The following is a 71,877-nucleotide window of genomic DNA, read 5'->3' as shown; positions in this document are numbered from 1 at the left end:
AAGATAAGAACATTGTTCTTTTTTATCTATTCGGGAAAATATGTCAAATATATAATTCCACACTTTTTTAAAAAACAAGTTTTTTTAACAAATTATTTTCAAGCCAGCATCACTTTTGAAAAATTAAGTGGTGAGGAAAATTTTGTAACTTTAAATGGAACGTTCAAAATGTTTTCAAAAAGTATAGATATTCCATTTTAAATTTAATGGAATGAAAATGTATTTATAAAAAAAAGGAGAAGAGTGACTTTAGAATGGATTGTAAGGGTTTTTTTGGGAAAGAAAATCGTAATGGATTTGTCTCCATTTGTAAATGGTGCAGCAGAAAAAATGAAGACTTCTTAAGGTAAGGGAACCCGACGAATATTAATTTAAAAAATGTTTTTAAAAAATGCCAATTGAATTAAATGTGTAAAAAAAAAATTAGGACAAAGCAGGAAAGTAAGATTGTGATTAATGATTAGAAATGTAATATGTTAGCAACATTTTCCAGGTAGTCTAATACCACACTCAACGAAAATTGTTGAAGTACAGCCAATAGTCTCTCGGACATCTCCTTTGTTTGTCTTGAAGGCCGTGGATTTAGGCTACCTGTTAATGCCTGTGCAAGTCTCATTTCTTGAAAACTTTGCTCCTTCTTCAAAGTTTTCAAAAAAGAGTAGAAATTTGGATGATGTTTGCCAATTGTATGACTGAAGGAGTTGTGCCATCCCTCTATGGCATTGTTTGTTTTGGCACCTCCTTCCAAGCAGGTTGAGTAGCAGTTCCACCACTCCATATGGAAACGTGGCTTCCTCCTGCGACCTGATCTGCTTAGACGCCCAATCCATGTGTCCTCGAAGTAATTTAACAAGGGTGCCAATTTTTCTTCATTTTCAACAAAATATTCTGATTCAGAAATTGCAGTGTAGTACTCATCTACACTTTCAGGAGGTACAAAAGAAAGTGCTGTTAATTTCTTTAATTCAACCTGTAATTTGCTATCTGAGCAGTAATCTGAAACCAGGGATGTTTTTTGAAGTTTACGCCAATATGCCTGGGAAAAATGAAAAAAACATCCCTGAATTTGGGTATCCACGTACAATTTGTTGATCACATTGATCATACTCAATTCAAAATCTTTAATGATTTTCCTAGGACTTTTTCCGGATGTTTTCTCTTTAATCACTGACGAAAATTCAGTGTAGGTTGCAGATTGCTTATCTGGTAGCAAACTATACACTAAGGGAACTACATTTTTGTTAATCTGTGCATGAATGCTGTAAATTTGGGTGAAAGGATGGGGCGTACATTTAAACGTCCCATCCATCATCCAAATTTCAGTATTCTCTAATTTAAAAAGGTTACGGGGAGTGCTAAATATTAGAATTCGTTTAAGAGGGTTTTGGTTGTCATAGAGTAAGAAAGGTTCATTAGAGAAAGAAAGAGTTAAATCATGAGGAATAATAATGTCAGCAAAAGTTTGAGGAGTAACTGTTTGTGTGTTACTTGCCTGCTTTTTACGTTGAATAATTCTACGTAAATTTGGTATAGTAGGCATATTACAAGCAACATGTCCAGGGACATGTTGTGCAACCTCTCTAAAAATTTGACCAGGAGTTTCATTGGAGGTGGATGCAGTATCTTTCATTTTGTTTATTTTTTCGCGTATTTCTATCTCCATTGCAGAGGCAGAGTGGTTATGTTCAGTTGTTTTGATTACGTTGTCACCAACAGTAACCGCTCTGCCGCTGCAACGGGAAGAATAATATTGCACACACCTCCAATGTCTCCTTGGTTCACTTATCCTTTCATTACAATATATATACCCACAATGTTTAAGAAGTCTGTTTCCTTTCCTTGATTTGGTATAAGATGCTGTGGCCTGGCTTGACATTATCTGTTGAAAAAAAGAAAAGAGATAATAAAAATTACTATGTTTTTCTATGTTTTTGTAAAAAAAAATTAAACTGTTTATTTATTTTTTGTTCACTCAATTTGTGAAGTTACAATAGTAAGTGGCACCCTTACAATATGCAGCACTCTCCCTACTCATGCAATTTCCTGGAGTTAGAATAGTAAGTGGCACATCTTCACTATCAAGCACTTTCCCTACTAACACTTTTCTGGAGTTAGAAAAGTAAGGGGCACCTCTTCACTACCCAGAATTTATCTTACTCATGCAGTTTCTTGGAGTTCGAATAGTAAGTGGCACCTCTTCACTATCCAGCACTTTCTCTACTCATGCACTTTCCTGGATTTAGAATAGTAAGTAGCACCTCTTCACTATCCAGCACTTTCCCTACTCATGCACTTTCCTGGAGTTAGAATAGTAAGTGGCACCTCTTCACTACCCAGCACTTATCTTACTCATGTACTTTCTTGGAGTTAGAATAGTAAGTGGCACCTCTTCACTATCCAGCACTTTCCCTACTCATGCACTTTCCTGGATTTAGAATAGTAAGTGGCACCTCTTCACTATCCAGCAATTTCTTACTCATGCACTTTTCTGGAGATAGAATAGTAAGTGCCACCTCTTCACTATCCAGCACTTTCCCTACTCATGCACTTTCCTGGAATTAGAATAATAAGTGGCACCTCTTCACTATCAAGCACTTTCCCTACTAATACACTTTTCTGGAGTTAGAAAAGTAAGTAGCACCTCTTCACTACCCAGAATTTATCTTACTCATGCAGTTTCTTGGAGTTCGAATAGTAAGTGGCACCTCTTCTCTATCCAGCACTTTCTCTACTCATGCACTTTCCTGGATTTAGAATAGTAAGTAGCACCTCTTCACTATCCAGCACTTTCCCTACTCATGCACTTTCCTGGAGTTAGAATAGTAAGTGGCACCTCTTCACTACCCAACACTTATCTTACTCATGTACTTTCTTGGAGTTAGAATAGTAAGTTGCACCTCTTCACTATCCAGCACTTTCCCTACTCATGCACTTTCCTGGATTTAGAATAGTAAGTGGCACCTCTTCACTATCCAGCAATTTCTTACTCATGCACTTTTCTGGAGTTAGAATAGTAAGTGGCACCTCTTCACTATCCAGCACTTTCCCTACTCATGCACTTTCCTGGAATTAGAATAATAAGTGGCACCTCTTCACTATCCAGCACTTTCCCTACTCATGCACTTTCCTGGAGTTAGAATAGTAAGTGGCACCTCTTCACTATCCAGCACTTTCCTACTCATGCACTTTCCTGGAGTTAGAATAGTAAGTGGCACCTCTTCACTATCCAGCACTTTCCCTACTCATGCACTTTCTTGGAGTTAGAATAGTAGGTGGCACCTCTTCACTATCCAGCACTTTCCCTACTCATGCACTTTCCTGGAGTTAGAATAGTAAGTGGCACCTCTTCACTATCCAGCACTTTCCTACTCATGCGCTTTCCTGGAGTTAGAATAGTAAGTGGCACCTCTTCACTATCCAGCACTTTCCCTACTCATGCACTTTCTTGGAGTTAGAATAGTAAGTGGCACCTCTTCACTATCCAGCCCTTTCCCTACTCATGCACTTTCCTGGAGTTAGAATAGTAAGTGGCTTCTCTACACTATCCAGCACTTTCCCTACTCATGCACTTTCCTGGAGTTAGAATAGTAAGTGGCACCTCTTCACTATCCAGCATTTTCCATACTCATGCACTTTCTTGGAGTTAGAATAGTAAGTGGCACCTCTTCACTATCCAGCACTTTCCCTACTCATGCACTTTCCTGGAGTTAGAATAGTAAGTGGCTCCTCTTCACTATCCAGCACTTCCCTACTCATGCACTTTCCTGGAGTTAGAATAGTAAGTGGCACCTCTTCACTATCCAGCACTTATCTTACTCATGCACTTTCTTTGAGTTAGAATAGTAAATGGCACCTCTTCACTATCCAGCACTTTCCCTACTCATGCACTTTCCTGGTGTTAGAATAGTAAGTGGCACCTCTTCACTATCCAGCACTTTCCCTACTCATGTACTTTCCTGGAGTTAGAATAGTAAGTGGCACCTCTTCAATATCCAGCACTTTTCCTACTCATGCACTTTCCTGGAGTTAGAATAGTAAGTTGCACCTTTTCACTATCCAGCACTTATCTTACTCATTTACTTTCTTTGAGTTAGAATAGTAAGTGGCACCTCTTCAACATCCAGCACTTTCCCTACTCATGCACTTTCCTGGTGTTAGAATAGTAAGTTGCACCTTTTCACTATCCAGCACTTTCCCTACTCATGCACTTTCCTGGAGTTAGAATAGTAAGTGGCACCTCTTCAATATCTAGTACTTTCCCTACTCATGCACTTTCCTGAAGTTAGAATAGTAAGTTGCACCTTTTCACTATCCAGCACTTTCCCTACTCATGCACTTTCCTGGACTTAGAATAGTAACTGGCACCTCTTCTCTATCCAGCACTTTCCGTACTCATGCATTTTCATGGACTTAGAATAGTAAGTTTCACCTTTTCACTATCCAGCACTTTCCCTACTCATGCACTTTCCTGGAGTTAGAATAGTAAGTGGCACCTCTTCACTATCCAGCACTTATCTTACTCATGCACTTTCTTTGAGTTAGAATAGTAAGTGGCACCTCTTCACTATCCAGCACTTTCCTACTCATGCACTTTCTTGGAGTTAGAATAGTAAGTGGCACCTCTTCACTATCCAGCACTTTCCCTACTCATGCACTTTCTTGGAGTTAGAATAGTAAGTGGCACCTCTTCACTATCCAGCACTTTCCCTACTCATGCACTTTCCTGGAGTTAGAATAGTAAGTGGCACCTCTTCACTATCCAGCACTTTCCCTACTCATGCACTTTCCTGGAGTTAGAATAGTAAGTGGCACCTCTTCACTATCCAGCACTTTCCCTACTCATGCACTTTCTTGGAGTTAGAATAGTAAGTGGCATCTCTTCACTATCTAGCACGTTCCCTACTCATGCACTTTCCTGGAGTTAGAATAGTAAGTGGCTCCTCTTCACTATCCAGCACTTTCCCTACTCATGCACTTTCCTGGAGTTAGAATAGTAAGTTGCACCTTTTCACTATTCAGCACTTTCCCTACTCATGCACTTTACTGGAGTTAGAATAGTAAGTGGCACTTCTTCAGTATCCAGCACTTATCTTACTCATGCACTTTCCTGGAGATAGAATAGTAAGTGGTACCTCTTCACTATCCAGCACTTTCCCTACTCATGCACTTTCCTGGAGTTAGAATAGTAAGTGGCACCTCTTCACTATCCAGCACTTTTCTTACTCATGCACTTTCCTGTACTTAGAATAGTAAGTGTCACCCCTACACTATCCAGCACTTTCCCTTCTCATGCAATTTTCTGGAGTTAGAATAGTAAGTGTCACCCGTACACTATCCAGCACTTTCCCTACCCATGCACTGTAAAGGAGTTTAAATATTAAGTGTTAATCTTACACTATCCCGCACTTTCTGTACATATGCACTTTCCTGGAGTTGGAATAGTAAGTTACACCTCTACATTATCCAGCACTTACCGTACACATACACTTTCCTGGAGTTAGAATAGTAAGTGACACCCTACACTATCCAGCAATTACCCTACACATGTACTTTGCGAGAGTTACAATAGTAAATGGCACTTGTACACTATTCAGCACTTACTGTACTCATGCACTTTTTAAGAATTAGAATAGTAAGTGGTATCTCTATACTATTCAGCTTTTTTCTTAAAGTATTATTTGCAATTTATTTTGCAGATGAGATGTGTTTATATTTAAAAATTACCTTTGGGTTTTGTAGTTTGCTTTGTTGTTTTCTTCCTACTCTTGTAACTTGTTTTTGTATGGGCTGTTTTTCGGTTCCTTTTTCGATTTTTGTTTTTCTCGTTTGGCTCTAAAAAAACGATTGGAGAATGTGTTATATGTTTTCAAAATGTTTTATTTGTTTTTCTTTTTTGAAGTTTAAAAAATTGACTCATCTTTTTTGAATTTTTAAACTTAGTGGCATCCTTACACTATTCATTACTTTCCGTACACATGAACTTTTCTGGAGTTAGATTAGTAAGTGGCACCTCTACATTATTCAGCACTTACCGTACTCATGCACTTTTCTGGAGTTAGAATAGTAAGTGGCACTTCTACACTATCCAGCACTTACTATACTCATGTACTTTCCTGGAGTTAGAATTGTAAGTGGAACTCCTACTCTATTCAGCACATACCCTACTCATGCACTTTACTAGAGTTAGAATAGTAAGTAGCACCCCTACTTTATCCAGCACTTACCCTACTCATATACTTTCTTGGAGTAAGAATAGTAAATGGCACTCCTATACTATCCAGCACTTACCCTACTCATGCACTTTACTACAGTTAGAATAGTAAGTGGCAGTTTTTCACTATCAAGCACTTACCCTACTCATGCACTTTTCTGGAGTAAGAATAGTAAATGGCATCCCCACACTATCCAGCACTTAACTTACTCATGTACTTTAAATGAGTTTTAAAATTAAGTGGTACCCCTACACTTTCCAGCACTTACCATACTCATGCATTTTCCTGGAGTTACAATAGTAAGTAGCACTTCTTTATTATCCAACACTTACCCTACTCATGCATTTTTCTGGAGTTAGAATAGTAAGTGGCACTCCTACACTATCCAGCACTTACTCTATTCATGCACTTTTCTGGAGTAATAATAGTAAATGGCATATCTACACTATCCAGCACTTAACCTACTCATGCACTTTCATTGAGTTTAAATAGTAAGTGGCACCCCTACACTATCCAGCATTTACTTTACTCATGCACTTTTCTGATTTAAGAATTGTTAGTGGCATTTTTACAGTATCCAACACTTACCTTGCTGATAGTCTTAGTTTTCTGATATGTTTTTCTTTGACGTGCTTTGTCGACTGGTATTCTCAGTTTTATTTCAACTTAGCAGTGCTTCAGAAGATAAATTTCAGTATCTAAAATATATTTTAAACATTTCATGAGTGATTTTTCTTTAAAAGCAAAGGACATGTAAAGTAATGAAACGTTTCACTTGCAAACTGTGCAAGGTTGCGCTAATGTTTTGCGTCTAGATACAAGCAATCTGGTCACTGTCTAACCACTCTGTTTTGCTTCATTTAGTTATGTATTTATTGGTTGTTTTTTCAGGGTGTGGGGGGGGGGGAGAGGTTTACTAAACTGGCATGTTTTTTCGTTTATGCTTATCCACTTACTCTACTAATGCACATTACTGGAATACGATTTGTTACTGGCACTTTTAAACTATCCAGCACTTACCTTACTGATGTCCTTGCTTTTTGATAGGTTTTTCTTTGACGTGCTTTGTCGACTGGTATTCTCAGTTTTTTTTCTACTTGGCAGTTCTTCAGAAGATAAATTTGAGTTTCTAAAATATATTTTAAACATTTAATGAGTAGTTTTCCTTTTAAAGCAAAAGACATGTAAAGTAATGAAATGTTTCACTGCTCAACTGTGCAAGGTTGTGCTAATGTTTTGCGTCTAGATAAAAGCAATCTGGTCACTGTCTAACCACTCTGTTTTGCTTCATTTAGTTATGTATTTATTGGTTGTTTTTTCAGGGTGTGGGGGGGGGAGAGGTTTACTAAACTGGCATGTTTTTTCGCTTAGTTTATCCACTTATTCTACTAATGCACATTACTTTAATACGATTTGTTACTGGCACTTTTACACTATCCAGCACTTACCTTACTGATAGTCCTTGCTTTTTTATATGTTTTTCTATGACGTGCTTTGTCGATTTGTATTCTCAGTTTTTTGTTGTACTTGGCAATGCTTCAGAAGATAAATTTGAGTATCTAAAATATATTTTGAACATTTAAATGAAATCAATGAGTTGTTTTGCTTCAGAAGCAAAGGACATGAAAACAAAATGAAACGTTTTACTGGTAAACTCTGTAAGGTATCGCAAATGTTTTCTATGTAGATAAAACCAATCTGGCCACTGTGTGACCACTCTGTCTTGATTTCTTTAGTTATATATTCATTGGTTGTTTTTTTCATGGGGTGGGGGAGAGGGTAGGCTTACTAAAGTGGCATGTTTTTTCGCTTATGCTTATTCACTTACTCTACTAATGCACATTTCTTGAATAATAATTGTTACAGGCACTTTAACACTATCCAGCACTTACCTTACTGATAGTCCAAGTTTTTTGGATATGTTTTTCTTTGACGTGCTTTGTCGACTGGTATTCTCACTTTTATTTTTCTACTTGGCAGTGCTTCAGAAGATATTTTTGACTATCTAAAAAATATATTAAACATTTAAAAGAAATCTGTTTTCGATTGATTGTGATCTAGTAATAACTCACAAGTTTTACATTAAATAAAAATCTACATTTTTTCACACTTTCTGTAATGTTGTATTTTCAATTACTATTTAGAATTTAAAAATCTGTTTGTTATGGCATTATTTCTTGTTTTATTTATATTTTCATTAAATTTCGTAACAATTACCTTCTTTAAATCTTGACGATTGTATTTAGAAATGAATGTCGATTTTTAAAACCAACTTCGTTTTTCTGTGAGAAAAAAATAATTATAAGGAATGGATTATTTATTCGGATGGAATGTAAGGTCTTTACTTCTGTTTTTTTTTAACATTAGTAAAAAAACTACCTTTTTTTCTATCGTGCTGAGTAATCTCGTTGTTTAAAATATAAACTTTATTTTGAAAAGTTGGTTTTTTCGTCTCACTTGGTTGGAGAACTGTTTATAAATGAAATAAATATTTTGGGTCGTTTTATTAAAAATATAGTATATCTCATAATAGAATATTTTCTTATAAAAAAATTACATCGTTTTTATACTATTAACGTTTATTTATTTTCCAGAATCGTAACAGTTGTTTATCATTATTTTCAAATATTTCCTTACTTAATGGTTAATATTCCATTATTTAATCTATTTTAAAAATATATTTGTTTAACATATTGCTGCTGATGTGCTATAATTAAACATTTTATAACGTCGTTTTATTAACTTACTTCAATGTGATAGAGAAATGCTTCAAAGTTCGCTTTGGTTGATATTAAGTTTAAGAGGTCAGAGGGTCAGGTTTTCACGTCTGGTCACTCTGCTAGTTGATAATCAACTGACTTCAAAATGGTGGCTTGCATGTATTTATACCTTTTCGTAATTTCCATCATTATTTGTCTAAATTACACCGTTACGTTTTTAATGTTATTTTCAGTCATTTGATGTGGAAACGTATAATTTAAAATGTTTTCTTTTGAAGTAAAGTTTTGACTGTTTCGTTCCGTTTTGGCATCCATTTTGAAAGTTTTGTTGATATTTTATGTCATGGACATGGTAGATGGACTTCATTTCATTTTACTGTGTTTAAAATGGCGGTTCTCTGTAAGTAAAATCTTTCTGTTTCTCTTTAAAGTTTATTTTTCATTTAATTATTAATCATTTTTACGTTTTTTTAAGTACATCGTTATCTCGGTGAAATATGTCAGTTTTCATAAATATGAGTATTTTTCTATGTTACTCGAGTACTTATTATATCACTTATATCAGTGAAATCTACAGATGTTTTTCATGTGCAAACCTATTATGCCAAGTTCTGAGCTTCAACTACATTTCATACTGTAGGTATATGGTCATTTAGGAATGTATGTGCCTGGGATTTACAAGCCTGTGCGCCTTTTTTGCGCCGCTGTTGCATCACTTCTGTGACGCAGCCGCGACGTAAAGCTAGCGCCATTCTGAGGGGGATTTACAACATGACGCATCTAGGGAGATGCATCACGTTGTAAAGCCCTGCCCCACATGAAACCTGCGTCAGGTTTCATGTGGTTGTTCCAGCGCAGGGTGGGTGTTCCGGTGCCGGAACGCCTCGGAAAAGTGCCTTAGTGAAATCTACAAGATTTCACTCAGTCACTTTTTCGACTCCGCTGTGTCAAAACTTTGCACCTGCTTGAAGCAGGCATAAGGTGTGATGCACCATGTGGAAGATAGGCCGGGTTGGCCATGTGCTGGAGTTGCGTCGCGCCCACGACACAACTCCAGCACTGCGCCAACCTTACGCCGGCAGATGCAACACACATCTGCCTATCCTTGCGCCATGACGCGCCGCATTGTAAATGCAGCACATTTGTGGTGGCGCAACGATGGCATCGCGTGTCGCAGGTTTCTTGGTGCATCCCTGCTGATTTGCAGGGATGCGCCTGGAAACGTAAATCTGCCCCTGGTATATAGTGTGAGGCTAGACACAAAGTAACAGAGCGCTGTACAATCAAGAGTGGAGACGGACCGGGGGACGGGGGGGGGCTAGTACAGAGAGGTGCTGACATTGCAGGGGTCCGAGTGGGGTGGGAGAGGTCTGGAAGGATGGAGGCGCGGGGGAAGTTGCAGGAGTGTTTCCGGTGCTGTTCTGACATCAGTTCGGTTGGGACATTATGCAGCAACAACTTCTTGATAAATCACAGTTGTGATTTTACAGATTAATAACAATTCAAGAGTGTTGTTTCAAAGAAGCAGCACTAGGAATGTATATCATGATCCAAGTTAAAAAACATAACACAATCTGTATGTACAGGGATAGTATTTTAAAATGATAAACAAACCCCCAGATTCATCAAGAACACATTTTGCGATTCCTTAATAGCGAAAAATACCGATTCGCTATTAAGGAATAGCAAAATGCTATTCATCAAGAAATCACTTAAAAAATAGCGATTTCTAATAATTCCTTAATTGTGACTTGCAAATTGCGAGTCGCAATTAAGGAATATCTCCCCATTCATTCCTACGGGCCTAGAGGCCTATGGGAATGAATTGGAAGACCATCTCAATTTTCTAATCGCAATTAGCGATTCGCAAATTGAGATTGTGATTTCAAGGGTGCAGGGGTATCCAAAGGACACCCTGTTGCACCCCTGAAAATGATGTGTGCACATATGTTGCGCACACACATGCCCTTAGGGCATGTCTGTGCGCAATATGAAACTTTAAAAAATGCACTTTAGTGCATTTTCAAAGTTTTTGCTATTTACCACGTAGTTAGACTTCGCGGTAAATAGCGGCCCCAGATTGCGAATTCGCAATTTTAAAATGGTTAATGAATTGCATGTAAGGAATCTCGAATTGAGATTCCTTAAATGCAATTAATCGCAATTTAGCGATTTCTAGAATTGCGATTTTTGCATTTGGGATGATGAATCCCAAATGCAAAAATTGCGCTCGAAAAGGGCCAGATTCTCAGAAACTGGCCCTTTGCGAGCCGATTTCGGCTTCATGAATCTACCTGAAAGTCAATAAGATGTGTTGTAGATGCTACCATTGAGAGAGGTAGATAAAATTTGCCTCAAATGATCCTTTTTTTTGCTTCTGTCTGTTCCTTCATGCCTGGTTTGTTAACCTGACTCGGTTCTCTTCCTGCGGTGTCTTTTATCATATTTTTTCACGGCCTACTAAGTTCACAGTGTCCCCCTACAAGACGCGAAAGGAATTCAATTCCTGTAGGAGAATGTGTGTTGCATAAAATCATGTCTATTGCGTTCAGGTGCTAATGGAACTGTTTCAGAGGATGAAAGGGTCTTCGTTAGCATTCCAAAGGAAGGTTAAGGCTGAGCATAATACGCGGTGTGACTCCGCGGCGACCCTTGCGGCTTGAAGAATTAAGAGGACTTCTTTATCTTGGAGGCATTATTTCTTACCACGTTTGAAACATCTAGGAGCAAAATTGCTTCTTCTCAAGTGACCTCACATATCTGACCTTGTTAATTGATATATTTCAAGTGAAAAGAAGTCGTTTTTTTTTTACCTTGTTCCTTAAAGGAACTGGATGACGCCAAGGATTGACGGGGGTGGAGGTGGGGGCGTTGGGCAGCCTTGCCCAAGGACATATAAATGCAGAGGTAGCCTCAGAGAGTGGACGCTGATTCCTGAGAGACGCCACATTCTGAACGAAGAGCGCAGCGCAGAAGCAACCATGGCGTACAGCAGCGTCGTCTTCTGCGTGTTCTGCCTCTTGGCCTTGTCTTCAGCCTGCTACATCCAAAACTGCCCCATCGGTGGCAAGCGGTCAGTCCTGGATGTGATGGACATCCGGAAGGTGAGAGACTTTTTGGGGGGGTAGGATGTTTTGGGACTCATAAAACTGAGACTGAATATGTGATCAAATCCAATATTACTTTCTAAGACTTGTCAAAGGTCTTCTTCTCTCAGAGATGGATTCCATGAGCCATATTCACTGATGTTCAACAACTATTAAGACTAGATTTAATAATTAAGGACCTCTGTGCCTCAGTGCTGCTAAAGAACCATTCAGGTTTTCAGAAAGATATGCTAATTTTAAATTTTTCCATGTCTTGCCAATGAAAAACTCATGGTACCATGGAGACATCTTTGACACAGCCTTATTTATTTGGTTTTTGTGCCGCATCAGGGCCCAGAGCATTGGAGTCTGGGTGGTGCGCATCAAGATTCTGGCAAGCATTGCATTGTGGGTAAGAGTTGGACCACCAGGGCTTTCCTGGGGCAGATGAATTATGGTTAGCAGTGAATGAAGGGGGGCGGGGGGTACTGTTACGCAGTGAGGACGCCTGCGTAGACAATCTTCTGATGCATCACGCCGTGGAAAGCGGGAGGTGGTCGGTGGTAGATCACTGAGGCGTGGGAATTTCATACCACCTGATTTGTGGATGGTTCTAGGCACATGCAGGTCAGGTAGAGGATTTCTGATTTGACCCAGACTAACTGGGACCTATTGGTTTTAGGTAGAACTAGAGGATGTGGAATAGTCACTTCATTTGAGGTGTGACCATCACATAAGTAGGTTCCTTTCTGCTAGTGCTGCATGGAACATGTTCCTTTTAGTGAGCTGTGTGGCCCACTCTTTTCAGTGGCATCCTTCAAAGAGGGTCTGCTCTCTGATCTTTCAAAGAAGGTGGTCTGTCTGGAAACGTAATCTACTCCATCAGTTAATGCATCAAATTAACGAATGCATTTGAATGCACATTTATGGTTGATGGTAACTCTTTAAAGTCTGTACATGTGAAAAGTTTTTTTTTTTTAGAAAGGGCAATATGGTTCTTGCAGTGATAGTTTGTGTTGTTACCGCTTTTCCCTGGTCTGTAGAGTCCATTGTCACACTCCTCAATGTGAACATTCCTTCGCTAACACAGCAAGTCTAATAATGTGCAAATATAAATTATGATGCAAAACACTGTTTCTAAGCTGAAGTGGAAGCAAACCCGTTGATTGATAATCATTTCCAACAGAGACAAATGTCATCTGCTACATAACAATGTCATTATTTGTAGTGACCAATGCATATTGTTTTTCTTACTAATTCTTACATGATTTGTGGTGAACGCCTGTCAGTTTTTTACAGGATTCCAAGGAATCCAATAGGCAAATGTATGTGTCAGTGTTCTTACAGGACTGTGGTACAAGAGTATTGTAACTGTTCCTGTAGTAAACTTCTTATTACAACTGTAATACGACAGTGAGATATGCTATCAACCAGTAAGAAATCCCATATCAGCCTCCCATTCATCCTAGTGTTTTATACGAAGTTATCATACAAATAACTCACAGGCTTCCTGTATGTAATTTCTGTCCCATAGGGTGGTTTTAGTGTGCATTATCTCGGTCGGTCTGAGCAGTGCATACCTTTTCATGCACGATATGTTCAATTACCGATCTGGTAACTAACTAACACAGTTCTGCGATGAAAACAGAAGTCGCAAGGGCGGGAAACTATCCTGTACCTATAGCTATTTTCAGTTTAGAGCTGAAACTGCGCAGTGCTTAATTTGAGACGGGGTTTGTAGGTGGTGTGGTGGGAACTGGCACTTCTTTTGAAGACCAGTACTTATTTGTGAGAGTTCGACCCACAGCAAGAGAAGGAAAAACAGCAAAGGGAGAAAGATGGAAGAAGAAAAAGTTAGGACACTAGTGACATAGGGAGAGAGCAGAGATGAAATAAAACTGCAAGAGTGAAGTAAAGAGACAGGAAGTGGAGGAAGAAAGAGGCCTGGGGAAGGGTCGAGGCTAGGCGGACTTGGTATTTGGTGACCCCTGTATTTGATAGGTTTAGCCTCGGGCTCTTAAGAAAGTCGTTGTGATCTTATACTCATACATCTTTGGGGTTTTTTTGTCTTCGGTTTTTTTTTTTTGTTTTTTTTTTACAAATTATGCGTTGAGCTGCTAGATTAAACGCGGAGCAGGGTTGCTGAACAGAGCTTTTGTTGATCAAAATTTGATACTTCTGTATTTTAATTTTTTGGGAAATGTTAATATCTGCCATTTTGGAACCTGGATCTACTTTTATGGCACAAAACATTTATTTTGATTTCGGTTTTATGTTGATGTTTCACACTTAAATTGTAAAAAGAACTACCGTGGCCTCCTGATGGTGAAAGCCATGTGACCGGAAGCTGCGAGCAGCAAAACCCGGGAGAAGGACTCACTTTTCTGAACATAACATACTAGTGTGAGATGGGACTCGTCCCTTAGAGGGAAAATACAACATCTCAGTTTTTAAAGACAGACCTTTATTGCAGCCTTAGGAAGCACACATAGCACGGTGTCCACCATTGGTCCAGGGGGGCCCGAGCCATCTCACATTTTCTGGATACCCACATGAGAACCTACATACAATGGAGCTCATTTATGGGACTCGTTGTGCAGGGCAGTGCAGGAAGTAACCTTGCGACACTGACCTGTGCCCGGGGAAAGGGCAGGGATGCACCGTATTTACTCAATAAAGTGCATTCTGTCCTTTCCCCCTGCACTGGTGCCGTTTCAGCAGCCCAGCGCCAACGCAGGCACCCTCGCACCATCGTACAAGTGTGCCTGTGTTGTAGGGGTGATTATTTTTGTGCACGAAGGGGCACCTTCCTGCACAAAAACAATCCTGTGAAGCGTTTTCCACTTTCTATGTGTGCAGCAAAATGCAGCACACATAGAAAGAGGGAAAAACGAGGATAAATAAAGATATTTCTCCTCGTTACGCCTCCCTTGTGGAGGCGAAAGGTTTTGACACATTCCCAGGTTTACAAGTCTTGGGAGTTGCGTGGGAACACCCACTGCAACGCCCACGGAGCGACTCCCATGTGAAGAGGAAGGTGACTCAGCAGTTTGCGCTGCGTTGCCGTACTCAAGATTTACGAGGTCACTCAAAGCAACACAATGCGGCTTTATAAACATGACTCAGAGCCTTGCGTCACGCATATACCACTTCGCTTGGTGCAAATGTGACACACGGCTCTCATAAATATGCCCCAATGTATCCAATTAAGAATGATGTACCCAGCTGGAACCTCTGTCATGGCTGTGGACCAGTGTTGGGCACCCCTGGAATACAGCTGTAAGCGTACACCTCTCTCTAGTACCACCCAAGAGACTCACCTGGTTGGCATCTGCTCATGTCCGGCACAGCAGTTGTTCGTTCATTTGCTCGAAAGCTCTTTATTAGACACATTATTTTAGAAGTTTGTAATATACTTGGAAGCTCTGAATTAATGCAAATATAATCAAATCCTGTGCGGTTGTTTTCATGTTTAAGCATAAATGAGAAGGAGAGGTTAAGGTTCACACATGTGACTGAAGTTGCAGAGGGTGAATATTGAGGTTTTGTAATGGACAGGCGAGCTATCCCTGCCTGTCTTATTCTGTAAAATAACAGTGTATTCATTAAACAGAGTTCGTTTGAAAAATTGACAGCTGCATTTCATCGAGGTCCATTTTCACAGCCCCTTTTCAGTGGGCCGTGGGGCAAGCACGGGTTACTGGGCCCAGCTGTGGAAGTTGTAGTCTTTTACTCTTGATGTCCCAGGACCCGACCCACTATGGATTCTGAGCAATTGGGCCAAGTACCCCTCCTGCACTTGACTCTCAGCAGTAACGTGTGCGGATCCAGAACGCCTCAGCACGACTCATCCTGGACATCCCCCGTCCCAGCCACATCTCCGGACACCTGAGAGATCTGCATTGGCTTCCGGTCAACAAGAGAATCACCTTCCGTCTCCTCACCCACGCACACAAAGCCCTACACAGCCAAGGCCCAGGATACCTCAACAGCCGCCTCAACTTCTACGCTCCCAAACGCCAGCTTCGATCGACCAGCCACGCCCTCGCCGCCATCCCCCGCATCCGTAGAGCCACCACAGGGGGACGGTCCTTCTCCTACCTCGCCGCCAAGACATGGAACTCCCTCCCCACCCACCTCCGCCTGACCCAGGACCACCTCGCCTTCAGGAAGCAACTCAAGACCTGGTTGTTCGAGCAGTATCAGATCCCCCTCCCCCAGCGCCTTGAGACCCTCTGGGTAAGTAGTGCGCTATATAAATGCGATGATTGATTGATTGATTGAGCAGATCAAGGCTCATTCGGTGAGGAAGAGGGGTAGATACATGGAGTGGAAACAGGCTCCCTACTTAAATTATGTGCAGCAACATCAATGCATCATTGCCCAGCCAAATACTCACTTCTATTAACCCCTTTGCCGCGGCGCAAATACCGCCGCGGTGCCAGAGGGGGCGGGGTTGGGCGTGGCGATGCAGTACTCATGACGGCTCTTGGCCATCATAAATCATGGTGGGCGTGTGCTCATGATGGCCGGGAACCGCCAGAACTCCGCGCACTGATTAATTATCCCGCACAAACGGGGAATTAACAGCGCGTGGGCGGAGCTGCAGCGTTCTGACGGCTCCCGGCCGTCATGAGCACATGCCTACCGTGACTCAAGACGGCCGGGAGCCATCATGAGCACTGAAGGTGTTAAAAACGAAAAGTATTTTTTTCTACCGCTAGCAGCACAAAGGAGAAATACAAGACTCACAAACAATGACACAGTCCCACCAGGGGCCTTGGCTCTAGTGCTTCTTTGGCAATTCCCTGTCCCACTCCCTCCTCAAGTTAGCTACAGTGATTATTCCCCATTCATTACTGGTAACATACAGGGTAAGCTCAACTAGGAATCCGAGTCTCACGGGGCCACTTTGACTTTAATTTAAAGTGAAAAGTGTTCCAGCTCTACCGTTCTAACAGCAAGTAGCCCCAGGGCCGACAGGCCCTAAATCACCACAGTGACGTGTCTGGAGTTCCTGGGCATGCCTCGTCAGTCGGTGCTTGAAGTGGAGTTGTGTCTTGTAAATAAAGAAACACTGGAACTCCTTTGGTTCCCACTGTACACCACAGGCCTTTGATGTAAGCGTTGGAGGGATGAGTTAAAGACAGGTTTAGTATGTGGAGTTCTGTCTTACATGCAGCATAAGAAAGACATGTACAACTACTCTCCGTGTGTGGCTTGGCTATTGACGAGCACCTGGGGCTGGCAGGACTCTACAACTTTCGACGAATTTGGGGATACGAAGCTAGTACATTAAAAGCACACTTCCAGAGAATTTGCTTTGGTCCAGCAAACTGTTCATGCGTGCCACGTGTGCTGCAGTCAAAGTGCAGAATTGATGCTGGCATTGGTGTAATCTCAGCGCAACGCCACCCTGTGTCAATGCTTAGAGATAGAAAAAGTGGCATTGGAAGTCTGCATGTCGGTGGCCAAGAGTTGAATGAAACGGCCACAAGTAAAAGGTAGCGCACCCTAATGCAAATTAATGTCATACTGTAAGTGGAGTAAGACCGCAAAGGTAAATGAAGCCAGGTTATGAAAGCAGCCCACAACAATAGTTCAGTACAGATTAAACTGAAATACATATGCTACGAAGCAGCGATTACCCAGGTGTTTGTGAAGAAACATTTAGGAACAAAGTGGACGAGATATCATAACGTTATTAGCTTTCATGGACTAGTGGTATACAAGGTTTATCTACTTACCGAGACCATTAACGAATCATCGATCCATGACGTGCTGTGGAGTGACTCCTAGAAGGAGGGCCACAGGGGTTGTGTTTAACAGCTGGTTGGCCCACCACCAAAGCTGCTGCAAGGGGTCCAGACTACTCACTAGACTGCCCTCAAGCAAGGACCCCCGATGGAAGAAAAGCAAGAGAGACCACTACTGTCCACCAACCGGTATACTGCTGCTGCATTCTAAAAACTGCCATCTGCATTTGATATGGACAAGAATAATACGGAACCGTTCAGAATAACTGAAAAGGAGTGAGATGATTGCTGTGCTAAGGATGAGTGTTTGAACAGCGTTAAGACGTTTTGGTAGATGGGTGACCATGTGACAGAAGTTTACCATGGAGATGAGGTCTGTTACTCAGGCGGAGTCTTGGTTTTCCCTTCTTAATGACATACTAGTTAGAAAAGACATGCTTGTGCCACCTGTAGGATTGCGAAGCAGGATTATTACTCTTGCTCATGAAGGACATCTAGGGATTACGGCTACTGTCAGGAGGATCAAAACAGTTATTGGTGGCCAGGTAGTGATGGACAAGTCAGAAAATTTGTTGATAAGTTTGCTGAGTGTTTGTGTTCCGAGAAATATTGGAAGACTACCGCAGCACCTTTGTGTCCTGTGGAATAGCAAAAGGTACTTAGTGGAAAATTGGTCTATATTTTGCTGGTCCTTTTAATATTTTGGGATATGATAAGAGATTTCTCATTGTGGCCATTGACTACTTTTCAAAATGGTTATACTTTGCTTTTGCCAAAGTTGCTGATACCAGCAGTGTGGTGGACGTTTTGGAACATTTGTTTCCTATTGAGGGCACCACAAAGAAGATTGTGACATCTAATGGATGCATTTTATTTTATAGGAAATGGCCAGATTTCTAAGGAAGCAGGACATCAAGCATTTTAAGGTGCCATTGTATAGTCCTTCTGCTAATGGACTTGTTGAGAGGGCAAATCGCTTGCTAAAAGAGGGAGTGCAAACTGCTATTGCTAGTAAACTTAATGTAGCAGATTATTTGCACCATAAAGTGTGAAGTTACAATACTACTCCGCACAGTACAGCAGGTATTGCCCCATTTGTTCTTTCAAGTGGAAGAAAGCCTATGTCTACTTTAAATTCAGCGTAGTTAGTTGGTAGAGTGGGATAAGCCCATGATGTGTTGGATTTACAGAAGGTATGTGAACATTTGGAAGAAAGGCAAGCTGCCTGCAAAAGAAATTACGATCAGTGAAAGCATGTGAAAGATATGAGATTGGTGTCTGGCAAATGGGTGGTTATATAAGAACCCATGAAAGCGCTGAAAGGACAATCTAAATTTTCTGAACCTGCAAAAGTACCTAAGGTGCCCAAAATGGCTTTTTTGTTGGAAGACAAAGGATAGTGGAACAGGAATGTACTTGTCAAGTTGAGCAAAGAACAGGCACTTTTAATGATCGTATTAGTCAACAGTGTGTGTGGGGAAAGGATGAAGCAGGAAATAATGATTGGTTTGGCCTGGGTGAGACGACCCATTCTTCTAATGTCAAACATGAGACAATACCTAACACAGTATCTCCTACTACTAGTGGTGACAGGGGAGATAGTTGAGTTGTTTCTTACATACTTGTTATGCACAATATAGGTGGTAGAAATGCTCAGGATGGAGAGGGAACTAATTTGTTCAGGAGTTGTAGGATCAGAACAGCTCCTGTCAGGTTTAGACATTATGTATCTCATTGACTTTACTTTCATGTGTTGTAAAATAGGGGATGGTGTAGTATGGGTGTTGTGTTGTGTACCCATACATGTGTTTAATACCTTACTGCTTGTTTCTTTTGTACTTCACATTTACCTAAGTCATATATGTGGGGTGTTCTAGATTGTTGGGATGGTTTTGACTCACTGGCTGTGCTGCCATTCTGGTGAGCAGTCATGGGTCCTGTACTGGAATAAACCTACTTTGGAAAAACCTCAAGGGTCCCAAGAATCAGTTCATTTATTCCTGGAATGCTACATCACTGCTGTCCACCAAGTGTATACTGCTGCTACATTCTTAAAACCACCGTCTGCATTTGATGCTACCAACAATCACAATATTGACAATAGATGGACTGCATGGATAGACACTTTGGAAGATTTCATAGATGTAATAGATGAAAAAGATGATGAAAAGATCCTAAAGTATCTGAAGAACATGGAAAGTGAAGGAGTCAAAGAAGCCATGAAAAAGATACCACAAGAAGGTGAAGAGACATGTAATCAAATGAAAACAGCCTTGAGTGTCAAAATTGATCCAGTGCCAAATGTAGATTAAGAAATATACATATTCAATCAAGAACACCAGAGACCAGATGAAATCATCGATGAGTTTGTTGAGAGACTGGAGTTTCTGGTGAAGTACTGTAGATTCAATGAGTTTGACGATGAGGAAGCTATCTGCCTCAGAGTTACCGATGGATGTCTGTCAGATTCCTTTCAACGACGAATGCTGAAGGACACTTTGAGCGTAGAACAAGTCGTCAAGGCTGCGCACGCTGAAGATTGTGCTGATTATCAAATGACTGACATGGAGTCCAGAGGTGCCCAAAGTCATGAGCATGAAGAGTAAGCCAAAGTATGAGGCTGAGGGACACAAGGTGATGTCTCCACAAAAGAAGAAAATGTGTTACTGAGATGGACTCTCATTTCCGCACGAAGGCAAATGTCCCACAATCAGACAAATATACATTGGCTGTGGTAAAGCAAACCATTTCATGACGACTTGCAAGGCAAAAAGAAAAGTAAGTGCGTCACAGCATGAAGACAAAATGGCCAACCGAACGCTACCTCAGTGACGTTGAACACGTTCCCACAATGCCAATCGGTCACACCAATGCAGGCAAGTCAACGCCAAACAAAGTCGATCATTGTCTGAATCATCTACAAAGAGCACCTCAGTATCAGTCTTTTGTGAAAGTGACAATGACAGTTGTGCAATGTCGATGTTTACTACAGAAAGGCATGCACTCATAGGATATGGGGCTTTTATCAGTGAACTACAATATGAATGTCCATCATGAAATTGCAAATTAATTTCCTTCATTATTTCACGGGCTAAGAAAACTCAAAACACTGAAAGTAAGGTTACATATAAATAAGGATGTTCATCTTGTTGCACAAAGACATAAACAAATTGTGTTTCACTTGCAAGAGACTGTTGAAAAGGAACTTCATTCATTGTTTAAACATGACATCATTGAACGCTCCACTGGTCCAATGCCATGGGTTTCTCCCATTGTAGTAGTGCCTAAAAGAGACAGTGAAGAAGCTGTACGCATATGCGTTGGCATGCATCAGGTCAACAAGATGATTGAGGAAGAGAGACATCAAGGTTCACACATTGCTGATATGATAACTCAACTGAATGGTGGAAAGTTCATATCTCGACCTAACTTAAACAAAGGACATCAACAATTAGAACTTGAATAAAAATCCAGGTACATTACAATCTTTTCTACACATATTGGTCTGTTTTGCTACAAGTGATTACATTTTGGTGTATCCTCTGCCGCAGAGCTTTTCCAAGATGTAATTTGATGTATCATACAGGATTTAGTAACTACATTTAACTATAGCAATAACAGTTTTTGGAGCCACACAGAAAGAGCATGACAAAGCTCTTCTCAAATATTTTGTTTGCTGAATGATGCAGGTTTAACTCTAAATGCTGACAAATGTGAATTCCACAAGAAAAGCTTGAAATTCTTTGGCCATGTATTTTCCAATGGGGGTATGACACCTGATCCAGCTAAACTGCCAGCATTGTCTACTGCCAGCCCTCCACAGGACATTTCTATGTTACGGTCATTTCTTGGAATAACCAGTTATGCCCTAAATGCATACAAGACTTTGCTATGGTGAGTGCCCCTTTGCGAGAACTGATGACAAAGATCGTGTCTTTTCATTGATCACTTTAATGTGAGAAGAGCTTAAAAAAAAGTAAAAAAACTATTGCAAATGTCACTGAATTAGCATACTTTAATCCCAAACTTCATACAGAGGTTGTAGTTGATGCTAGCCCTGTCGGGTTAGGCCCAATCCAGGCACAGCACATCACAGCAGACAGCTGAATGCTCAGAGACTTATTGTGGCATAAGCCAGCAAAAGCCTATCGCAAACAGAATGTGCTTACTCGCAGCCTGAGAAAGAAAATTTGGCAGTGGTCTGGGCTTGTGAATGTTCACATGTGTTCTTGTATGGAAAGCCTATCACAGTAGTGACTTAGTCCAGCCTTGAGGTAATAAGCGCAAGGGCTACCATTTTCCTTGCTGCAAAAGGGGGAAATTCCCAAAACTTTGTGAGAGATTTAATCTGAGAACAGCAGATTCCAGAGACTGATATCATTTGACGTTGGAAAGACGGAGCACCCTCAAATGTAACTCCTAAATTCCTGGCCACCTCCACTACCAGCAGTGGGGACATAAGGGTGATGGGTCAACAATCCTGTGGGGAAAACACATTTTTCCCATATAGAAGTATCTTGATTTTATCTTCATTACATTTGAGATGGGCGAATAATATAAATGAAACAGTTCTTAACATTTTGTTCAGAACTAAAAGAGTTCTTGTCAAGAGGCAAGATCAATTGGGTATCATCGGCATAAGAGGTGGTGGAGTTGGTGGATTGCAGATCAGGTGGCAGTTCTTGATGATCCTGGTAACCGCCTCTGGCATACAGGGTCACCATACCTCGCAGTACTTGGGCTCCAGCCCAATCGGCACAGTGAAGGCTTAGCAGACTAAAGACGATAATTTAGGGGATCTCAAACTCTCTTTCATATAGTCCATTTCCAGATACCAAATGTGATTTAGGGCCTGAGTATTTGAAGTTTTATCTTGGGGTCCGCTTCTATTGAAGTGCCCACTCCTCTGCTCTCTCTTCCTCTTGAAACCCAGTCTGTCACAACAGGATTTATTGAAAGCTGATAGCCCCACAAAGTGGAGGAACTAGAGTTCACACCTGGAAGTCAGCCGTGGTGATATATGCATCAAAAGGTCAGTCGGGCCCCAGCACTACTCTTCATGATTTTTTTATCAGCCCCATCTCCTTCCTGAGATGTGTCTTGGCCCCTTCCTTGTGACCTCTCACTGAATCAAAGAGCACCCTTTGAAGTGTGAAGGGGAAACCTGCCACCCTCCTCTCCAGTGTCCTACCCAGCCTAAAGGAATGCAGCAATGCACACATCTGTCTGGGGGATCGCTCTGCCTCCTCTCCATGTTCCACTTTACAGAACTGTGTCTCCCAAAAGGGAGCCCAGGGCCCTTCATACATTGCACCATTCACAGGCACACATACCTCCACTGCATGTGTACAGCATACAGACACTGCACAGTACTGTATCATTTATACATTGTACCCCTCATAGGCACACCTACACCCAGCACATACATTTAACATACATGCATTGGCCAGAACTGTATCCTTCGTGCATTGTACCACTCACAGGCAGATATATACCCAGCACATGCATTCACTGTGTACACACTGGTCAGCACTACATCCTTCAGGTATTGTACCATTCACCGGTGCACAGACACGCAGCGCAGATACACCACTTCAGCCCAAAGCAGCTCTTCACAACAAACTGATGTAGGCCAAGGGTGAGGGAAGCACACAGCAGTGGACCTTTATAATGAGTGAGGTGAGCCTGTAGTGACACTGGTTAAAAAGGACATCTTCAAACTGCTGATCACTACACGGTATGCTGCCACCACCGCGCGATCCGTGTTTGCCGATGACAAAAGAGATCACCATTATTGAACCAGACATTAGTTGAGTTGGGCACTCACGCCAGAAATGCTGGTCCCTTACCATGCAGTTGACTTTTTCTTCCCAACCTCCATTGTAGGCATGCATGAACCAAGAAAGACAGTTACCAGGCACAGAGGAGGACATAGGCACTGTGTCAAGAATGCGGCCTTGAATGATTCAGCAACGTGAACAATAGCATGGGTTTCAAGTGGAGGTGGGCCCATGGAAGGATTAGTGTTAAGGATTGCGAGTAGTCGTAAATGTGGTGGCACAGGTTTGGACTCTGGTGTGGGGTAAGGGTAGGAGTGATATCCACTGACGGCCAAGGAGAGCCATTATTGATGAACCTGTTTTTCCTGTAAAGGCCATTTGAAACCTCACTGCTGTTATATTCTGAACCACCCTGGTGCTGATGCTGTCTCATGGCAACTGTGGCTTCTACTTCCAGAATCCGGGTTGTGGAGTTCTGAGAAGCTGGACCTTGTAGGCACTTGCTAAGGAGAACAGACAGGCCAGGGGTCATTACTCTCATGCTTAATAAACCACTTTAATTAAGCTACTGTGCCCTTCTATGTTTAAAAATGTGGCTCCATACCAGATCATGCCAGGTTACACCAAATAGCCTGAGATTGAATCAGGTCACATTAATTTGTTTAAGCAAGATGGGCTGTGAGTAACATGAGGAAAAACCATCATCATCCTCTTCTCCTGTTTATAGAACAACACAGCCTTGAACATAATCTCACTGCCTCTCTTTCACAGATCCAGGAAAGACCTGAAATCTATCATATTCAAAGGCGCATTTAAAGTTGGCGCATAGAACTGGACGGCTGCCCTGCGCCCTCCCTCGACTAACCCTGGGACTAGGCCAATGCACAACTCCCTCCACCTAACACACCCCAGAGCAACCTATCACCAAATAGGCCCTGGAAGTAGATGTATGGGGGGAGGGGTCTGCAGCATCCCCTAAATAACCATTCTAGAGTTCAGAAAGTAATTGAGCAGTAAAGATGCCTTTACATTTGTTTTTTTTCTTGTCACATTTGCTGTGCATTCAAAGGCAGAGGTCAAATATCAGGCTATGTCTTTTGACAAATAGCTGAGAATTCTTTTAACATGGTGTTGGATCTGGCCCTTTCTGCAGGGTAATCCCCAAACTTTTTGCTTCCTTCCTCCAATTTGTTCTGACCTGTTTTTGTTGACTTTAAGACTGTGGGCACTTTACCACTGATGATCAGTGCTAAAGTTTATATGCTCTCTGTATAAATAGTGATTATGATTGGTTCTCCATGAATGGCATATAGGGCACTGAGTGTGCGAGGGCCTGCAAATTACGGGGGGCGTGGCTTCGAGGGCGAAGATGGCGGACGCGGCTCTGTAGAGCTCCTGCCGGCCCGATCCTTATCCGCTAATTTATCCTTGCCCTACACCCTCTTCCCTCGCCTTTACTAGTGCAGGAGTTTGCTGGAGCCCGGCGGTATACAGTGGTGTGGTTGTTGGAGCCCCGGACCCCCGCTGGTGTGGCCTTTGGGGACCGTGCATGCTGGGCCTACCTGCCGCGTGGTGAGCCGGGGCCTCGATTTTTCTCCTGCCCGCCGGGAGGCCCTGAAGCCGGCTGGGCGTCATCCATCTCAGCCCGCACCGCCGGAGCAGAATCGCTGGAGCTGCGGGACAGGGGGCCCGCGGGCCTTGCCGGTGGAGAGTGGTCCTGACGAACTGGTGTGTGGACCGGAGGTGTATCCCGATCGGCCTGCCCTAGCGGACTCGTGGGCCGGCTGCGCCACCTGGGGCGGACAGTCTAGTGGCGCCATTCCCGCGATTCCGCCCTGGGCCCCTGCCTTGTGATACCTGTGCTTTGGTGGAGTGCCCCCCCCTGGAACTGGCCTTTATCTTGACGAGCTGGGGTGAGCTGGACCCGAGGGACTGGTGTGCCGCGGACGCCCCGTGCCCCATCTACTGCCTGCTCCCACGGGGTGACCCGTGGCGAGTGCTTATCACCGGACTACCCCGCCGGCGGCCATGACGAGAGGCAAAGGCGGTCTTACTACGGCCACGAAGGGGCCCATCGACAAGTTCACCGGCCCCGGGGGTGGTGCCGGGGCTACCGGAGGGGGTCAGGCGGCAGGCCCGGACAATGCAGAGCTGCTGACGGCCATCACACAATCCCGGGATATGTTGGATGCGAAGATCGGCGCGGTGGGCGCCGATGTGATGCTGTTGCGCCAGGACCTTCGCAACGCGGTCGCTCGCATTGCGGAGGCAGAGACCAGGGTCACGACGGTGGAGGGAGACGTCGGTGCCCTGAAGAGGAGAGTTGCCGACCTGGAGCAGACGCAGCGGGGCCTGGCGCTCCGTGTGGAGGATGCCGGAGGGCGGGCGCGGCGGAATAACCTGCGTTTTGTCGGCTTTCCGGAGGACTGTGAGAAAGGGCCTATGGATGTTTTCCTAACCCGGTGGCTGGAAAGCTGGCTACCACCGGATACCCTGTCGCGCTGTTTTGTGGTAGAGCGTGCCCACCGCGCATTGACACAGAAGCCGCCGGCTGGGGAGCGGCCTCGCCCGATCATCGCTCGGATCCTCAATTACCATGACAGGTACGTCATCCTCCGGGAGGCACGACTCAAGGATTCCCTGCTGTTCGATAACTGCAAAATTATGATTTTCCCGGACTATACCAAGCTGGTCCAGCAGCAGCGACATTCCTTTCTGGCGGCCAAGGCCAAGCTCCGGGGCCTGAAAATTCAATATTCATTGCTGTACCCGGCCCGCCTACGCGTCATCTACAACTCAAGGACCCACTTTTTTGACTCCCCGGAGGCTGTCTTTGCTTGGACAGACAAGGCTGTCCGGCTCCGGCCACACGTCCAACCGGGGCTGCACTCCGGCTCCTCACGCAGTTCTTCTCAGGAGCGGAACGACCACCAGGCCAAAGGGAAGCGGCACCGCAAGTCTTGTTCGAGGCGGAGGTCCCTGTCTCGAGATCCCCTCCTTGGGGACACACAGCCGGAGACGGATCACTCTGACAAGGGGCCTTGACTACTGCTCACCGGCTTTTGGCTCTTTACATTTCTATTGCCGGCTGCAGCGCCTGCCTGCTGCTCGACGATTTGGACTTCGTCTGGTGCAGTATTACCTAGCTCTTAGGTTCTGTGTGGGACTCGAGTGAACAAACGCACTGTATTGCACGATGTTATTGATTGTGCTTAACCTTGGGGGGGGGCAGATTCTGAGGGCTGCCTCATCCTGTTGGGGTTTGGGGGGTGTTTTTGGGAGTGTGCTTGGTTAGTGATGGGGGGTTGTCTGGGATCCGTTGGCATGTCTGACTTTCGGCGCTCTGTTCTGGGCCTGAAGTACTGTATGCCGCGACAGATACTTCATTGTTTTTTGAGGTATTGTGGTGGGGGAGGGGGGTCGTGGGTTGTTAGCTGGCTTGTTGGGGGGGTTTGCTTTTTGGGGGTAATGGGTATTGGGGTACTGTTTCCTGGGGTGCACGTGATCTTTCTGACCTATGCTATTGAGGGGTCTGGGGCCTGGGCCGGGAGCCGGGGATTGTGGGGCTGGGTGTGTCGTAATGATGGTTGATGTCCCTCGTTTAGCGCCTTCTGGCGCTTCCATGCATGTTCTTAGCTGGAATGTCCGGGGTCTTTTGGACAAGATTAAACGAGGGCGGTGCTTCGCTGGGCCAAGAGGGACCTGGCGGATGTGCTCCTGCTTCAAGAAACGCACATGCTGGGTACGAAGGCCCTGAGTCTGCAGCGCTTTGGCTTCCACCAGGTGTTCCATGCTGGGTTTGCTAGGGGCTCCAGGGGGGTGGCCATTCTTATTCATAGGTGGCTGGCATACACTCATGAGCGTCAGTGGCTTGACCCCCAGGGGCGTTTTGTGTTTATTCAAGGGAAGATTGGTGTGGAGCCTGTGGTGTTTGGCTGTGTATATGCTCCCCCCCCCCTGCAATGGGCCTTGGCTGAGCGGTTGTTTGCCCTATGGACTGAGCTCCCCGACTCCCTGGCTGTGATTGGTGGTGACTGGAACGATGTGGTGGATGTGGCTATGGACCGACAGCGGAGGCCTGGAGTGGCACCAGTGTCCTCCCCCACGCGGCTGGGGGCTCTGATGGATGGTCTGGGTTGGGCGGATGTGTGGAGGCACTTGCATGCAGCGCGACGAGAGTACACATACGTCTCTGCGGCCCATGGCTCCCTTTCGCGCCTGGACTATGTGTTTGTTCCGAGGGCCTTCCTTGCTAGAGTGAAGGGGGCGGCGATTCGGCCTCGCGGGCTCTCCGACCATTCCCCTGTGGCAGTCCAGATAGATCTGCATAAAGCGCGCCAACCTTTCAGGTGGCGGATGTCCACGTGGCATCTACAGCGCCCTGACTACTCCCAGCATCTTCGTGGCGCAATCGCCCAATACTGGCAGGACAATCTTGCCGGGGGGGTGGACGCTGTGACCGTCTGGGAGGCCATGAAGCCCACTCTGCGGGGTATTGATATTGCATGGTGTGCATCTGCACGCCGGACTCGGCTGGAGGGCATTGCTGCTGCTGCGGGGCGGGTGGAAGACCTTGAGGCTCGCCACAGAGAGGCGGCAGATGATGTCGCCCTACGGCTGCTCCTGCAGGCGCAGCAATCTTACTCCTCGGTCTTATTGGACGAGGCTCGTCAGGCGTGGTTGGCCACCCGTAGCCGGGTCTACCAGTGGGGCGACAAGTCCTGCTCAATGCTCCATAGGCTCTGTCAACAAACTTTGCAGCCCCTTACACTCCCGGGTCTGGTCGATGCCGCGGGTGTGGCGATTACAGACCCGGCCAGTCTCGCCACGAGCTTTGCGCATTATTATGGGCGTCAATATGCCTCCCGGGAGACTCTCTCCCCTGCTGATATTGCAGACTATCTCAAGTCGGTTCCCCCATCCGCTGTGTCTGACGAGGTGCGCGACGCCCTGGATCTTCCCCCGACGGCTGAGGAGCTCGGTGACGCGCTGGGTCAACTAAATGTGGGCAAAGCGCCGGGACCGAGCGGCTTTCCCAGCGAATTCTATAAACAGTTCCATCTGCAGCTCGGGCCGCATTACCTGCGTGCCCTGGAGCAGGCGCGGGAGCAGGGCCGCCTCCCACCGGACTGGCGCCATGCCGAAATCGTGGTGTTCCAGAAGCCGGGAAGGCCGCCGGACCGCCATGAATCTTATCGCCCCATATCCCTTATTAACTTCGAGGCCAAGCTCCTTGCCAAGGCGCTCGCGAACCGCTTGCTTCCCCATATCTCTGCCCTTGTTCACCCAGATCAGGCAGGCTTCATGCCACGCCGGGCGACGCGGCACAATATACGGCGGGCGCAGGCTGCGATAGATGCGATCGGATCTCCGGAGGATCAGGCGGCGTTATTGTTAGCCGACATCGATAGTGCCTTTGATTCGGTCAGCTGGACGTTCCTCTTCACCCTTCTGCCGCTGCTGAACTTCGGTCCAGTCTTCATCTCTTACGTCCGCCTGCTCTATACTGGGGTCACAGCCTCGGTACGTGTCTCGGGGGCGGTTTCGGCTCGTTTCCCGGAAACCAGGGGCACGCGTCAAGGGTGTCCGCTCTCCCCCTACCTTTTCGCGCTGGCCATGGAACCGTTGGCCGCCAGGGTACGCCATGATGCCATCTATCGTGGCTTTGTGTGGAGTGCGGATCACGCGGACCGCATCGCTTTATATGCGGACGATGTGCTGTTCTTCATGTCAGACCTGCGGCGTACGGGCCCCCGAGTCCTAGAATTGATGCAGGGCTTTGGTCGGGCGTCGGGGCTATTCCTTAACCCGCGCAAGTCGACCCTATGGGTGCTGGGAGGTAGTGCGGTCGAGTATCCTTGGGCGGCGTCCCTTCAGATCGCAGTGGGGGGTGTGAAATACCTGGGAGTCTTCCTCTCGGCCTCGCCTACGGAGGCGTGGAGCCGGAACGTCCAGCCGGTTTGGGACCGGGTCCAGTTGGACATCAAGACATGGGCGCGCATGCCTCTTAACATCTACGGTCGTTCGGCCATCTTTAAGATGGTGGCCTTGCCCCGTCTCCTCTACCAACTACAGAATCATCCCTACCCGATTGACCCGCAGTGGTTCCGCAGTGTTGACTCCGTGTTGGGCAGGTTTCTGTGGGCTGGGGGTGCTTCCAGGGTGGCGCTACGTACGTGCTTCCTCTCGACTTACTGTGGCGGCTTGGCAACCGCTGATATATTGTCCTACTATCAGGCCTCCCATCTCCTAGTGCTTAATGAGTGGTGGTATGGGGACCGCTGTGACCCGGCCTATGCTCTGGAGCACTTTCTAATGGGCGACGCCTCCCTCCACACATTGCTGTATTCGGCCAGGCGGAGGCGACAGCTCCCGCGGGTCACCCAGGAGGTTTTCGCGGTCTGGCGGAGGGCCCTGCACCGTATGGGCTGGTGGGGTAGGCTGACGGCTGAGACTCCGTTGTGGCGTAATGGCCTGCTGCCGGCGTTCGCGTCGCTGCAGGGATTCGACGGCTGGAACGCGATTGGGATCTCGTCCCTTGGACATGTCCTCTCTGGCACCACTCTTAAGTCCTTTCAGGATCTCAGCTCTGAATTCAACATGCCCAGGTCTCAGTTCTTTCGTTACCTCCAATTTCGTCATGCTCTTACTCCTAGCCTGGTGGGACTGGAACAGCTCCCGGACTTTAGTCCCATGGAGGCGAAACTGTTTATGGGGGATTTGGGTAACAAGAAGGTCTCCCAGATTTACCGTTCCTTGGTTACACACTGCTCCCCTTCGCTCTCGACACTGAAGGCCTCGTGGGAGGCGGATGTTGGTCCCCTAGATGGCGACGACTGGCGCGAGGCCCTTGAACCCCCCGTGGTGCTGCTATTGTGGTCCGCCTCCGCTTCATCCAGTTCAAGTACCTCCACCGAGCTTATTTCACAAGAGACCGTTTGTGGCGGGCAGGCCTCATTGCGACTCCGGAGTGCCTGAGATGTGGTTCCGAGAGGGGCACCCTCTTCCACACTGTGTGGTCTTGTGTGAGGCTGGCACGATTCTGGACCAGGGTCTGGGACTGTCTGTCTGAGGTGTTGGGGTGGGACCTGCCCCGTACCCATAGGCTGGGTCTTCTTCATGTCCTAGAAAACATTGGGGGCAACATTTACAAGCGCCATCTGTTGTTACTGGGGTTGGTGGTGGCGAAGAGGGACCTGGTGCAGGCCTGGAAGAGCGAGCGCGCCCCCCCCCCCTCAGTGCCTGGAAGGCGGGCCTGGACTTCCTCATGGGTTTGGAGCAGCCTGTTTTTGAAGCTCGGGGATGTCCCCGCAAACATTTCAAAATATGGAAGCGGTGGGCGGATCACAGAGGCTTGACCCTCGACCCTCCCATGGACATGGATGATGCACTGCCGCAGGATGTTGACCTCACGCCCTAGACTGTTGGCCGGCTCCACCCTTGTATACCGTCTCCTATGGCTGAACTGTGATCACGTGCACAGGGTTAGGGTGGGATAAGGGGTGGGTAGTGGACGGGGTTGGGTGGGGTGTTGGGATTGGTGGGCGGGTGTAGTTTCAAAAATTTGCTCTATATATTGGGTTCAATGCTATATCAATGCTATATCTTTTCATATCTGCCGTTGACAGTCTCCTCCTGATTGTGGAGGGCTGTACTGAAACTTGATTGAACTCCTAATAAAAATGGTTTTGAAAAAAAAAAAAAAAATGAAATACTGTGAATTTAGTTTTCCCCTATTACAATAATGAGCTCTCCTATAGGTTATCATTGGAGATGCCTCGTAACATTTTACAAGTGTAACTTTCAATTGGGAACAGCTAGAGAATTGTAGTTTAGGCTCTCTTAGCTCAGGATTTAATAACAAATCTTCTTGTAGATGTTTTTTTTTAATTGTGTGTGAGAAAAAGCCACTTTTAGAAAGTGTGCATTTTCTTGTTTAACCGATGCCTGTGCCTCTGCCTGCCTGTGGAAACAATGCTTGGTTTTAGATTGACAGGAGCTGTTTGTGCATTCACTCCAGACACTCGCGCAAATGAAGTTGAGGTGTGCCCTGCATATGCTGATAGGCCATCCTGGGCTAGAGTGGTGGGAGGAGTTGTCATTAGCACCTAAATAGACTGTGCCTGTCCTGTACAATGCTGTCCCACCCCCTGTAGTGTGGCTGGAACAGGGATGACAAACTGGTTTTGCTGAGCAAGAGAAACTTTTTGAACAAAGACTTCAAAGAGAACAAGCATTGGAAATGCAATAGGTCTCGCATTAGAAAAGTTGGAGCTATTGGTCTTGTAAATGACAAATATTTTATTTATGTGTTGGTTTTTAAAATAGCTAAATGGATAGCTTTGTCATTTACAATGCCAATAGTTATAACTTTTGCGAATGTGACACCTATAGCATTTGGAATGCAACATGTTATGGTTTTACGTGACTTAGATGGCAGCTCTGGTCGTTAGGCCACATCTCTAGAGAGCACGAGAGTGCAGCAGGGGAGAGAAGCACAGAGAGGGAGCAGAGAGTGCAGCAAGGAAGAGAAGCACGGAGAGGGAGCCCAAGAGTGAAGCAAGGGTGAGATGCACGGACAGGGAGCCTGAGAGTGCAGCAGGGGACAGAAGCATGGAGAGGGAGACAGAGTGTATCAGGGGCGATAAGTACGGACAGGGAGCCCAAGAGCGAAGCAAGAGAGAGAAGCAGGAGAGGGAGTCTGAGATTATAGAAAGGGAGAGAGTTGAGTATAGAAAGGGAGAAGATGAGTTTGGGAGAGAGGCATGAGAGGTGGAAGGCAGAGCAATGGGCATTATCCGTGACCGTAGGCAAAGCACTTTAGCTCTCACTTAAGTTCATTCGACTGTAATGAGGTCACACGGCAAATGGAACACCCCAAGTCCTGTCAGGAGAGCCAAGTAGATGAGAGAGATGGCAGCTCCGTGGGGAGAGCCTGGGGGAAGGTGCGCAGCGAAAAGAGGAAAAGGGCACGCGGAGAAGGCGCGAGGCGACAAGCGACAAGGAGGAGACAGACAGAAAGAGATAGGAACCTGGGAGTAAAAAGTAAAAGAGAAAAAAATGTAAAGAAGAGAACAGGGTGAAAATAAAAGGGTGAAGACGGAGGTGAGAAAGTGGAGGAAAAGATTCACACGGAAAGACAAAGCCTGCTTCAAAAGTGACAGAAATTAAAGAGGAAGACACCGAAAGAACGAGTAACTAGCGGAAGAAAGAGGATGGAAATAAAGTATAGAAAACAGGGAGAGGACACCCAACGATAAAAGAAACAAGATACAAGTTAAAAGAAAAGAAGACACGGCCGGCCGGCCATGAAAATGAAAGCACGGCCGGCCGGGAAAGCCTTTGATGCCGCAGGGGGTGGAGCGGCAGAAGAGAGGGGGGAGGGGAGGTTGAGGAGAGAGGGAAGATGGGAGGGAGGAGAGTTATTTTTCACTTTTCAAAAAGCCTTTTAAAAAAATCTCTCAACCTCTCAATTTATCGACCTTGGCAGGATGCAAGACTAAGGTGACCCTACCGGGATTCAAATTCTAAATGTGCAGGTCACAATTCTGCATCGATTGCTCAGCTCACTGAGCTGTCTCGTTAGCGCATTGCAGGAGTTCGGTAGAGAGGGCAGCGCGGTTAAGTTTAACCAACACAAATGTCTTGAAGGTATTCTTAAAAAGAACACACCTATCAGAATAAATGACGAATTACCTATAAATATGCATGCCTCCAGGCCAAGGGTGTGAAAGAGTTGGCCAGGGGCCGACTGTCTGAAAACGGAGCCATTGAGGCCAACGTTGAGCAGGACTCCGGTGCAGACACCCGGTGATCCCGGCGGATTAACCAATTAAAGCGGGGGTCGCTGCAACGCCTTGGTTGGCCTGAACTGACCGATTCCACCTAGTGGCTTTCTTTTCCAAAGTTTTATGGTGGTTTTATTGTGACCGTTTTCTAATTACTTTTACTTACTCTTGTGCTGACAGGAACCTACCTGCCTGTACTATTTTGGTGCGTGCGAGTATTTTTTTAGGGGGGAGGGCGAAAGAGATAAATGTGCGTGTGAGAACACGTCTTGCTCTCTTGCAAAGCGCTCTAACGCCATTGGGTCAAGTCTGCGCTATAGAAGATTGCAAATGTGATGCGTGTGTTATACAGAGAAGTTTGATAACACGTCTTGCTCTAACGCCATTGGGCCAAGTCTGCGCTACAGAAGACGTCAAATAATAACAAAGGGTCTGCGGGCGGGAGTAAAGGGATGGGACAGCGGGCGGGTGGGAGTAAAGAGATAGCAGACAACAGGTGCACTAGCGGGAGTAAAGAGATGGGACAACGGGCGGGTGGGAGTAAAGAGATGGGGACAAGGAGTGTGCGGGCGGGACTAAAGAGATGGGACAGCGGGCGGGCGGGAGTAAAAAGAGAGCGGACAGCGGGTGCACGGGCGGGAATAAAGAGATGGGACAATGGGCGGGCGGGCGGGAGTAAAGAGATAGCAGACAAGGGGTGCATGGGCGGGAGTAAAGAGATGGGAAAACGGGCGGGAGTAAAGAGATAAGAGATGGAGACAAGGGGTGCACAGGCGGGAGTGAAGAGATAGCGGACAAAGTTGTATGGAAAACAAGCGGAAGGGATAGCAGGCTTGTTCCCCTGGTTAGGTGTTGTCGCAACAGGCCTGCATTGCTGTGGGGAGGGGGGAGGAGAAATGCGACACGGCAGGCAGGGGAGGAGGCGGAGCGGGGGTGTGGGAGGAGGAAGAGCAGATTAAGGAGAGCGGGAGGAGGCAGCGAGTAGTTTAGCGAGCCAAAATGGAGGGCATTGCTGTGAGGAGGGGGGAGGAGAAATGCGACACGGCAGGCAGGGGAGGGGGTGAAGCGGGGGTGTGGGAGGAGTGCTGCTGAGGGAACAGACGGCAATTTAGTGCTGTGCATGTGCATTTTAGGTCAATGCTCTTGCGCATTGACCTAAAACCGCACGGGCACAGCACCAAATCGCCAGTTGGGTAAAGTCTGTTTAAAGCCCTATAGTCTTGCTCTGCTCAATGCGCATGCACATTGAGAGGCGAGACCTAAAAAGGGGTATAAGTATTAGATCTGAAACAACAGAACTTTAGATTGCTTCTTGACTAAGAGGACCCTGCCATGAAGAAGAGCAGAAGAGCTGCCAGTAGGTGTGCTGCCCTCCTTCGCTGTGTTGCTTTGCTAGGTGGATCTGCAGGTGCTGTTTTTTACTGTGGGCAGTGGAAACGATTGGACTTTGCCCTGCTGTGGTATCCTGCTTAAAGAAGATGCCCAAGGGCTTGATGTAGTCCAGGAGGTGTGTTGCCCCCCTTTTTGTGTTGCTTTGCTGGGTGGATCTGCAGGTGCAGTTTCTGTCTGTGGGCAGTGGAAAGGATTGAACATTTGCCCTGCTGTGGTATCCTGCTTAAAGAAGATCTCCAATGGCTTGATGTAGAGATGTTTCCTGTTAAGAAGGGACACAAAGACTTCACCTGTAGCTGACCTGCCTTGTGGTGTAAAACCGACTTCTGGGCCCTTAGAGGTTGTTCCTGCAGCAAACAACCTGCAAAATCGACACTTTGTCCTTCTTGCAGCTGAGGTTTTCAATGCAGCACTACCAAGCAGGATAAATTGCCGACGTACAGCCTGTGCACCCGAAGAAATCGATGCACCGCCTGTCAGCAGCCTGACGAATCACTGCACACTGAGTCCCGCGCACCTGCCTCTGAAGTCTGAGACCACCACCCTGACTCCAATGCAGGCCCTGCTATGTGGCTAAAAGAAACAATGCATCCTGGGACTGCGGCTGAAGAAGTCAACGCAGTGCCTGTTTGCCGCTGCCGCATTGACATTCAGTGCATCTAGATTTCCACACATTGCCCCTGTGCGCCATGCATCTCTGACACAGCACCAGCATCCCAGAACAGTCTTGGAATCGACGCATCACTTCCCTATAGAGTCCCCATACAGTCTGGATTCAACACATCACTTTTCCTGTGTGCATCATAACTGTCTCATCACCTCCCCAAGGACTCAGGAACTGACGCATTGCTGTGTTTTCCGACACTTCCCTCCACTGCGGCTGTTTTTCCTTGTGGATTTCGATGCATTTGAGGTACTTTGTGTAAAATGTATGCATCTGTAGACATCTATGGACAGAATTGCTAGAAACCTTTTAAAAAATCATATTTTGAATTGTGTATGTTGGATTTTTGACATTTTGGCCTTGTTTGGTTTAGATAAAGATACATACTTTTCCTAAACTGGTGTGGTGTACATTTGTAGTGTTTTCACTGTGTTACTGTATGTATTTAGTGCAAATACTTTACACATTGGAGCTGGGATAATCCTGTCTACTCGTACCAAGCTACCAAGGAGGTAAGTAGGGGTTATGGAAGTGTGTATCTCCCTTATCCTGATCAGAAGGATGGGTCACTACTTGGACAGGGTACAAACCACTGCCAATTAGAGACCCCCATTTCTAACACACAGAGATTGGTGTTTAATTTTCTTTCTCTGACAAAGAAGTTAGATAATTTTCTGACAATGTTGCTGGGGCACAGGGAGTGTGAAAGGAAAGGCTGTAGGATGTCAGTTGTTTATACTAACACACAACATTTAAATACCTGTAAAATAACTGTGCGAATGTGTCAAAATATATCATCATTTAGGAAAGCACATGTTATATTAATTCTGAAGTGAGATGGAAACAAAGATTTTATTAAGTCAAAACAAATCAAGATAGGTTACTTGATGATGTGCAAATTGTAGATTTTCTCTGAAAACCGATTTCCACACATTATCGTTCGTGCACTACTTAGTTTTATCAGCATGTCAGTGTGAATTTTGTGGCCATTTCAATGGAAAATACGCTCTTTGTCAATGATGGTGCCCTACTGCACCAGGCTCTAGTAATAAAGTTATGACAGTGTGCTCGAAAAATGCACCTCCAGCTACATACCACACCCTTATCGCTCTCCTGCTGAATCGGTGCGACTCATTTGCTAACTTGTTCTTTTGAGTGACACTTGGATTTTTCTCAATCCCTTAAACTTCAGTGATGTTCTATTGATCCAGGACCCCCACTCTGAAAATTGAACCAGCACCACTGCTTCAATGGTGCTCTCAAGGCCATGCCACCAATCAGTGGACCCAGACAGTGAGCCGAATAAAAGACGAACAACCTACTTTGAACTACCCAAATGCTTTTTATGTTCACATGGGCTTCCTAGTTATCGCAAGTGACTTTGAGGGGACATGTAGCGGTGATTGGTGATGATGGAAACTCCTTAACATATGGAAAAGCAAATACAGTTTTGATGTATTTTCAAGATTCATCAAAGAGACTTTTGGCCATGCACATTGTCAGTATCTTGAATTGGGTTCATTCATTCACTAATATTTAGTGTAGGGTTTTCAGTGATGGGGTGACGTGTCGTCTATTTGCTAGCTTGAACCCCGTTCTTGGCTAATGCATATTGTAGTCTTGAATAGTGAAATGCACAAGGCTAATTTGCCTGAGATATGAAGTTGCGCCTAAGTTAAGCCCGTCTGCGCCCGTCCGCGACGGGCCGGGACCAGGGGCCACATACCCTGTTCCTCACTTGGTCTATACCTCCTCCCAACTCATAGCACTCTCTGCTTCTTCCTTCCCCCTCCCCTTATATCAGCTACAGCAGCTACACTCACTTGGTATTCTTTCGTTCCCTCCTTCGTCTCTCTCGCACCACCTGATGCCGAACTCTCTTAATCCCCCCCCCTATTAATTCTTCGTCGGTTTCACGCCCCCCCCCCCCCCCCCCTGCTCTCACTGTGGCCTCTGCCTGCTTACTTAACACCCGGTCTGCAGTTAAACATCAGACAGCACTTTTTAATCTCTTGACCACTGATTCCCCTGACTTTTTATTTTTGACCGAAACTTGGTTTTCTGCTGACTCTCTCCCTGATCTTTTAGCCATCCTCCCCGACACCCACTACGCCCTCCGAGCTGATCGCTCGGATGGTAGGGCCGGTGGAGGGGTGGCGATGATCATCAGGTCGGCACTTAAATTTCAACTTCTCCCCCACTCCCCCATACTCAACGTGGACTACCTCGTGGCCCGTTCCCTTAATCTTCCCTCTCCTCTTACTGTTGTCCTTGTCTATCGCCCCCCTCAATCGATGCCCTCTTTCGTAGCCTCCATCCAGGACCTCTTGGCCACCCTGGTGGTTAACAATTCCTCCGTTCTACTTCTTGGAGATTTCAATTTCTGGCCGGGAGATCCCAAGGAAGATCTCGCTTCCAAAGATTTTTCTGCCACTCTTCACTGCTTGAACCTTACCCCCTATGTCACAGCCCCTACCCATGCTCAAGGTCATATCCTTGATCAAATCTGGTCTTCTTGCCCCCTTGCCTCACTTCCCTCTATCTCCCCATGTGTTTGGTCGGATCACTATACCATTTCCTTCTCTATTCACTTGGGTGTGGTTGACAAGCCCTCTTTCCCCAAAAACCTCCTGGTCCGCAATTGGAATCAGACCGACCTTGACTCTCTCTCACTTTCCCTGGCTTCTTCTGTTCCTGATCTTACCAACCTCCCTCTTGAGTCTCAGGTCAATGCTATCAGTACATGGCTTTCCTCTTCGTGTGATCGAGTGGCCCCGCTAAAAAAGATCAAGGCAGTTCGCCCTTACGATGCGCACGGATCTATGACAGAATATCGACTACAAAAATATCGACCTACAAGAATATCGAGTCAACAATATCGAGGGCAAAAATATCGACATCCTATCTACAAAATGGTAAGTACAAAAATATCGAAAAAATAATATCGTTGTAAAAAATATCGATGTTAAAAATATCGATTTTTTTTTTAATATATATAAATGTAAAAGTAAGTATATAACACTAATAAATAAAATATACATATTTAAAAGTATCTAATAATGTTTAAAATTAATAAATAAAAATATATACAGTAAAGATATAATATATATGTACTGAACAATAAGTATTAATAATTAATTTACTAAAAATACCCCATTACCCAAGAACTGAAAACTGACCCTGAACCCTAAAAATACCCCTTTACCCAAGAACTGAAAACTGACCCTGAACCCTAAAAATACCCCTTTACCCAAAAACTGAAAACTGACCCTGAACCCTAAAAATACCCCTTTACCCATGAACTGAAAACTGACCCTGAACCCTAAAAATACCCCTTTCCCCATGAACTGAAAACTGACCCTGAACCCTAAAAATACCCCTTTACCCATGAACTGAAAACTGACCCTGAACCCTAAAAATACCCCTTTCCCCATGAACTGAAAACTGACCCTGAACCCTAAAAATACCCCTTTACCCATGAACTGAAAACTGACCCTGAACCCTAAAAATACCCCTTTCCCCATGAACTGAAAACTGACCCTGAACCCTAAAAAATACCCCTTTACCCATAAACTGAAAACTGACCCTGAACCCTAAAAATACCCCCTTACCCAAGAACTGAAAACTGACCCTGAACCCTAAAAATACCCCTTTACCCAAGAACTGAAAACTGACCCTGAACCCTAAAAATACCCCTTTACCCAAAAACTGAAAACTGACCCTGAACCCTAAAAATACCCCTTTACCCATGAACTGAAAACTGACCCTGAAACCTAAAAATACCCCTTTACCCATGAACTGAAAACTGACCCTGAACACTAAAAATACCCATTTACCCATGAACTAAAAACTGACCCTGAACCCTAAAAATACCCCTTTACCCAAAAACAGAAAACTGACCCTGAACCCTAAAAATACCCCTTTACCCGAAAACCCAAAAATGACCCTGAACCCTAAAAATACTCCTTAACCCAAAGGTAAATAATATTATTTAATTACCAATTAATTACTAATTTAAAATATGTACCAAATTATATTAATTAATTAACTAATTAATATTAATTATTTGCCAATTAATTAGTTATAAATATTTAAAAACATATATTAATTAATTAATTATTATTAAATTACTCCCCACCCTATTCCCCTATAAACCCACATCCCGCTACAGAAAATATATATCAATTAATCAATTAATTATTTCCCAATTATCAATATTAATTAGCAAATAATTATAATTAATTAATTAATCCTACTAATTATTAATCAACTTACCATAATTAAATTACTTCCCACCCTATTCCCCTATAAACCCACATCCCGCTACAGAAAATATATATCAATTAATCAATTAATTATTTCCCAATTATCAATATTAATTAGCAAATAATTATAATTAATTAATTAATCCTACTAATTATTAATCAACTTACCATAATTAAATTACTTCCCACCCTATTCCCCTATAAACCCACAACCCGCTCCGGTACTAAAACATCAAATGTCCTTATAAATTTCTATATTATTATAGAAAATGTATACACATATAATAGTAATTATTTTAAATACTTGAATTAAACATATAACACATACATAATAAAAAACTATAAAATAATACAAATATCGATATTAGTGTCATCGAAATTATTAACATCGATATATATGCTATCGATATTACTAACTTCGATATTACTTACATCGATATTAAGTATTTCGATATTACTTACCTTGGGTCGATATTCTGTCCTACGATATTCTTGCCTTCGATATTATGCTCCTTCGATATTACAGACTCGATATTATGGTAAGTCGATATTTCCAACTCGATATTTTGACTGTCTACCGATGCGCACAGATGGTTTTCTCCAGAGCTCAAAGCTTTAAAACTCGACCTCAGGCGGTCGGAACGTCTCTGGAGACGGCAATACTCTCCCTCTCTGCGCGCTAAATACAAATTACTCCTCACTAACTACAAAAAAGCTATCCTTGCGGCAAAAACCTCCTATTTCACTGAGAGAGTAGCTCTCTCCGCAAACAAATCTCGTGAAATCTTCTCTCTAGTTCACAATCTTGCTACTTCCGATCGCTCTTCTCCTTGTCTGGTCCCTTCTCAGTCCCTCTGTTTGTCACTTAATGACTTTTTTATAGACAAGATTGTGAAGATTAAAGCTAACATTCCGACGGTGCCCCAACCCATTCCCACCTGCCCAGTTACTCCTTCTCCCTCTTCTTTCTTCACTTTTCCCCCCATCTCTCCTGACCTATTTCACAACTACCTGCTCAAGGTTAAATCTGGTTCCCCTATGGACTGTGCACCGGCGCGCATTCTCAAAACTCTTTTCACCAACTGTCCTGCTCCCCCGCTCACTTTGCTTAATTCTTCTTTGGCCTCCGGTTCCGTTCCCTTATCATTTAAATCCGCCGTTGTTCTCCCCATTCTCAAAAAACCTGGTCTAGATCCTTCCCTCCCTGCTCATTTCCGTCCCATTTCCCTCCTCCCCTACCTAGCTAAGATCCTCGAGACCCATGTCACTTCTTGCCTCTCCTCGTATATCGAGGACAACGGCCTTTTAGCCTCCCATCAAGCAGGCTTTCGCCAAGGCCATTCTACGGAGGCAGTGGTTCTCGCGGTTCTAGATGAACTTAAGGGGAAGGCAGATTCCAACCTCCCCCAAGCCCTGGTCCTTCTCGATTTGTCCGCTGCGTTTGACACGGTTGACCACTCCATTCTTCTCGACCGTGTTAGCGCAGCGGGCATCCGGGGCGCGGCCTTTTCCTGGCTAGCGTCCTTTCTTCAGGATAGGTACCAGGAGGTTCATCTTTCCGGCTTCTCTGCCCCCCCCCCCGTCCGGTCACCTGTGGTGTTCCCCAGGGCTCCTCTCTTTCCCCTATTCTCTTTAATCTTTACATCTGTCCCCTTGTCACTTCTCTTCTTGAGCTGGGGGTCTCGGTGTATAACTACGCATATGACCTCCAGCTCGTCTTTGATCTTTCTTCTTCTGCTGATTCTCTCCCTAAATTCAGTTCCACCTTAATTTTCATTTCCGAGTGGATGAGCGCCAACCATCTTAAGCTCAACCCCGATAAGACGGAACTTGTCCTCACGGGTGGTCCATCTAACCCTTGGTCCCCAGCACACTGGCCCCTTTCTTTTGGTCCCCCTCCCACACCTTCCTCCTCTGTTCGCACTCTTGGCATCAAAGTTAGTTCTGACCTAACAATGCACAGTCAGATTAGCTCTGTTGTGTCGTCCTGCTTCCTGTCCCTCCGCCTCATCCGGAAAATCTCACGTTTTTTCACTACTGATGCACTCAAAACCATAGTCCTGGCCTTAGTCATCTCCCGACTTGACTATGGGAATGGCCTGTACGTGGGCATTCCAGCCTACGAGTCCCGACGTCTACAGGCCAATCAAAATCAAGCTGCTCGCCTCATTCTCTCCCTTCCCAAATCCTCCCATATCACTCCTGTTCTCAAATCTCTGCACTGGCTCCCTATCCGCTTCAGATCTCTCTTTAAGTTAGCCTGCTTTGCCTTTCGAGCTCATTCCCGCTCTGCCCCTGTCTACATCTCCTCCCTAATTACATCTCACGCCCCCAGTCGCATCCTTCGCTCTTCTTCTCTCTCTCTCTTGCACATCTCCCGCTTCCGCAAATCCAGAACTGGTGGCACTCGCCTCTCTGTTTTGGCCCCCCAGTTCTGGAACAGCCTCCTACTTCACATTCGTTCCATCCCCATCTACACCCATTTCCGAAAAGCCCTTAAAACCTTCCTTTTCACCCAGGCCTTTCCTTCTTAGGTTCCCCAGATTCCCTCTGTGAGCCCTGACCAGGTCCCCAGCGCCAGGAAGCCGCTTGGCCGCAGTGCGCTTTATTAAATATTTTTTTCATTCATTCATTCATTTTATGTCATCATTACAACATCACAGTTTAGAACAAAAACACACATGCATGGACACAACACTCCCATGGTCTGAAACAAACAAGGCCACTATCTGTCTCCTCTCTCAATCCAGCCTTTGCTCCCCTCACACACTTCCACCCTGTGTCTGGCACTCCCACACTCTAGCAGCTCCACTTTGGCCATTGCTGCCTCTTCATCCCTGATCCACTTTTCACACAATAGTAAGAGTTTTCAAAGTGGCCAAGCTGCTTGGGGCTTTGATAAAGTGAGAGTGGATTCAGGTCGCCCGGCTGCAGCTACAGCTCAGATGAAACTGGTACAAAGAATAATAGGGAAAGAATCCCAAGTGATGTTTTTATTTGTAGTCTACAACTATATGCTGAAACTATTTCCAGTAACACTATTGCCCAGATTCTGTAAAGTGTCAGGCAACGCAGCGCAGCACCCAAAGAGACTGCTCTGCGTTGCGTGACGGGGAGAGAGCAGGAGAGCGCCATATTCACAGAGATAAGGCTCTGTCCTCTCCCTAGCACTGGGGCTGGTTTCAGCGGCCGTGCGCCAGGCACACACATTAGTGCCATAGTGCTGGGGTGCGTGCCGGAGTCTACCATTGGTTTTGTACAGGAAGGCTGCCCTTTTTGAACAAAATACTATGCCTAGACAAGTTTAAAAGCTGTCCTTACTTTGTATGTGGGCTGTACAGTGCAGCACGCATGCAAAGTCTGAAAAGCACGGAGAAATGAAAACATTTCTCCGTTTAACACCTGCTTTTCAGTGGCGTTCACTTCTGGCACTACCAATGTTAGTGAATAGGGTTTAGCATCAAAAAGCATGGCTGGCTGCATGGGACGCCCATGTACCACCGTCGTACCACCCACTTGATGGGAAGTAAAGCAAAGCAGGTGTTTGTGCTGCTTTTGTTACTTTTACGTACAAACCAACGCTAATACCAATTAGCGTTGGTTTGTAAATCCCAAAACAGGTTTAGCGTCGGGTTTGCATTGAAAAAGTAGCGCTAACCGGATGCTAAACCTTTGAGAATATGGGCCTATGTCTCAAGGACACAAGTCTCACTTATATGAGGCATCAGAATTTTTACTTTATTTGGCCCTGTATTAAAATGTTGAACCTGTGATTATCTTCCACATTAGAACATTAGGACAATGCTTGCTTTTTAGGCAACATTGATAAGCATGCTCAAGGGTATGTCAGGGCATGTTCTACCCTGCTTTACTTCCCACCCCACTCACTTTGCCCCCCAACATTCTGTCTTCCCAGTGCATCCCCTGTGGACCCAGGAACAAAGGCCACTGCTTTGGGCCCAACATTTGTTGCGGTGACGAGCTGGGGTGCTACTTTGGGACATCAGAAACAATGAGATGCCAGGAAGAAAACTACCTGCCCTCGCCTTGTGAGTCTGGAAGAAAATCTTGTGGAAGCAACGGGGGGAGCTGCGCCGCCTCTGGCATCTGCTGCAACAACGGTGAGCACCAACGCGTTCGATGCGCTCCGGCATCGATTCAGTACTCACATCTTATCGCCAAACCTAGCGAAATGTAAAAGCTTTGAGGCAATTCACGTTAAACGTTGTCAGTCTACACCAATTGGTTTACTCATACGTTTGCACTAGATCTACAAAATTTGGAATGGGAATTCCGTTCCACTATTACTACTGGAAATCTGTGATAGTTGTAACTTTACGTAGTGCGCTCACAACTTGCAAATCGCTGCGCCACACTGAAACAACTCTCAAGGAGATAGACGACTGTGATTAGTGTGGTATGGACAAGGGTGTAGCCTTTCATTCAGAACTTTACATGAAATCGATGAAATAACAACCATAGCTAAGCAGACATCATTGTTATGAGAATACAGGACGTAAGCGGCAAAATACATAATTATTATTGTTATGAGAATACAGTGCATAAAATCAGCAAACACAGGTCAAAGATTGTGCAAGCAATGCATTTGTCTCCACCTCCCATAACAGCACAACTCTTCAGAATGTGAAAGTCCCAGCAGAACCTTTTCATATCCATGGCCCACGCCCTCAACCCAAGGCATCTGGAGCATACCTTAGTAGCAACTTCCCCTCCATCACTCAGAGGGATGGGCAACACCCGCAATCCCATACCAACACCTGCTCCAGGGCACTGCATCGCGCATCTGCCCTGCCACGGTACCTGTCACCAGGCAAACCCCCCAAAACGTTCAACTCCAGGCATCCCGGGATAGGACAGAAAGGTCCAAGATCACCAGTTGGTCAGTCCCCCCTCCTGTCTGCCCAGAGCCCACACAAATCAACACCCCTCCAAGGTGTAAGTTCAGTAAACTAGTCCAGAATTTTGGGTAGCCCCTTTTTTCTGCTGCAAGAAATTCTGCCAATTCCACATTCTTCTGGGAGTGGGAGAGTTGGTGTTTGATGTAGTATGTTGCATCCTGGTACGCGGCAGAGAGAAAAAGAGGCCAATTCCTCACCTCGTGATTCCTTATATGCTGCAGTTCTAGGCGCCACCTGATGACGTCAAGGGCAACCATCCTTTGAGGAGATAAAACAAATGAGGGACTCCTCCGCCTTGGCTCTTGCACAGGGGGCAACTAATGGCGCCCCACTGCTATTGCAGGGGGTGCCTGGCCATAGTGCACTCACAACGTGCAAGTCTATGCACCCCATAGAAACAACTGTCAAAGAGATTGTCAACTGTGATTTGTGTGGTATAACCAAGGGCGTAGCCTTTTACTCACATCTTGAGAATACAGGACGTAGGCAGCAAAATACATAATTACCATTGTTATGAGAATACAGGACATAAAACCAGCAAAAACAGCTGAAAGATTGTGCAAGCAATACAACATCTGTCTCCACCTCCCGTAACTGCGCAACTCTTCAGAATGCCAAAGTGCCAGCAAAACCCTTTCCTCATCCATCGCCCACGCCCTCAACCAAGGGCATCCGGGGCATACCTTAGTGGCAACTTCCCCTCCATCACTCAGAGGGATGGGCAACACCCGCAATTCCATACCAACACCTACTGCAGGGCACTGCATAGCGCATTGGTGCTGCCGGGGTACCTGCCACCAGGCAAACCCCCCAAAACGTTCAACTCCGGGCATCAAGGGTAGTGATGCCTTGTATGCTGCAGTTCTAGGGGCCAAATGATGACGTCACGGGACCCTCCTTCGAGGAGAATTGAACGAGGGACTCCGCTGCCTTGGCTTCAACACAGGGAGCGGCAAATGGCCCCCCACTGCTATTGTAGGGGCACCTGGCCACGAGTACTCACAATGCCCCCGCTAGTTTTGGTGTTGTTCCCAACCCATTCCCACACTGGCAACGGGTCGGGTCTTCAACCATTTCTAGGGTCGGTATGCACCAAGGTAAGATCTGGGACTGCTCACAAACGCACAAGATGGGGGTGGGCATAAGCTTTCCCTGCCATGGAAGGTCCACTTACCTCCCATGGGGGCTCATTTACTCTAATGTAATATTACACCATCCTGGAGTGTTTAGTGTGACTACATTGATTTAAAAGCGTAAATTCATATTTTGTGACTACAAACGTGGGTTTGTATTGGTAAATCGAGCCATTTACATAACTGCAAAACACAAGAAGACCTTTGTGAATTTGTTCATTTCACAATACTTTCCAAACCAGTTCAGCACAATTCTAGATCCTTTTTGGTGGAGTGACCCTGGGCGCAATTCTCAAAGGCTTTTACGCTCCTTGCCGCATGGACAGACGTAAACTCCAAGCGCATTCCAGGCTGGAGACTATCTGCAAATTTTTCATAGATGCCCCGTCCACTAACTCCTATAGGCCCGCCCCTGCTACCAGTACAAGTAAATGTCACCCTGCTGACGAAATACCATGTTGACAAACCCCATTTAAGGGGATAAAATTGACCCAATCCTTAATCACAAAATCAGAAATGGGGTGTACCCTCACAGAGGATGTTTCCTGTCCATCTAAGTTGCCACCATTTTGCATCCTGGTACGCGGCAGAGAGAAAAAGTGGCCAATTCCTCACCTCGTGATTCCTTATATGCTGCAGTTCTAGGCGCCTCCTGATGACGTCAAGGGCAACCCTCATTTGAGGAGAAACAAATGAGGGACTCCTCAGGGGCGTAACACAGGCCCACGCATCCCCCGCAGTGAGAGCTCCTAATAGAGTCCAGAGGGGGCCCCTCCACGTACCTGGCAGGGGGGCCCCCCTCAATTATTGTTACGCCACTGGGACTCCTCCGCCTTGACTCTTGCACAGGGGGCATGAACAAACAATGTAATTCATCTATCTACATAGTTTACCGTGATTTCACCTTATTTTGACCCCTAGTGGAGGAAGGTGACATGCAACTAATTAAAGGCCAGGCTGAAAAACTGTTGCTTTTAAATAAATAATGTTCTAATGAGACTTAAAGGTGAACGCTCATAACATGTGAGTCTTAATGGCTAGTGTGCCTGCATCATAACCTGCTGTGCCTGGTTTGTCAGTTTCTCGATGCGCCGATCCATAACAATGGGAACAAAATGATTTAAACTTTAATAAATCGATCAATAAGGATCAACTGCCACCAAGGGAGGCCAATTCCCTCATACAAATTGCAAGCTGTAAGATGCATCTGGCAGAGGGTCGTCAACAGCTGCATTACAAATGAATGCAGTAAAACATGCATTCGTCATCAAGGGAAATGACAACACAGCAAGGAAGAGCAGAGGGTCAATGGCAGGGCAATTAAAAAAAAGATCTGAGCTGAAGGGTTTGCAGTTTTTCATCAGGCAATTGTAAAACGCTGCCAGCCAATCAGACTGCTGAAAGGGAACTTCATCACCTGAGTAATAGCCCTGTGTTAAAGGTCCAGTCATAAGCATCAGAGGGCCTTGCTTTGCGTCTGTGCTTTCTTAGGTTTGGATGGATGAATGAATGGATGGATGGATGAATACATGCTGGTAATTGTCTGGAGATATAGGAACAGGGGGTGTTACTCTAACCTATAGGCTTTTTGATTGTGGCAACAACCGTGGCCAGCAGGTGTAGTGCATGAAATGGGAGTTTATCTTTTGTTCTTTTGCTTCTGTGACGTGTGATGTTTTCATTGGTGGCGCTCGTAAAATAAAAGGAGATTTATTTATTTAAACTCATTTGTAGCCTGGCCTTAGCATTCACACCCTGAGGGTTTCACTGTCTGACCTGACTGACATAAATAATCAATCCAGAGTGCTACAGCGCGTCATCTTTTTCTTGGGTTCCTTTACAATACAAGCATTGACAAAGCCAATTGGCTTGGTGCAGGAAGCTGGCTCTCTATATAGTGTACTAAGACTCAGGGGCATATTTACAATAACTGGCGCATCCCTACATATCAGCAGGGATGCGGCACTTATTGTGCACCATGCCTCCGCCATCATGGATGTGCCGCATTTACAATCGGGTGCACCATGGGGCAAAAACGGCACAGATGCGTCACGCATCTGTACCGTAAAAGTGACGCATTGCTGGTGTTGCGTCGCAAGCGCGACGCAGCTCCAGCAATGCTCTGGGGGCCCTATCTAGTTAATGCTGCATCAATCCTTACGCCTGCTTCAGGCAGGCGCAGGATTTTGACGCAGCATGGGCCCAAAAGTGACTGAATGAAATCTTGTAGATTTCACTCAGCCACTTTTAGGAGGCGTTCCTGCGCCGCAACGCCCCCCCCTGCCCAGGAACGCTTACATGTGGCGCATGACTTTACAACGTGACGCATCTCCCAGATGCGTCACATTGTAAGAACTCCGCACCATGGCACAGGATTTGCACAGCCGATGCATCACAAAAGTGACGCAACGGCGGCGTAAATAAGGCGCAAAGGGCTTGTAAATCTGCCCCTAAGTACAGAGAGTCCAGTGGTCCCCAATTGGTTTACAGGTGCTAAAGTAGATAATACTAACGCTCTATTTGTGGTAGTGTGGGCGAGCAGTTAGGCTTATCGGAGGGTAGTGCTAAGCATTTGTTGTACTCACAGAGGCAGGGGCGTTATGGGGTTTAACAGGACCCAGGTCTGCCCCCACTCAACATATCAGCCACAATATGCCCTGGTCCTTTGCTGAACAGTCTGATCTGGATTTCTGCTTGTCCTACGCCTGCACACCTATGGCTGTGTGCTACGCTAACAGTTTATCTGTATTCTTAACTGTGACAACGAATCCCTGTTCTATTTTTATAAACGTATGTTCCCCCAGTGTACCACCCAAAATTGCTGTAACTCAGTGTTTCTAGCAATTATAGTGATGCAAAAACTCTCAAAGACAATGTAAAAAATGTGGTGTGGGGTATGAGATGCCTCATGGAAGTAACACCCTGGGAGCTCACTGGTTGGTTCTCACATGTGAGCTCAGGTTCTCGTCATCAACACACCCATACCAAACCAAGACATTTGATATTAATAACAAAAAAGTGGAAATATTAGTGATGTGAGCGCTAGGATGCACCTCCCTAGTCCTCCCTGTGCCTGACCCCTGAACTAATGAAGTGGAATCTAATACTATTGGAGCCACCCCATTAGATTAAAACTGAGCTAAACAGCCACTAGCTTTCTGACTTTATTTATGCTGTGTGTTTGCTCGGATTAAAAGACACTCTGTCGCCTTCTATCTCCGTAGAGGGGCAACAAGTTTCATTGCTTACTAAATTTCAGGCAACTTCTTCAGGGCGAGGGTCAGTTGTCACCACACTGCAATTATTTCATGCGAACTTTGATACCACTTCACTGCCCCATGCGGGCATACGGGTGACCCCCTTTCAATTCTGGCCACGCTGCATCAATGTAAAGCCCCATGTGAAAGGGCCTGCGTCAGTCTTAAGCCTGCTGTGAGGCAGGCGCAAGATTTTGACGCAACGGAGTCATAAAAGTGACGCAGTGAAATCTCATAGATTTCACTGCGTCACTTCTGCGACCCTTCCTTGCGTCAATACGCCCCCTTGCATACATTATACCTGGCGCAGGTATAATGTGGCGCAGGGGTTTACAAAGTGACGCATCTACCTAGATGCGTCACTTTGTAAATATGGCGCAACAAGGTGCATTTTTTACGCCACTAGTGCGTCACAAAAAGTGACGCACCGGCGGCGTAAAAGTAACGCACAGCCTCATAAATGAGGCCAGGAGGTGTTTAGTATCAAACACCTGGCGGTACAGTAAAGCCATCATGTAGCTGGGGAACTTGTATTGACGAGTGTCCAGCCATGTACTCATTATGGCTTCCTTGTGCACTAGCAGTATCTAAGGCTGTACTTAGATATCACCGGAACATATCCGTTCTCGAAGATATGCCCTCACATGGATAGAGTGCATCCTGCTTTAGGGGTGACTTACTGCTAGACGGAGACCCGGAGGGTCGGCCGAGTACAGGGGGAGAGGCCTCCGGTGAGGGCCCTCTCTGGTGATCGTACAGACAAGTAACTTCCCCCCTACAGATGGACACCACACAGAGATGAGTTCTGCACACTTTATATAGAATCTTGAGGCAAGGTAATAAACGGTACAGTGGAACCAGGATACGAGGATCCTGCCAATTCTAGTCTCTTCGGGGGAAAAGGGGTAGCGGGACAGTCTTAGTACCGGGCCGGTACTGAAGCAGCAGGAGATGGAGCTCACAATCCTCGAGCTTGAGGGTTCGCAAGGATGGGCCGTGGCAGCGCCAGCAGGCTACGAAGATGGTTCAAGATGATGAGGGCCGCGGCAGCGCCAGCAGGCTTCGAAGATGGTTCACTATGATGAGGGCCGCGGCAGCGCCAGCAGGCTTCGAAGATGGTTCACGATGATGAGGGCCGCGGCAGCGCCAGCAGGCTTCGACGATGGTTCACGATGATGAGGGCCGCGGCAGCGCCAGCAGGCTTCGTAGATGGTTCACGATGATGAGGGCCGCGGCAGCGCCAGCAGGCTTCGACGATGGCTCACGATGATGAGGGCCGCGGCAGCGCCAGCAGGCTCCGAAGATGGTTTCACGATGAGGAGGGCCGCGGCAGCGCCAGCAGGCCTGGAAGATGGTTCACGAGAAGGAGCCGCGGCAGGGCCAGCAGGCCTCCAAGGATGAGTTCGTCTCGGTGTCTCTAGACTTCAGGATACAACTGCCTTCCTGCTCTGGAGCTACCCCAGTTATAGGTCTGGCGCCCTTTGATGTCCGGACCCTCGCACTTGGAGGTCGGGAGGTCCGGGATGAGGGAGTCCAGACACCCAGCAGGGGGGTGGAGCCAGCGCCCGGGGAGGCCGGGGGCGATCGACACCTGGCGGAGGGGAGCCATTGACACTCCTTCTCCCATTGACCTGCCAAGTGGTCTCTTCACCTCCTGGGTGGATGGTGGTGCCTCGATGTCGGGGCCTGGCCAGGCCCGGGGTTGGGGTCGATCCGAGGCCACGCGGCCTTGACGTATAGTGTCCAAAATGGCGGCTGGGCCGGGGGCATTGGTCCTGGAAGGGGCCCGGGCCAGCCGATCCTGGGGTGTTCAGGAGCTGGAGTTCCGTTGGGGACGGGCCGTGGGTTGCCCCGGTGGGTTGCCGGGATAGTTCTCCTCTAGGACGCCGGAGGAGCAGAGATCCGGGCCCCGCCATGCGGGGAGGGAGCGGGCCTTCCACGAGGCCTGTCCAACATGCGTCCCCCCCAGCTGAAGGCAGGGAGAGTCACCCATCCTCTTGGGTTCTCTCCTCGCCGAGGCGGAAGAAGTGTGACAGGCCGTCTGCGTTGGCGTGGTCTTGGCCTGGACGATGCTCCACAGTGAAGTCCATCCCCTGCAGGGAGATGGACCAGCGCAACAGCTTTGGGTTCTCTCCCCGCATCTGCATCAGCCATTGCAGGGGGCGGTGATCCGTTTGCACCCGGAAGTGGGTACCGAAGAGATAGGGCCGGAGCTTCTTGAGGGCCCACACCACGGCGAAGGCCTCCCGTTCGATGGTACTCCAGCGCTGCTCTCGGGCCAGCAGGCGTCGGCTGATGAAGGCCACTGGTTGGTCAACCCCCTCAGGGTTGAGTTGGGAGAGGACGGCCCCCACGCCATGATCTGAGGCGTCCGTCTGTACTATGAACTCCCGGCTGTAGTCGGGGGCCTGGAGCACGGGGGCGGTGCACATGGCGGACTTCAACTTCTCAAAAGCCGCCTGACATTCCGGAGTCCAGTTGACTGTTTTGGGGTTTTTCTTGGATGTGAGTTCTGTGAGGGGCCCCACAATGCTGCCATAGCCTTTTACAAAACGCCGGTAGTACCCGGTGAGCCCCAAGAAGGCTCGGACCTCTGTTTGGGTGACCGGAGGTTCCCAGGCTTGGATGGCAGCGATCTTGAGCTGGAGGGGGGCCACCAGACCGCTCCCCACTTGGTGTCCCAGGTAGGTCACGGACCCTTGGCCGATCTGGCATTTGCTGGCTTTGATGGTGAGCCCGGCCTGCGGGAGGGCGTTCAGGACCTCCCGGAGGTGGTGGAGGTGTTCTGCCCAGTGGCGACTGTACACAGCAATATCGTCCAGATAGGCGGCGCTGAATTCCTCGAGCCCCGCCAGCAGCTTGTTCACGAGTCTCTGTAAGGTGGCGGGGGCGTTTTTCATGCCGAATGGCATCACCTTGAAATGGTAGTGGCAAACCGGGGTAGAGAAGGCGGATCGCTCTTGGGCCCCGGGGGTGAGGCCGATCTGCCAGTAGCCCGCTGTTAAGTCGAAGATGCTCAGGTAGCGGGCGGCCCCCATGCGGTCAATCAGCTAATCTGCCCAGGGGATGGGATGAGCGTCGGTTCTGGTAACGGCGTTCAGACCCCGATAGTCCACACAGAACCTGAGCTCGGGGGCGACGCCCGGGGCGGCAGCCTTGGGGACCAGCACGACCGGGCTGGCCCAGGGGCTGTCAGAGGGCTCGATCACTCCCAGAGCCAGCATTTTGGAGACTTCTGTCTGGATGCAGGCACGCACTCGATCCGGCACTCGGTACGCCCTGTGTCGGATAGGGGGGCTATCCCCGGTATCTACGTCATGAAGGCACCAGGGGGTGACCCAGGGGATGAGGGAAAACAGGTCGGCGAATTGGAGCAGAAGGTCTCGACAGTCTTGGCGTTGCTCTGGGGATAAGGCATCGGAGAGTCTGACCCCTTCCACGGAGCCGTCCTTTTCGAGCGTTCTCAGCAGGTCAGGGAGGGGCTCGGAGTCTTCTTCAGCCCCACTATCGGTAGCCATCAGGAGGCTAAGTTCCGAGCGCACGAAGTGGGGTTTGAGTCTGTTGGCGTGGAGGACCCGTAGGGGGTTCCGGGGTGACTCCATGTCGATCAGGTAGGTGACTGGACCCTTGCGCTCTACTACCTTGAAGGGCCCCATCCATTTGTCCTGTAGGGTGCAAGGTTCAACCGGGGACATCACCCAGACCTGTTGTCCCGGCTCGAACTCGATGGAGGAGGCATGCTGATCATACCATCGCTTCATGTCCCCTTGACTGGCTTCAAGGTTGGCCTTGGCGAGTTCCCTGAATCGCCGGGTCTGGTTACGGAGGGTCAGGAGGTACTTGTATACATCCGGAGGAGTCTTCTGAGGGGCCACCTCCCACCCTTCTTTGACCAGGCTGAGGGGACCCCGGACGGGGTGTCCATACAGTAGTTCGAACGGACTGAAGCCCAGGGATTTCTGGGGGACTTCTCGGTAAGCGAACAGGAGGCACGGGAGCAGCACGTCCCATTGGCGACGTAGGGGTTCTTCCAGGCCCGTGATCATCCCCTTGAGGGTGCGGTTAAACCGTTCTACCAGCCCATTTCCTTGCGGGTGATAGGGGGTCGTGAATTTGTAGGTGACCCCGCACTGTTGCCAGAGGGACTTCATGTATTTGGAGATAAAGTTTGTGCCCCTGTCACTGACGACTTCCCGGGGGAAGCCCACCCGTGAGAAGATCCCCATCAGGGCTCGGCCTACCACGGGCGCCGTCACGGTCCGAAGAGGAATGGCCTCGGGATAGCGGGTGGCGTGGTCCACCAGGACCAGGATGAACTGGTGTCCTTGTGCTGTCCGGGGCTCCAGGGGCCCCACAATGTCTATGCCCACCCGTTCAAACGGGGTGGTGACGATGGGAAAAGGCTGCAGGGGTGCCTTGAGTTTTCGGCCGCTCTTCCCGCTGGCCTGGCAGGTTGGGCAGGCCCGGCAGTGGTTTGTCACATCATTCCGCATCTTCGGCCAGTAGAAGTGGGTCACCAGGCGGCTGTACGTCTTGTCCTGCCCCAGGTGTCCGGTAAGAGGCACATCGTGTACTAGGTTCAAGAGGAAGTCTCTGAAGCGGAGGGGGACCACCAGCACCCGGCTGGCCCCCAACTCGGCAATCTTTTGCTCACTGTAGAGCAGGTCATTGTCCCAATAAATCCAGTGGGCCCCCGAGGTGTCTCCTGCGCTCTGGGTGAGGGCTTGCTGTCGGAGTCCCTCGAGGGAGGGACACGTTCTCTGCTCCTGGCGGAATTGTTCCTGAGTGGGGCCACCCTCTTGACGCCACTGGGCCAGTTCGGGAAGGTCCCGGAGCCGATCAAGTCCTTCTTCGCTGGACTCCGGGGAACTGGACTCCAGGGCTGCTCCCTCGGGGATGATCGGTGGAGGGGGTTCTGGCCATTCTGGTTCTTCGGGGCTGGAGATGGCGCGGGCGGCCATGGACCGGGTCGTCACGCAAACCCATTCAGGGAGGCCTAGCATCCCCAGGTGCTCTCTTCGCTCAACGGCTGACCAGGGAGAACTTTCGAGGTCGTTCCCCAGGAGGCAGTCCACGGGGGCATCGTCGCGGACAGTCACTTTTAGCATGCCGGATACCCCTCCCCACTCGAAGGGAACGCAGGCCATCCGACACAGGCTCTCGGAGTTGTCGGCCGACCGTACTGGGCAAAGTACATTTGGTAAGATCTGGTCCGGGGTCACCAGATGGCAGCGGACGGCGGTCACACTGGCCCCGGTGTCGCTGAGGGCTTCAGCCCGGTGTCCATTAATGGTGACCCACTGCCTGTACTTCTGCGTGTTGGCGGGAAGGGGCACCCGCGGAATCAGGTCTCTTTCCCCTAGGCAGACCAGGGACATGGCGGCGGGTTCCCACTCGGGCTGGTCTGGCTCATACTCTTCGGTGGCTTCTTGGGCTTGTTCTTCTCCCAGGGCGGCGGCAGCGACCTGGCGGGGCATGGGACTCTGGTTTTTCGGGCAGTTGGGATCATTGGAGTAGTGGCCGGGTCGTTAGCATCGGTGGCAGGTAACGTTGGCACGGAACCCTGGTCGCGTCGGAGGATTTCCTCTTCCGGCCGGGGGCGGGGGGTTGCTGGTGGGAGCCACCGGGACGGTGTCTCTGCACCGACCCTGGCCTCCTCCTCCCACTCGGGGGCGATGGGGCCCTTGGGAGGCTCTGTTCTGTTCGCTGGGCCAGTTTCGAGGAACTCGTGTGCTCTCCCATCGGTCTGCCTCGATGGCGAGTTTTCGGGGTTCAGTCAGTTTACTGTCAAGGAGGTGCTGCCTGAGCTCGACGAAGCAGTTATTAGAGAGGTGCTCCCACACAATAAGGTCGAATAGCTGCTCGTAAGTGGTCACCTGGCTGCCCTTGATCCACCCCTCGAAGGCTCGGCTAAAGAAGTTCACGTACTCCACCCAAGTTGTACCCGGGATTCGTTTGCAGTCGCGGAACCTCTGGCGGTACATCTCGGGCGTGAGCCCGTATCGAGCGAGGAGGGCGGCTTTCATGTGGTCGTAGGACGTCATCTGATGGTCCGGGAGTTGCAGCAGGGCGTCTCGCCCTTCGTTGACAAACCTCCCCCATAACCCGGCTCCCCAGTCGCTCCGTGGGATCCGGTGGGAGGTCATTGCTACTTCGTAGGCTTTGAACCATTGCTGGATATCATCGTTCCGGTAATATTCTCTGACGACATCCTTGGGGATGTGGACCTTGGGGTCCTTAGTGACAGGGGGGCTCTGGTGCCCGGGGACTCCGAGGTCTTTGTTCTGCCTCCGAATCTCTAGTTCCTTCAAGTTGCGCTCATGCTCGTAGGCTAGTCTTTTCTCTTCCAGCTCTCTCTGACTCTTTTTCTCTTCTCGCTCCTCTCGGAGCCGTAAGTGTTCTAGTGTTATTTTTTGTTCCGCCAATTTGAGTTCTCCATCTAAACGAAGTCGAGCCAGTTCCAATTCGTGGAGCCGGCTCTTCTCCCGTTCTCGAGCCTCCTCGGACGAGAGGTCCGGTCTTCTTTCCTCTGTAGGAGCGGTGCTTGTTTCGGTGGTCTCGAGGCTTTGGTCTTGGGGTAAGGGCGTTTCCGTCTCCGCCCAAGACTCCAAGGCGTGTTTGAGGTCATCTTTCGTGCTCAGTCCTGTGGTAGCGATGCCCAGTTCTATACAGAATTGTTTTAGCTCCTTGTGGCTATATTCTTCTAGTTTCTCCATCCGGAATTTTTCCGTTGTTCCACTCTCCTTTGTCGTCATGGTGGCTGTGTGTCGTGGGGTGAGTTACTCTCTGTACGATTATACGTCGGCTTGGATCCCACCGCTGCCACCAATGTTAGACGGAGACCCGGAGGGTCGACCAAGTACAAGGGGAGAGGCCTCCGGTGAGGGCCCTCTCCGGTGATCGTACAGACAAGTAACTTTTCCCCCACAGATGGACACCACACAGAGATGAGTTCTGCACACTTTATATAGAATCTTGAGGCAAGGTAATAAACGGTACAGTGGAACCAGGATACGAGGATCCTGCCAATTCTAGTCTCTTCAGGGGAAAAGGGGTAGCGGGACAGTCTTAGTACCGGGCCGGTACTGGAGCAGCAGTAGATGGAGCTCACAATCCTCGAGCTTGAGGGTTCGCAAGGATGGGCCGCGGCAGCGCCAGCAGGCTACGAAGATGGTTCAAGATGATGAGGGCCGCGGCAGCGCCAGCAGGCTTCGAAGATGGTTCACGATGATGAGGGCCGCGGCAGCGCCAGCAGGTTTCGACGATGGTTCACGATGATGAGGGCCGCGGCAGCGCCAGCAGGCTTCGTAGATGGTTCACGATGATGAGGGCCGCGGCAGCGCCAGCAGGCTTCGACGATGGCTCACGATGATGAGGGCCGCGGCAGCGCCAGCAGGCTCCGAAGATGGTTTCACGATGAGGAGGGCTGCGGCAGCTCCAGCAGGCCTGGAAGATGGTTCACGAGAAGGAGCCGCGGCAGCGCCAGCAGGCCTCCAAGGATGAGTTCGTCTCGGTGTCTCTCGACTCCAGGATACAACTGCCTTCCTGCTCTGGAGCTACCCCAGTTATAGGTCTGGCGCCCTTTGATGTCCGGACCCTCGCACTTGGAGGTCGGGAGGTCCGGGATGAGGGAGTCCAGACACCCAGCAGGGGGGTGGAGCCAGCGCCCGGGGAGGCCGGGTGCGATCGACACCTGGCGGAGGGGAGCCATTGACACTCCTTCTCCCATTGACCTGCCAAGTGGTCTCTTCACCTCCTGGGTGGATGGTGGTGCCTCGATGTCGGGGCCTGGCCAGGCCCGGGGTTGGGGTCGATCCGAGGCCACGCGGCCTTGACGTGTAGTGTCCAAAATGGCGGCTGGGCCGGGGGCATTGGTCCTGGAAGGGGCCCGGGCCAGCCGATCCTGGGGTGTTCAGGAGCTGGAGTTCCGTTGGAGACAGGCCGTGGGTTGCCCCGGTGGGTTGCTGGGATAGTTCTCGTCTAGGACGCCGGAGGAGCAGGGATCCGGGCCCCGCCATGCGGGGAGGGAGCGGGCCTTCCACGAGGCCTGTCCAACACTTACCTATACCCATGTAGTGCTGGCAGGCATTGAACACAGGGATGTGTGCCATGTTGACTCTTTGGTTTTGTCTGCGCCAAGACATGCAGGCTGCCATGGCAGTTTGCCTGAGCTTGGTGATGGGTCCCTTAGGGTGGCACAATTTATGCTGCAGCCCTTAGGGCCCCCTTTAGTTCCAAGGCCCTAGGTACCGGGGGTACCACCTGCAAGGGACTTACAGGGATCCTGAAGGGATGCCAATTGTGGAGCAACCATAAGGTGTAGGGAAAGAACACTGGTGTTGGGGACCTGGTTAGTAGGAACCCGGCACACTTTCAGTCAAAGTTGCATCAGATACCAGGCAAAAGGGGGGGATAACCGTGTCAAAAGGGGCACTTTCCTACACTTGGGTTTTGTATAGATTATGCACAAAGAAGAACAGTTTATGCAGACCCAGAGAGAAAACATAATTGCAAGCATGCACAGATCAACACCCACAGACACAAAATGGGGAGCAGCAACAGGGTTTGGGACGAGGGGAACAGCTCTTGCAGGACAAACACACAAGCAAGAAAGCAACCTGGTGGGCAAACAGTGGAGGCACACGAGGGCAAGTTCAACACAGAGGGGGACATGGGAGAGGCACCTGGGTGAGAGAGAGTAACGAGCTGTGTGGCAGAGGGGGGAAGTGACGTACACAGACCCAACTGGGAAACAAATGCACTCTCCTAGATCGCTTAACCAGGAAAAAAATAGTACCTGAAAAGTAAGCAGTGGAAGGGCAGAAATAATAAGGCTATACTCCAGGGGAGGAGGCAAACACAAGAAGAGGAAGGAAAGACCACACTAGCTAGTAAAATTTAAAAACATGCAAATAAGAGTGACAATAAAGTCAACCAATGGTAAGCAGTGGGTGGGCTAAGCCCGCTGTAAGCTGATAATAGCTCTTTTCGCAACCAGCCAGCTTGCACTGCCTGGTAGACGCCGCCTAAAAATGACACCCACTTGTAAACTACAGCTCTGCCAAGTCAGCACTCTGCCAGGATTTCTGCCTGGCAGTGTGGGAATGTCTTACCACCTTAAGATAACATACCTCTTTGCATTTAGCAGCTAAGCAAATACTTTTGGGAGTTACATTTTGCTACCCTACACAAGACTGCACAGCAAGAACAAATGGTTCAGCCCAGATATCACTGTCAGCGCTCTGTAGTGCACACTTCACCTTCTAGGAGCCCCTGAACTCTGAGCTATGAAGTGATTCAGGTAACAAATGGGAGACATGCATGGTGATTTATTTGTAAAAAATAAAAATAAAACATAACTGCTGGGGAAAAAGCTTTACTCAGAAGCCTACCACTGGTGTTGTCAAATACCAAACCCCCTAGTGCTGATTACTCATCATGCCTCTTTCTTCCACCACCCTACACTTGCTGTCTTGTTATCCTATATTTGCTGCTTCTTTCTCATCCCTGCTTACTCTATTTGTCACTGTTTTCCATTTTTTCCTGTCTTCCTCTTCCTTTTGCCCTTTTATACCTTCATTACTCTTGCTCTGGGTCAAAGTCGGATGATAAAAAATAAATCTCTGCCCAAAACATGAGTGATGTGGCCAAACCCTCCACAAGCAACCACTGGCACAAATTAAGCACTGGCTATGCAGATTCATTTGAACCTCAGGTATATGGATAGATCATTGCAGGACAAAATGCTCAGTGGCACAGGAAGGGTCTTACGGGCCCTCATGCAGCATTGGGACCCCTTGGACCTAAAGTTGGGTAAAAAAAGGATGTCTTCGTCTGAAAGCAATGGCCCGACACGCCCCTGGGCCCAGGGCTCACTGCACCTGCTGCATCATTGATAGCATCTGAGATCTCAGCTACTGCATTATTTTGGGCAGTAAATTTCAACATTTTTGGGCACTATTTCCTGCTGTAATGGAGTTTGCCAATGGAAGGCCATTACCACCGATGACCGTCAATAAAGGCATAGCTACCACCAGTAATGCAGCAGAGGCAGGGGAGTGAGGGGCCAACTGTACCCACATTCTGCCTGTCTTTTACTACTCAATTAGGGGAATGGGGTCCATGTTTAGGCCTGTAGCCCAGTGTCATGCAATCAAAAAGATTTAACATAAGGCACACTCAAATATATACAGACATAGAGAACCTTGAGGTCAGCTCTCTTCCCCCACTGTCAGTTGCATTTTGCTCTCTCCATCCAAAGTACACAGCTTTGGGCAATGGGCCCGCCCTCTTCAGCCATTGGCTGTCTCGCACTGCGAGTGACAGCGTTTTTCCTAATCACACATGCCTAAAAAGAAGAACACTCTTGTGCCAGGGCTGATGGACCAATACTTGGCTATGAAAATAATTTTTCTTTGGATTCTTTATTCTTTTTTTTATCATCCCTGTATGCATAACATGTATCTTCAGGTTATAATCATTCAAAGCCAATAGTACCTTTTCTTTGCACCATTGAGACTCATTTAATTTGCATTAAACAAAGATGCCTGTTCTTAGGTCACCTCCCTGCTAGGAAGTAGCCGTACTGTTCTAATGAAATTATATGCGATGGGTATATATTTTCTTAATGTGCAGAAGGCCACCATGTTTATGTGTCAGCCTTGGAAATCATTTAGAGGTCATTAGGGGACATAACTGACTTGCTCCTTGCGACCCCTGGCACCGCGGTTGCAAATTCAGGGGAAACATCCTTTACAACAAAACTTTTTCCACGCAGTACCTTTACAACGCAGGAATTACAACGCAAGTCGTTACAATGACTTGCGCTGGAGGGCGCTGGAGGATAGGGAATAGTTTAATTCACTATCCAAAACCTTCCCTACTATCCACGGGGACTAGAGTTGGAATAGTAAATTAAACTATTCACTATCCAGCGCCCCCCAACGCAAGTCGTTGTAACGACTTGCGTTGTAAAACTTGCGTTGTACAGGCATGCGTGGAAAAAGCATGCGTTGTAACCACATACATCCCAAATTCAGTGCCAAGAGCACAGGGGCTGCTTCCCATTCCTTATTATCAGCACAATAGTTCTTTATACTAATAGTGAATAATATCAGATTATTCACTGCTAGTGTATTAAAATAATGGAGCTGTGGTAAGTAAAACTCTTTTTAAGTCTATGTTGTTTGTGTGCTTTCGGGTGAGAGTGTGTTTATGTGAGATAAGAGAACGTGCAAACGTGAGCATGGTTGTGTGTGAAAGTGAGTGAGAGACACTGACAGGTAGTGAGTGAGACTGTGTGAGATTGAGACCCAATTTTAATATTGTTTTACGCAAGGCAATGCTGCACTTTTGGCGGCCACACGCCAACGCACACACCGTTGCACCATAGTACACAGGTTTGTGCGTTCGCTGAAGCATTGGTTTTGTACTGGAAGGGTTACCTTCCTAATCAAAAACTATGCTTCAGACTTTTCCGACCTTGTATGTGTGCCGTACAGTGCAGCACTTATGCTCATTTGGATAAATGAAGAGACATGAAAACATGTCTCCTCCTTATGTCTGTACGATTTTGGCCTAAATTTCTCTCTACCAATGTTTGTAGATGGGGATGTGCATCAAAATGTATGGGTGGTTGCATTGAAACACCCCGCACCACCCATGGAACGCCCACTGGATGAAAAATAACATAAAGCAGTGCATGGTGCAATTTTGGGTTACTTTAGGATACTATGTTATGTTATGTTATGTTAGGGATTACTTGTATAGCGCCTATCACCGCCGGTCTCTAAGCGCTTACCAGAAAGAACATAACACACTAATGACCCTAGAACCTCAGTTGTTTCACCTCCTATGATGTCATAAAGGCCTTTCTGAAAAGATAAGTTTTTAGTTTCTTTCTGAAAGGTAGAAGCTGCGATTCCTCTTTCAAGGTAGGTGGGAGCTCGTTCCATAGTTGTGGAAGGAGCACAGACAAGGCCCTGCCTCCTTTGGTCTTTAATTTGAACCTAGGTTGAAACAGGTTGGAGGTTGTTCCTGAGCGCAATGGCCTCCCGGGAATGTACCTCTTTAGACGTTGCTTAATGTACTCGGGGGCTTTCCCAAGAGTGCCTTATGGGCCACACTATCCAAAGCAAATCAGGATTTGTGTTCGATAGCAGATCCCACCCACCTGCTTTGCACACTCTTGCATCGCAAAAGTGAGGCAAAGCATTAGTAAACCTGGGCCTGTGTGTCAGTCAGTATGAGTATGTACGGGTGAGATTACGAGCGAATGAGAGTGAGTGAGAATTAATAAATATGAGTGCAAGGGAATATTAGAGCGTGTGAGTGAACTGAGTCATGTGACAGGCCGTCCTGGAAGAAATCTGGGTCAAGGGTCATATGATGTCACTTCCTGTGATGCCATTAAGATCGAAGGAAATAGGATGTCACTTCCGCTACCCCTGGCAATTTGGTGAATTGACACCCATGGTGGCAGAGTGTTTTCCATTTGTTTCTTTTTACTTCAGGGCATACGCTTGCAATGCAAAATAAAAAGGGACCCACCCACCAGCTGGAAAAGGCCAGACCTAATGGCTTTGCCAGTGCTTGGTCTCACTTGCATTAGGGCCGCCGGTACCCTTGCTGTGCCACTGAATACCAGCCGTAACCAAACACAGGTGATTTTACCACTGATTGGTACATTCTCCTTTGATACTGCGAGGCATGTTTACAAGAAAGTGGCGCAGCGCGGAGCCGCAAGCTATTTGGCTGCACTGCGTCACTTTCAAAGCACAAGGATGTGTCATATTTACAACAATGTGTCTCATCACTGTACTTTCCCCTTGCACCAATGTAGGCAGCCTTGCGCCATGGTGCAAGGATGTCTGCGTTTTAGGGGAGATTGTTTTTGTGCAGGAACCTGACCCTTCCTGCACAAAACCAATCACGGGAGGTGTTTTCCTCTTTTTATTCCTGTTGCCGAATGCAGCACGCATAGAAAGAGGAAAAAAAGGAGAAATATCAGTATTTCTCCTCGTTGCGCCTCCATAGGTCTCCCCTGGGGAGAAGTAGGATTCTCACGCATTCCCAGGTTTACGTAATATTGTAAATCTGGTAATACAGCATAATCCACGGTTGTTGCAAGGCCACGAAAAGCCACGCAGGGTGGCTTTACGTGGCTTGTAAATATGCCACTGGTGGTAATTACCAATTGCTACCAGTATTATTCCTTTGAAGTTTTTCCTTCAGATTATAAATAGTGGCCTTTCGGATTGGGCATAACGCATGTCATATGACCCCCATCATATACATTAACAAAGATGAGTACAGACAAGTTCTTTTAAAATCAGCACCTTTGGCTCGCAGCATCATTTTGGGGGCATTTATAATCATGCCAATGTGCAACTGAAAAGGAATATGTCATGCACTATTGCTTAATAATATGCATTTATAAACCTCGTTCAAAGTACAAACTAATCTCATATTTTTATTTATGCATGTGTTTGTTTAGAGAGCTGCACGATGGACCAAGCATGCGACCAGGAATCCACGTTTTCCTAGACCGACTGCAACTTCTTTTTTTTCTAAAGAAAATAAACAAATAAGGATTACGCACTGTCCTCGAAGCCAAACCATGTGAAAATCTGCATTGCATATACATTGATTTGCAGCTGTATACTTTCCAGGCAGTGTGCCTAAACATGTAAAACCAATAAAAACATCTTGTAACAAGCGAGGCTCTCCCTGCGAATTTTGTACTTTGATGTTTCCATCAAGGAAAATAATGGGAGATTAATTTTTAGGGCCACTGGCGCCCTCTGGTGGGCACAAGAGTAATAGCACGGAGGTCAGGCTGTCGAATAAGCGTTGACAAAGGAGGCAAGGTGCTAAAAGCAGCGCTAACCCAGCTGTATGCGGTGGTGAGAGGGAAGGAAAGTGCAGCAAAAATTCCTCATCTCAACTCAGGGTTCTAGAGATGAAAACACTTTTCACAGAATTTAGAAAAAGGAAGAAAACATATTTTTTAAATTTCTCTAAATTTCTAACCCTGTGTTTAAAATAAACATCTACAGCTGTTCCCTGCGAATCAGGATTTATGAATTCCATGCGTGGATACCAGTTTCTCATCCTTGGGTGACACACTGGTGCATATTTAAGAGCCCCTATCGCCACCACAGCGTTACTTTTAGTGACGTTGTGGTGGCAATAGGGGCTTCGCCTTCTTTACAAGGCAGTGTTAAACCACTTAACTTGGCTTAATGATGCCTTGTACATAAGGCCCCCTTTCACGCTGCCTCCTATTTACGCTGCCCCCTATTTACAAGGGTGGCATAAATAGGAGGCAGCGCCAAAATGAACACCAGGGAAAACCTGGCACAACAAGAAGAAATGCATTCTTTCTCCTCGTTTTTGCTGTTTCCATGTGTGCTGCCTTGTGCAGCACACATAGAAACAGAAAATTGCCATTGATTGTGTATGTGCAGGAAGGTGACCCTTCCTGCACATAAACAATCCCAAACAAAATTACATTTTGTAACTTCTATGTGTGCTGCATTAAGCAGAACACAAATAAGTTTCGAAACGCCATCAACATTCCTCCTTCTTGCACATTGTTAGACGGACCGGGAGGGTCGGCCGAGATTACGGGGAGAGGTCTCCGGGGAGAGCCGTCTCCAACGACTGTACAGACAAGTAACTTCCCCCCCACAGACGGACACCACACAAGATTGAAGGTTAACGAGACTTTATATGCAATTCTTAGGTTACGATGATATGATACAAGGAGGTCTGGACTCAGGGGTCCCCTCGGTTCTAGTCTCTGGCTGCGGAAAGGGGTAGCGGGACAGTCTTTGTTACCAATGAGTGGAAAATAGCTCTCAATCCTCGAGCTCGGCGTTCTAGATGATCGGGCCGCGGCGGAGCCAGGCAGGTCCCGAGATGGACGAAGGAAGGACGACGGTCCGCGGCGGAGCCTGCAGGTCCCGGTGAAGATGACGGTTACAACGGTCCGCGGCCACGCCAGCAGGTCCCGACGACGATGATGGATTTGAAGGTTGCGAAGGCTGTGGCAGCGCCAACAGGCAGGACGATGGTGCACAGGACAGAGCTACGGCAGCGCCAGTAGTCCGTCAAGGATGAGTTCCTCTTTACGTCTCTCGACTCCAAGATACAACTGCCTTCCTGCTCTGGAGCTGCCCCAGTTATAGGGCTGGCGTGCTTTGATGTCCGGACCCTCGCACTTGGAGGTCGGGAGGTCCGGGATGAGGGAGTCCAGACACCCAGCAGGGGGGTGGAGCCAGCGCCCGGGGAGGCGATGGGCGAGCGGCACTTGGCGGGGGAGAGCCATCGGCACCTCTTTCTCCCCTTGACTTGCCAAGTAGCCCGCTCACCTCCTGGGTGGAGGGTGGTGCCGGAATGTCTGAGGCCGGGCTAGGCCCAGGGTTGAGGTCGATCGGGGGCCAGGCGGCCTCGTGGTGAAGTGTCCAAGATGGCGGCCCAGGCTGGGCGCGTGGGCCGGCAGTGGATCGGACCCACGAGGTTAACGTGCTCGAGGGCAGGGGCCCTGAGAGGACGGAGGACGTGCAATGGTGGTGTGTGGTACTTGCGTGACGGGACTCAGGCCTGGTTGGGCCGGGGGAGAGCGGCCCTTCATGTGGCCTGTCCAACATGCGTCCCCCCCAGCTGAAGGCGGGGAGAGTTACCCATCCTCTTGGGGACTCTCCTCGTCGAGGCGGAAAAACCGGGACAGGCCATCCGCGTTGGCGTGGTCTGGCCCAGGCCGGTGTTCGACTGTGAAGTCCATACCTTGCAAGGAGATGGACCAGCGTAGCAACTTTGGGTTTTCCCCCCGCATATGCATCAGCCACTGCAGGGGTCGGTGGTCGGTCTGCACCCGAAAGTGGGTGCCAAAAAGGTAGGGCCGGAGCTTCTTGAGGGCCCATACCACAGCGAAGGCTTCCCTCTCTATGGTGCTCCAGCGTTGCTCCCGTGGTAGGAGTCTCCGGCTGATGAAGGCCACCGGTTGATCAAGGCCTTCGGTGTTCACTTGAGACAGGACCGCCCCAATGCCCTGGTCGGAGGCGTCCGTCTGGACGACGAACTCCCGGCTGTAGTCTGGGGCCTGGAGCACAGGAGCGGAACACATGGCGGCCTTCAATTGTTCGAATGCCGTTTGACACTCTGGGGTCCAGTTGACTTTCTTGGGCTGATTCTTTGACGTGAGTTCTGTGAGGGGCCCCACTATGGTACCATAGTCTTTCACGAACCTTCGGTAATAGCCCGTGAGGCCCAGGAAGGCTCGTACCTCGGTTTGGGTGATGGGGGGCTGCCAGTCCTGGATGGCGGCAATTTTCAGCTGTAGAGGGGCCACTAGGCCGCTTCCCACCTGGTGTCCGAGGTAGGTCACAGACCCTTGCCCAATTTGACACTTGCTGGCCTTGATCGTGAGGCCAGCTCGCTGAAGGGCTTGTAGCACTGCTCGGAGGTGGTGGAGGTGCTCGGTCCAATGGTGGCTGTATACAGCGATGTCGTCTAGGTAGGCGGCGCTGAATCCTTCGAGCCCCGCCAGGACCTGATTGACGAGCCGTTGGAATGTTGCTGGGGCATTCTTCATGCCGAAGGGCATGACCGTGAAATGGTAATGGCCATCGGGGGTAGAGAAGGCAGAACGTTCTTGCGCTCGGGGTGTGAGGCCGATCTGCCAATAGCCTGCTGTCAGGTCGAAGATGCTGAGGTAGCGGGCAGCTCCCATTCGGTCGACCAGTTCATCTGCCCGGGGGATGGGATGTGCGTCTGTTCTGGTGACCGCATTCAAGCCCCGGTAGTCGACGCAGAACCGGAGTTCTGGTGTGGTGCCGGGGGCAGCTGCTTTGGGGACCAGTACGACAGGGCTGGCCCAGGGACTGTCTGAGGGCTCGATGACCCCGAGCGTGAGCATCTTGGCTACTTCTGCCTGGATGCAGGCCCGTACCCGATCTGGCACGCGGTAGGCCCGGTGGCGGATAGGGGGGCTGTCCCCGGTGTCCACATCGTGCACACACCAGGAAGTGACACCTGGGGTGAGGGAGAACAGGCTGGCGAACTGTGACAGAAGGGCTTGACACTCTTGGCGTTGTTCTCTGGTGAGGGTCTCCGAGAGTCGGACCCCATCCACGGAGCCGTCTTGCTCCTGAGTCCGTAGGAGGTCAGGGAGAGGCTCGGAGTCTTCTTCAACCCCATTGTCTGTGGCCATCAGGAGGCTGAGCTCTGTTCGTACAAAGTGGGGCTTTAGTCTGTTAGCGTGGAGGACCCGGAGAGGGTTCCGGGAGGATTCCATGTCGATGAGATAGGTGGCAGGACCCTTGCGCTCGATTACTTTGAAGGGCCCCGTCCATTTGTCTTGTAGAGCGCATGGCTCCGTGGGGGACATTACCCATACCTGTTGGCCAGGTTCGAATTCAATGGATGAGGCATTCTGGTCATACCATTTTTTCATGTCCTCTTGACTGGCCTCTAGGTTGGCTTTCGCTAGTTCTCTGAACCGCCGGGTCTGGTTGCGGAGGGTGAGGAGGTACCGGAAGACATCTGGAGGGTTCTTTAACGGAGGCATCTCCCAGCCCTCTTTGACTAGGCTGAGCGGCCCCCGCACTGGGTGTCCATATAGCAGTTCAAATGGGCTGAAGCCTAGGGATTTCTGAGGGACCTCTCGGTAGGCGAAGAGGAGGCACGGCAGCAGCACATCCCACTGGCGACGGAGGGGCTCTTCCAACCCCCCGATCATCCCCTTTAGCGTGCGGTTGAATCGCTCAACAAGTCCGTTCCCTTGGGGGTGATAGGGGGTCGTGAATCGGTAGGTGACCCCGCACTGCTGCCAGAGGGATTTCATGTATTTAGAGATAAAGTTCGTGCCTCTGTCGCTGACGACTTCTCGGGGGAAGCCCACACGGGAGAAGATCCCCATCAGAGCCCGGCCGACTACCGGGGCTGTCACAGTCCGCAGAGGAACAGCCTCAGGGTAGCGGGTGGCGTGGTCCACTAGTACCAAGATGAATCGATGGCCCTGTTTTGTGCGCGGGTCCAGGGGCCCCACAATGTCTATTCCGACCCTCTCAAATGGGGTAGTGACCACAGGGAAAGGTTGCAGGGGGGCCTTTAGTTTGCGGCCGCTCTTTCCACTGGCTTGGCACGTGGGGCAGGATCGGCAATGCTGGTGCACATCGTTCCTCATTTTGGGCCAGAAGAAGTGGGTCACTAGGCGACTGTAAGTTTTATCTTGTCCCAGGTGCCCTGCCAGGGGGACATCGTGGGCCAGGTTTAGCAGAAAGTCTCTAAAGCGGAGGGGCACCACTAATACTCTGTTGGCCCCCAGCTCGGCGATTCTTTGCTCGCTGTACAGCAGATCATTGTCCCAGTAGACCCAATGAGTTCCGGAGGTATCCCCTGCGCTTTGGGCGAGCGCTTGCTGGCGGAGTCCCTCGAGGGAGGGACAGGTCTTCTGTTCTTGGCGAAATTGTTCTTGCGTGGGCCCCCCCTCTTGAGGCCACTGGTCGAGGTTAGCGAGGTCGGAGGGTTGAGCTGGTTCGGAGGGGATGTCATGGTCGGTGGTTTCGGCTGGGGCGACCGGAGGCGGTGGCGCCGGCCATTCGGGCTCTTCTGGGCGGTGGTTGGCACGGGCGGCCATGGACCGGGTGGTGACGCACGCCCAGTCCGGGACGCCTAACATCCCCAGGTGTTCTTTTCGCTCCACGGCTGCCCACGGAGAGCTTTCAAGGTCATTTCCAAGGAGGCAGTCTACGGGGGCGTCGTCTCGGACTGTTACTTTCAACATGCCGGAGACCCCTCCCCATTCGAAAGGGACGCAGGCCATCCGACACAAACTTTCCGAGTTATCGGCTGATCGTACAGGGCAGAGAATGTTCGGTAAATACTGTTCTGGGGCCACCAGGTGACAGCGGACGGCTGTTACACTGGCCCCGGTGTCACGAAGGGCTTCGGCCCGGCGCCCATTGATGCTCACCCATTGGCTGTACTTCTGGGTGTTAGCGGGTAGGGGGACCCGCGGGACCATGTCTTTCCCCCCTAAGCATGCCAGAGCCATGGCGGCTGGCTCCCACTCTTGATGCTCTTGTTCGTATTCTTCCTGCTCCTCGGAGATCTGTTCTTCCCCTAGGGCCGCAGCGGCCACTTGGCGGGGTCTTGGGCTCTGGTACTGTGGGCAGTTTGGGTCGTTTGCGTAGTGGCCGACTCGTTGGCATCGGTGACACGTGACATTGGCTCTGTACCCCGGTCGCGCCGGGGTGCTGCCCCGGTTGGCCGGGGGGGTGGTGCTGGTTGCGGGGGCGGCCGGAGCGTTGTCTCTTCCTCGTCCTTGGCCCCCTCCTCCTCCTCTGGGTCGGTGCTGACCATTGTTGTTCCGGTTCTGTTCGTAGAACCCATTCCGGCCCACTCTGGTGATTTCCTACCGGTCAGCTTCCGCTGCGAGCTGCCGGGGATCTGTTAACTTGCTGTCGAGGAGGTGCTGGCGGAGTTCAATGAAACAATTGTTCGACAGATGCTCCCATACCATCAGATTGAACAGTTGTTCGTAGGTCGTGACATTGCTTCCTCTGATCCAGCCCTCGAAGGCTCGGCTAAAGTAGGTTACGTAGTCCACCCAAGTGGTACCCGGGATGCGGGTGCAGTCTCGGAACCTCTGACGGTACATCTCGGGTGTGAGGCCATAGCGGGTGAGGAGGGCCGCTTTCATATGGTCATAGGAGGTCATCTGGTGGTCCGGGAGTTGTAGCAGGGTATCGCGGCCCTCATTGAGGAATCTCCCCCATAGACCGGCTCCCCAATCGCTTCTATCGATCCGGTGTGCAGTCATAGCGATTTCATAGGCCTTAAACCATTGCTGGATGTCGTCTTCTCGGAAATATTCTCGGACAACATCCTTGGGGATGTGTACCTTTTTCTCTGTGGCCCCTGAGGTGTGGGGTCGCTCGGGCACCCCTGCTTCTTTATTCTGCTTGCGCAGGTTGATCTCGGCTAGGTTCCGTTCGTGTTCGTACGCCAGTTTCTTTTCCTCGAGCTCCCTTTGTCTCTGTTTCTCTTCTCTTTCTTCTCGGAGACGCAGGTGCTCTAAGTTGATTTTTTGTTCAGCCAGCTTGAGTTCAATGTCCATCTTGAGTCGGGCCATTTCCAGCTCGTGTAGTCGGGTTCTTTCTCTTTCCTGGATCTCGTCTTGCGAGAGACCCGTTCTTTGCCCTTCAGGGGCCGTGGTTGTTTTTTCTGCGGTGCTTTGATCGGGGGTTCCGGTAGCCCCGGTCTCTGCCCAAGATTCTAGGGCATGCTTGAAATCATCTTTGGTGCTTAGTCCGGTGGTAGCGATACCCAGTTCGATGCAGAATTGTTTTAGTTCACGATGGCTGTACTCCTCTAGTTTCTCCATTTGGAACTTCTCGGTTGATCCGCTTTCTTTAGTTGTCATTGCGATTTCGTCGTGGGGTGAGCTACTCTCTGTACGTTATGCGGTGATTCGAATCGCGCCGCTGGCCACCAATGTTAGACGGACCGGGAGGGTCGGCCGAGATTACGGGGAGAGGTCTCCGGGGAGAGCCGTCTCCAACGACTGTACAGACAAGTAACTTCCCCCCCACAGACGGACACCACACAAGATTGAAGGTTAACGAGACTTTATATGCAATTCTTAGGTTACGATGATATGATACAAGGAGGTCTGGACTCAGGGGTCCCCTCGGTTCTAGTCTCTGGCTGCGGAAAGGGGTAGCGGGACAGTCTTTGTTACCAATGAGTGGAAAATAGCTCTCAATCCTCGAGCTCGGCGTTCTAGATGATCGGGCCGCGGCGGAGCCAGGCAGGTCCCGAGATGGACGAAGGAAGGACGACGGTCCGCGGCGGAGCCTGCAGGTCCCGGTGAAGATGACGGTTACAACGGTCCGCGGCCACGCCAGCAGGTCCCGACGACGATGATGGATTTGAAGGTTGTGAAGGCTGTGGCAGCGCCAACAGGCAGGACGATGGTGCACAGGACAGAGCTACGGCAGCGCCAGTAGTCCGTCAAGGATGAGTTCCTCTTTACGTCTCTCGACTCCAAGATACAACTGCCTTCCTGCTCTGGAGCTGCCCCAGTTATAGGGCTGGCGTGCTTTGATGTCCGGACCCTCGCACTTGGAGGTCGGGAGGTCCGGGATGAGGGAGTCCAGACACCCAGCAGGGGGGTGGAGCCAGCGCCCGGGGAGGCGATGGGCGAGCGGCACTTGGCGGGGGAGAGCCATCGGCACCTCTTTCTCCCCTTGACTTGCCAAGTAGCCCGCTCACCTCCTGGGTGGAGGGTGGTGCCGGAATGTCTGAGGCCGGGCTAGGCCCAGGGTTGAGGTCGATCGGGGGCCAGGCGGCCTCGTGGTGAAGTGTCCAAGATGGCGGCCCAGGCTGGGCGCGTGGGCCGGCAGTGGATCGGACCCACGAGGTTAACGTGCTCGAGGGCAGGGGCCCTGAGAGGACGGAGGACGTGCAATGGTGGTGTGTGGTACTTGCGTGACGGGACTCAGGCCTGGTTGGGCCGGGGGAGAGCGGCCCTTCATGTGGCCTGTCCAACACACATAAACAATCATTTCCCCCAATGCAGACACACTTGCACTATTGTGCAAGGGTGCCTGAGTTGGCGCTAAGCAGCTGAACTCAGTGCCACTGGAAATACAGGGTTGCGCTGCATTCTTGTGAATGCGGCGCAGCCCTGCCTTTCAAAATGGAGAAGCGTGGCGTTGGCAATGTTTCCTTTACACCATATTTCTCCATTCTGTTGTAAATATGCCCCACTGTGCACTAAAATGTTTTGTAAGCCTGACCGTAACAAATTCTAAACTAGTCGCCTTTTAATAAAAAGATGTCCTTATTTGCATTTTTTAAACTATGGTTTATGGGGTACGTGTCGTAGGAAAAGAAGGCTGGTGTGGGAACTCAGTCAATAGTAATGTCGCAATGTGAAGAAAAAGAAGTTATTTTTTATTTTAAAACCTTTTTATTGGTATTTTCTTGCAATATAACAATCACAATTATATGTAATAGATATGTAATAGTGACATTCAAACAGACTTCAGGCCATATTTACAAGCCCCTATGCCACTTTTAGTGAAGTTGTGGTGGCGATAGGGGCTTCGCCGTATTTACAAGGCAGCGTTAAGCCACTTAACGTGGCTTAACGCTGCCTTGTAAATAAGGCCCCCTTTCACACTGTACTTAGCGTGAAAGGGGAGAGCAATAGGTGTTGTAATGGGCGTTCCACCACAACACCCATTGATTGTGACGCTGCCCCTATTTACAAGGGTGGCATAAATAGGAAGCAGCGCCAAAATTAAGGCCAGGGAAAACCTTTTCTTAACATGGGGAAACGAGTAGAAATTATTATTTTATTATTATTATTGAGTCTTGTATAGCGGGTGGTTACCCTTGGGCATCCCAGCGCTCGTCCAGAGTACACACCGTAGCAGAGAAAGCGTTAAGCAGGGAACAGATGGGTCTTTAGGAGTCTGCGAAATCACAAGGTACCAGTTTCAGAGCGCAGGGCAAGCGGAAGGGAATTCCATAATGCTGCCACGTTGACGGAGAATCTTCTACCGCCAGTCCTGGCTTTTCTTACTCTCGCGGCTTGCAAAAGATGTTGGTGGTCTGAGCGGAGGGCGCGAGGGGCCTTGTAAGATTGAACCATACTCCGTAGGATAGGTGGCCCTTTCCCCTGCAAGATTTTATGGGTCATGCAGAGTGCTTTAAACTTCACCCTCTCTCTCACAGGGAGCCAGTGGAGCGCCTTCAGCGCGGGTCGGGCTGACTGCCGCCTGGGGAGGTCCGTCAAAAGCCTGGCGGCAGCGTTTTGCACTTGTTGCAATTTGTTTAGAGTTGATTCTGGAGCCCCCAGAAACAGCGCATTGCTGTAGTCCAGCCGTG

General features: G+C 48.4%; 2 protein-coding genes across 2 annotated transcripts; one reads left to right on the top strand and one right to left on the bottom strand.

Annotated features, from left to right (window-relative positions):
• Nucleotides 1-460: 460 nt before the first annotated feature.
• Nucleotides 461-1,876, bottom strand: LOC147725589 (uncharacterized). The gene has a single exon (XM_086964553.1). It carries the CDS (start codon nt 1,874-1,876, stop codon nt 461-463), a length of 1,416 nt encoding a protein of 471 aa, XP_086820679.1.
• Nucleotides 1,877-11,880: 10,004 nt separating this feature from the next.
• LOC147725588 (mesotocin-neurophysin MT-like) lies at nt 11,881-62,632 on the top strand. The gene is made up of 3 exons (XM_086964552.1): nt 11,881-12,036; nt 43,580-43,784; nt 62,468-62,632. The coding sequence occupies exons 1-3, from the start codon at nt 11,914-11,916 to the stop codon at nt 62,515-62,517; spliced, it is 378 nt and encodes a 125-aa protein (XP_086820678.1). The 5' UTR covers nt 11,881-11,913; the 3' UTR covers nt 62,518-62,632.
• Nucleotides 62,633-71,877: the final 9,245 nt, after the last annotated feature.

Source organism: Lissotriton vulgaris, chromosome 3_2 (assembly GCF_964263255.1).
Source record: "Lissotriton vulgaris chromosome 3_2, aLisVul1.2, whole genome shotgun sequence".
Lineage (NCBI taxonomy): Eukaryota > Metazoa > Chordata > Amphibia > Caudata > Salamandridae > Lissotriton > Lissotriton vulgaris.
This window is presented reverse-complemented; position numbering and strand designations above follow the sequence as displayed.

Coding starts and splice junctions, on each gene's coding strand:
- LOC147725588 (XM_086964552.1), top strand. CDS start 11,914: ATGGCGTACAGCAGCGTCGTCTTCTGCGTGTTCTGCCTCTTGGCCTTG. Junction 12,037..43,579: donor ATGTGATGGACATCCGGAAG/GTGAGAGACTTT, acceptor CTGTCTTCCCAG/TGCATCCCCTGTGGACCCAG. Junction 43,785..62,467: donor TGGCATCTGCTGCAACAACG/GTGAGCACCAAC, acceptor GTGTTTGTTTAG/AGAGCTGCACGATGGACCAA.
- LOC147725589 (XM_086964553.1), bottom strand. CDS start 1,876: ATGTCAAGCCAGGCCACAGCATCTTATACCAAATCAAGGAAAGGAAAC.